This window comes from Scyliorhinus canicula, chromosome 25 (assembly GCF_902713615.1).
Source record: "Scyliorhinus canicula chromosome 25, sScyCan1.1, whole genome shotgun sequence".
Taxonomy (NCBI): Eukaryota; Metazoa; Chordata; class Chondrichthyes; order Carcharhiniformes; family Scyliorhinidae; genus Scyliorhinus; species Scyliorhinus canicula.
Window position 1 is genome coordinate 10753760 of NC_052170.1, and position 71721 is coordinate 10825480.

Sequence of the window (71721 nt, forward strand, 5' to 3'; positions counted from 1 at the left end):
GTAGGAGGCTTAGGGGCGATCTTACAGAGGTCTATAAAATAATGAGGGGCATCGATAAGGTAGATGGTCAACATCTTTTCCCAAAGGTAGGGGAGTCTGAAACTAAAGGTTTAAGGTGAGAGGGGAGAGATACAAAAGGGTCCAGAGGGGCAATTTTTTTCACACAGAGGGTGGCGAGTGTCTGAGACAAGGTGCCAGAGGCAGTGGTAGAGGCGGGTACAATTTTGTCTTTTAAAAAGCATTTAGACAGTTATGTGGGTAAGATGGGTATAGGATATGGGCCAAATGCGGGCAATCGGGCCTAGCTTAGTGGCAAAAACTGGGCGGCATGGACAGGTTGGGCCGAATGGCCTGTCTCCAAGCTGTAAACCTCTGTGACACCAGTTGCAGCTCTGGCAGCTTCAGCTGCAGGCCCCCTGGCCTTCCGTCCCTGGTTAACGCCTCTCAGCCACTCCCAGAATTCTCCTCAAAAATCTATCTCAGGGACCGGGCATTTGGCCAGCTGTCCTCATACCTCCTCTAATGAGCTTAGAGTCAAGTTTCTGTCTGGTTACACCACTGTGAAGGGCTGTGGGACAGTTTCCCGCATGAAAGGCGCTATAAAATGCAGGCGGTTGTTGCGATACGGCTCATCATGGCACTGAGGTAAATTATAATCTAGATTGCCAGCGCAGTTCCTGTCAAAAAACAAAAAAAAATGGCCTGGTAAAGGAATGCTACGTCCTTTTTTTTCAAAAGGGGCAATTTAAGGCCTGTTTTCGAGTCCTTCTATTCGGTTCCACCCTTGAGGCCAAACGAGGGAAAAGAAGCTTCTGAGGCTGGTTAAGGTTTTGTGCTGGTTTAATTTTATGTGAAGCCCATGGCGACTCCAAGTCATTAACATGCCCGAGTGGTGACTCACTTGGCGAAGAGGTTGTTTGGAGAAAACAAACCCCCCCCCCAGCAACGGGAGTGAGGTAGAGAACTGTGCCCGAAATCCGTGCCCTGCGCACATTGTGAAAAGCTCAAGGAGACGGATAAAGGGGGAGGGGGGCGGGGCGGGGGGGGGGGGGGGGGAGAATGATGGAGCTCGAGCTTTTAGTTTTCTGCAGGATGGGTAGCGGGGTGCTTAAAAATAAAATAGAAAGGCATTTGTCTTTTGTCGATCTGCAGTGTGCAAACAATTAACTCCAGCAGCACTGGCAGAGGCAGAACCACTTGTTCGGCCTGGTGCTTCCCAGTTGAACCATGTCCTATCGTAACTCTTCACGTCAACATAAAAAATGAACGTAGCTCTTTGCAAGGAAACAAGATTAAAAACTCAACGGCTGATCTGGACAAAGACAACAGGAGGAGAAACCCTGATGTTAGTTTGAGGAAAATGCCGGGGCCGGGATTCTGCAAAAAAGCGGCTAAGTGTTGACTCCGGTGTAAACACCGGAGCGTTTCGCGCCGGCGTCAACGGGCCTTTTGGCCCAGCGATTCTGAAGCCCACAGGGAGCCAGCACAGCGCCGGAGTGCTACACACAGCTCCGGCGCCGATACGCAGCCCTGCACTGCCGGTCCACGCAACATGGCGGAGCCACACAGCGGAAGAAGTAGGCCGCCCCCCCCCGGATCGCATGCTCCCGCCTATAGCTAGCCCCCGGTCGCGGGTCTGGCTGTTGTGGAGCCCCCCCACCCGAAGTCTTATGGTCAAGGAGGTACTTTCAAAATCGAGTCACTGTTGTAAAAGCAAGAATGAACCAATTTACTAAGAGAACTCCCACAAAAAAGAAATATCATAAGGAGCAAATCTTATGTTTTTGTGGATGTTGGGTGAGGGAAACATTTCGGCTCGGACACCAGGGATAATCCGCCTGGCTCTTGTTTGGAAAATAAGGTGATTTGTTTATGTTCTGTCATGAGAGCGAACAGGGCCTCAAGTTCATCAGTGAAAAATTACCCAGGTGTGTCCTGTACACAAAAGGTTGGACAAATCCAACACAGGCAATTATCACCCCATCAGACTACTCTCAATTATCAGTAAAGCGTTACGAGGGCTCATCAACAGTGGTATCAAGAGGTTGCCCACTGACCCTCAAGCCTCCTCTGCCATTCATTATGACCATGGCTGATTATCCAACTCAATAGCCTAATCACACTTGCCCCCCAAATCCTTTAACCCCCTTCGCCCCAAGTGCTATATCTAATTGCTTCTTGAAAACACACAGGGCCGGCGTTGGGAAACCTGAGGTATTGGGTGCACTGCCGACGGACCAGAGGTCACCCAGCTCCTGACCTCATTACAGCCTTCGCTCAAACATGGACAAAAGAGCTGAATGCCAGAGGTGAGGCGAGAGTCGCTGCCCTTGACATCAAGGCAGCCTTTGCCTTTGACGTCAATGTGAACGGGGGGAAAACACTCCGCTGGTTGGAGTCATACCTGGCACAACGGAAGATGGTGGTGGTGGCTGGTCGTCAATCATCTCAGTTCGAGGACATTGTTACGAGGAGTTTCTCAGGAGTGAAGTAGGTCCAACCATCTTCAGTTGCTTCATCAAGCATCACCTTCCTCCCATCATAGGTCAGACGTGAGGATGTTCACTGATGACTGCACAATGTTCAGCACCATTCACGACTCCTCGGATACTGAAGCCGTCGATATCCAAATGCAGCAGGATCTGGACAATATCCAGGTTTGAGATGACAAGTGGCAAGTACGATTTGTGCCCCATGAGTGCCAGGCAATGACCATCTCTCCTTGACGTTCAATGCCATTACCATTGCTGAATCCCCCACTAGCAACGTCTTAGGGGTTACCATTGACCAGAGACTGAACTGGACTAGCCATACAAATACTGTGGCTACAAGAGCAGGTCAGAGGCTAGGAATCCTGCGGCGAGTAACTCACCTCCTGACTCCCGAAAGCCTGTCCACGATCTACAAGGCACCAGCCAGGAGTGTGATTGAATACCCCGCACTCGCCTGGATGAGCGCAGCTCCAAGAATGCTCAAGAAACTCAACATCACCTGGGACAAAGCAGCATGCTTTTGAGAGGATTGGTTGCCAGTTTTCACCTCCGTATAATTGACCGTTCTCCATGTGAAAGTCTTGTTGGAACGTGTTGGCAGGCCCCTTAGCAGCGTTGGGTGGGCAGGGGGAGGGCATCTGGAGGGCAGAGGCTATTTGAATCTGGGCTTGGGTGATGGCAAGGCTGAAGCCATTTGATTGCAGCGGGCTGGTGGGCAAGGGGAGAGGCCATTTGGTTGCTGGGGTTCAAGGGGGCAAAGCGTCAGAGGGGGTGGCCATTTAACTGTGGGGAATTTGACGGGGGGCAGTTGTTTCACATGAGGGGGAATTGGGGCAGGGGAGGAGCTGTTTGATATTGGGGGTGGGGGAGTGGAGGAGTTGTTTGACATTGTGGGGTGGTGAGGGGATCATAGATCATAGAATTTACAGTGCAGAAGGAAGCCATTCGGCCCATCGAGTCTGCACCAGCTCTTTTGAAAGAGCACCCTACCCAAGCCCACATCACCCTATCCCCATAACCCAGTAACCCCACCCATCACTAAGGGTAATTTTGAACACTTTAAAGGCAATTTAGCATGCCACCTAACCTGCACATCTTTGGACTGTGGGAGGAAACCGGAGCACCCAGAGGAAACCCAAGCACACACGGGGAGAACATGCAGACTCCGCACAGACAGTGACCCAAGTCGGAATCGAACCTGGGACCCTGGAGCTGTGAAGCAATTGTGCTATCCACCATGCTACCGTGCTGTCCAGATGTACTCCCAGAGGAGATGTTTGACATGGGGGTGTGGGGGGGAGGGGAGGAGACGTTTGACATGGGGGTGTGGGGGGAGGGGAGGAGACGTTTGACATGGGGGTGTGGGGGGTGGGGAGGAGCTGTTTGACATTTTTGGGGTGTGTGGGGGAGGGGCTGTTTAACATTGGGGGGAATGGGGGAGGGGAGGAACTGATTGACATTCAGGGGGGGGTTGAGGGAGAGGGGGAAGCCATTAGACAATTGGAGCAACAGTGGGTTGGGGGGGGGGGGGGGCGTGGGGGGAGAGGGGATTGAGGGAGATGCCCAACCCAATCCCAATCCCAGCTGCATTCCACACGAGAGTCCTTCCATGGGGTGTCCTGGAGTTAGTAACAGGGAAGGCAGCACGAGGTAAACTTTTTCCCCATCCTCACCCAATGGCGTTGAGGTCAAGCGCAGAGTCCTTCCCATCGCCCCAAATGAGGAGGGCTGACTGAACACCGACCGGGGATTGAACCACTGTGTCGACATTCCCTGGGTAAAATCCGTGAGTTCTGCTATTCACTCAGACAGGTTACAATGATTACACACAAGAGTAATCAAAACTGCAAATTAACTCATTCTTAAACGGGTTGGCAAGCTTTATAAATTTAAGACCATAACAATCATTATTACTGTCTTTCACAGGAGCCCAGAATATTGCCAAAACACACACATGGTCTTAATTCCTCTTAATTTAAACTCGCCTGATTCGAAGTTAATTAATTCAAAATGAAATAAGGTGGAAACACCTCCTGTGTTGTTTTATTATAATTGCTTAATGTGGAGCTGTGGGATATCAAATATTACTGAGCAGAGGAAGAAATCTGACATAAACTTACCCGTAGTCTGCCCTGCTGAAAGATTAGCCACAGCAATGATGGAAATAAGTCGTGGAAAGGGAAGCTATCGTCAGACCTGATCTCCTCAGAGGTCCTCCGAGCCCTTCCCTGGATTGGGGTCCTTTTAATAATCCCATTGAGAACAGTCAGGGATAAAGAGTCCTCCAGCACACTCTGTGAAACGTCCTTCCCCAGTGTAGCCTTCAACTTGCGGAGGACAGTTTCGCCATCTATGGTGCATCCGTGGAAGTGAAGATGATGTGAAATCTTCAGAAGACCATAAGACAGAAGAGCAGAATTAGGCCACTCGGCCCATCGAGTCTGCTCCGCCATTCGATATGTTTCTCATCCCCGTTCTCCTGCCTTCTCCCCATAACCCCTGATCTTCAGGGTCACAAGATTCAGGCAGTATTCGTTGGCGGAATTGACGGAAACTGGTGACGATTGGTCCCCTGATATGCCAATGGGAATCGTACAAAATCTCGGGGGTTGTGGGGGGGGGGGGGGGGGGGGGGGGGGGGGGCGGGGGGTGATGGGTGGGGGAACCCATCTATGTTCAGCTACCGTCACCTAATGGCCTTGAAAATCCACGTTGTGACAAAGGAATTATTCTAGAGAGGCCATTACTGTGGGGGCTGTTTAGCACAGGGCTAAATCGCTGGCTTTGAAAGCAGACCCGAGCAGCACGGTTCGATTCCCGTACCAGCCTCCCCGAACAGGCGCCGGAATGTGGCGACGAGGGGCTTTTCACAGTAACTTCACTTGAAGCCTACTTGTGGCAATAAGCGGTTTTCATTTCGTGTTCAGGGGGCTGGTTTAGCACAGTGGGCTAAACAGCTGAATTGTAAGGCAGAACAATACCAGCAGCGTGGGTTCAATTCCCGTACCGGCCTGCCCGAACAGGTGCCAGAATGTGGCGACTAGGAGCTTTTCACAGTAACTTCATTGAAGACTACTTGTGACAATAAGCTATTATTATCATAATTATTATTATGTGGACCCTCCATGAGTGGGACACTTCAAATGAATAGCGTGAAATGGGTTCTATAATGGGAGGGTGACATGCTATTGTCTAGATAGAAGAGATAGACATTGCTTCCCTTGTCTTTAATGCAGGCCACAGAATTTGGGCCAATTTGCCCAACCCACCCATGTCGGTGTTAATGTATCACTTGAGCCTCCACCCACCTTGCTTCCCCATCAACATATCATAGGTAGGATCATAGAATCCCTACAGTGCAGAAGGAGGCCATTTGGCCCATCAAGTCTGCACTGATCTTCCGAAAGATCACCCTACCTAGGCCCACTCCCCGGCCTATCCCCGTAACCCCACCAAACCTTTTGGACACCATGGGGCAATTTCAACGTGGCCAATCCACCTAACCTGCACATCTTTGCACATATAATATCCTTTGATTCCTTTGCCCCTCGTCTATTTTGTGAAACTGTTCTTTAAAAACTGTCGGTCACACAATTGCTCGGAATGGCGTCGTTCACGGTGAAGCGAATCATTAGGCCACAGAGTCGGGAGACCAGGCACTTATACAGTGATCCGATGGTACTTGCCCAGGAGAGCTGTCGGAGGATACACGGTCACAAGCCACTGAAGTGATATTAGGACTGGTTCATCAGGGAGGCTTTTTTTCCCCGTGGAATAAAAGCAGAGAATTCGGGAAAAGCTCGGCCGGTCTGGCAGCACCTATGGAGGAGCGGAGCAGAGATAATGCCTCGAGTCCTTTTGATGCTTTTTCAGATTCTGCATGGAATGGCTTCAAAGGTGGAGAGGGCTGGAGGAGGGAGATGTTTGTGGGTCGGGGGAAATGCTCGACCTTTGGGTTCAGGTAGTTGAGGGCATGGGCACCGATGGTAGGAGACAGGGATTCAGCGATGCACCCGGTTGCCCGAAATGCCGAATTCTCGGAGAGTTACGGAGCTGGAGGAAGTTACAGCTATAGGGAGGGGGTTTGATCAAAAGGATGTGAGCTTTCATTTCGAGTGTTGCAATCCAACATAGGTCAGAGGGCACCGGGGAAGTGGACCAATGGGACTTGGGGTGAGTTAGGGTACGGACAGCAGGGCTTTCTGGTTGTAAGGTGACAAATCGGAGTTCGGATTCGATTTTCTGGAAGGGACGAAAGTGTCGATGTTGGATTTAGTCACAGGTGAGGAGCAGCCGGGGGTGTGGTGGGGGGAGGGGGGGGGTGGGTGCAAGACAGTACATATTAACGAGATGGAATCGGAAAAATAAATGTCCATTCCCCTCCTTTTGGGAGAGACAGAGCTGACTGGTGGTGGTTTAACCTGAGGGTCACCACACCTCAGGCGAGGGGCAAGGTTGAGAAGGCGGGGCCTTCGTGAATAATCTCAGCCGGTACGGGGAATTGAACCCGCCCTGTTGGCCTCGCTCGGCATTACAAACCAGTCGGCCAGCCAACTGAGCTAAACCGAGGCGTCCACGCAAAGGTGGGGATTGGATATCCATGTTGGGATCAAATAGGGAACTGATCTTATTCCCCTGACAAATTAATATTTGACACTTAGAGGGTTGTGTATCAGAGTGCTTCAGCAAATGACACGATGCTTAATATAAAGGGTGTGTTGCATCCTTGGGCAGCACAGTAGCACAGTGGGTAGCACTGTTGCCTCACAGCGCCAGAGTCCCAGGTGTGATTCCCAGCTTGGGTCACTGTCTGCGCGGAGTCTGCACGTTCTCCCAACGTGTCTGCGTGGGTTTCCTCCGGGTGCTCCGGTTCCCTCCCGCAAGTCCTGAAAGACGTGCTCGTTAGGTGAATTGGGCATTCTGAATTCTCCCTCTGTGTACCCGAACAGGCGCCGGAGTGTGGCGACTAGGGGCTTTTCACAGTAACTTCACTGCAGTTTTAATGTAAGCCGACTTGTGGCAATCATAGAGTGTTACAGAGAAAGGGATAATGTGTAATACGGTGGCTGTGGTACATCCTTTAACTAAGATGTTAGAGACACTTCCATATAGCTTTCTAATTTAGATTACACTTAAAACGTAACTTTCCCGCCCTTCCTGTTGGCGGGATCTTCCAGTACTGCCGGTGGTGTTCCCTCCCCTGTGGCGTGTTCCCCGGCAGCGGAGGGTGCGAGGTACGCCAAACCCGTAGACATCCCGCCGCTGGTCAATGGCCGGGAAATATGCTGCCGGGGTTTTTTGGGGGGGGGGGGGGGGGAAACCCGTCTCTGGTGTCTGAAGTCACTGATGTTCTCAGTGCCAATTTACCAATTAAACACCGACAGTCAATGACATGAACTCATTCGCACAGCACAACAGCACCATCTACTGGTGCCAACTTTCCAAGTGTCCTCACGTACCACCTCCACAATCATTACACCAATCCTCCTCAGTATTCAGCACCAAGCAACTGAGTATGGAGCGAGGGACAATTTAGATGCAGAGTAAAGCTTCCTCCGCACCATTCCCTCCACCCCAGGTCAGGTACGATATGGCTATGTCTGCATCTCCTGTACTCTCGGTTAACAACAGTAAGGGAACACTAACTCGCTTTCGTGACTCGCAGACAACGCAATACTGGGAGTCACGTTAATTAGTTAAGCCGACCATAATCCTATTCTCAGATGTACCAGGACACTTCCCTCTCACATCAAATGGGACGTTTGCGTGTTTCCCGCCCGTTTAAACAAATGGAACTTGTCAATTTAATTTCCGTCCATTTAGAAAGCTGGTAACTATACACAGACAAAATGTCATAACCTGTCTGTTCTCTGTTAAAACTTCTATCGCCGGATGTGAACGCGGGAGTGGCTGCGGTTTCACGAGCTCCGTCCCCACCCTCTCTTTTCGGGGGACATATTAGGTGGGGTTGCTGGGTTACGGGGATAGGGTGGAGGTGTGGGCTTAGGTAGGGTGCCCCTTTCAGGGGCCGGTGTAGACTCGATGGGCCGAATGGCCTCGGTCTGCACTGTAAATTTTATGATTCCATGATATGTTCTGTGCTGTGTCCCTGGATGATCCTGGTCGGAGTTCGGTGACGAGGAGCTGAGTTGAATCAAAGAGAATCCCCGTTTTATTGGGGGGGGAGGTTGGAGGTGGCTGGGGGTGGGGGACCAGCTTGCGGAGGCGGTTTTGCTGGTGAACGGGCCCAGGCCTCGGCTGTGCTGTTGGCATCGGGATGATGCCCGCCATTGCGCATGGTTTTTCTGGGAATGCCGATCTTGGTGCGGTGGTGCCGGTTTTTGCTGCTCACTTTGATGAGCCGCGAAGTATCATTGAGAGAGGGTTCGACGGAGCACATCGTATCCGGTCTTCGAGGCCTGGGGTTGGGTGGAGGTCCGACGGTTGGTGTGGTGGTGGGTGGTCAGGTTAGATCAGTCCTCACTTGGGTCCAGGAAAGCTCCCAGTTAGAGCTAATTGTACTGGGTTTTGTTTTGCATTTTGCTTTTGTTTTGATTTTTGGGAATCTGTGCCTGTCTTCCACGAAGGCCCGGAGAGATCCTGTATCCTGGAGAGGACCGGGTTTCTTCTGGTTATTGGGTTTGGGGTAATGAGCAATGGCTCCTGCCAGGGTGTGGCTGGTTTATACTTGTTTGGTTTGTTGAAATGAGAGTCTCTATGTCTTTGTGTTAGAACATAGAACATAGAACAGTACAGCACAGAACAGGCCCTTCGGCCCTCGATGTTGTGCCGAGCAATGATCACCCTACCCAAACCCACGTATCTACCCTATACCCGTAACCCAACAACCCCCCCCTTAACCTTACTTTTTAGGACACTACGGGCAATTTAGCATGGCCAATCCACCTAACCCGCACATCTTTGGACTGTGGGAGGAAACCGGAGCACCCGGAGGAAACCCACGCACACACGGGGAGGACGTGCAGACTCCGCACAGACAGTGACCCAGCCGGGAATCGAACCTGGGACCCTGGAGCTGTGAAGCATTTATGTTGTTGTTGGATATCTTCTTCGGTTTGGAGGTAGGCTTGATGAGGGAGTTTGGAACCCTCCTCTGAGTGGTTTTATGTATTGGTTTAATGAATGTCCTCATTGGGTCTTCCATGGGGAGGCAGTATATTTGTCCCTGTTGAGGCAGTGCTGCGCTGTCCCCTAATATCCTTCTTGCAAGGGTATACAGTGCTAGTCTGTGCCTAATGGTCTTGGGTTTTTAAGGGCATTCCTCCCTTGGGTTTCTTCTTCTTCTTCTCTTCATCTGGGTGAGCAGCGTGCTGTTCTGAGCATTGCTTTGGTTGGTGGGATGGTGCGTTATCCTGGTTGTGATTGGTGAGGTGCTGGGCCGGCTGGGTGGTGTGTCCTGCCATGTGACTCCTTTGTCTCAGAGTGGGCAGGACAAGGCGAAGTCCTGTGCTGTGCTCAGTATCCTGTTGCCCTCATATGCTTGGGACGTCCCTTCCAGAAGGCACATTTTGAGTGTCCTGAGAGGCTGCGTTTTTTTGATGTGCTTGAATATCCTCGGGTTATTGACTAAGTGCATGAGGGTGTGGGGTTGAGCCGGGTCCTATACGGTGAATGATATCCTGTGTTGCCAACCCCCCCCCCCCCCCCCCCCACCCCACTCCCAACCGTTATGTTGGGGCTGTTCTCTTATATGATCAAACAGCCTTTTCTCTTCACCACAGTAGCATAATGGTGAGCACAATTGCTTCACAGCTCCAGGGTTGTAGGTTCGATTCCCGGCTTGAGTCACTGTCTGTGCGGAGTCTGCACGTTCTCCCCGTGTCTGCGTGGGTTTCCTCCGGGTGCTCCGGTTTCCTCCCGCAGTCCAAAGATGTGCAGGTTAGGTGGATTGGCCATGCTAAATTGCCCTTAGTGTCCAAAACTGCCCTTAGTGTTGGGTGGGGTTACTGGGTTATGGGGAGAGGGTGGGGTTGTGGGCTTGGGTAGGGTGCTCTTTCCAAGAGCCAGTTCAGACTTGATGGGCCGAATGGCCTCCTTCTGCACTGTAAATTCCATGATCCTTGGAGGTGAGCGTACGCCAGAGGAATACAGACTTATGGTCCTCTTTTCTGCTGAGACTTTTGCTCCTGGTAGCTCTCCCTTTTTTTCCTATCTTGCATAATATGTTGGGAAGCGCTGACTACGGTGACCATAATCTTGAGGTTACAGCGACTGGTCCCCTGTATAAATATGTGCAACGATGATCGTTCTGTGCTGTGCCTGAGGTTGGGATTATATGGCGTTGTGTGGTATTGCATGGGAGCACTGTTGCTTCTCAGCTCCAGGGATCCGGGCTCGATTCCCCGCTGGGTCACTGTCTGTGCGGAGTCTCCACGTTCTCCCCGTGTCTGCGTGGGTTTCCTCCGGGTGCTCCGGTTTCCTCCCACGTCCCGAAAGACGTGCTTGTTGGGTGAATTGGACATTCTGAATTCTCCCTCAGTGCATCTGAACAGGCGCTGGAATGTGGCGACTAGGGGCTTTTCACAGTAACTTCATTGCGGTGTTAATGTGAGCCTACTTGCGACAGTAAAGATTATTATTATTATTAGTAAAATATCCTTCTAGAACTGGGGTTCTAACGTACTTTCTTTGTATTTTTCTATTTTTGTTATGATGGGGTTTAAGATTCCGCGATTGGCTCCTGCAGGAATACAGATAATCTGACATCAGAGGGAGGGGATTACGTTGTGTCACTGTGGTGTGGATGATGTTGAGGGAGATGTGTTCTAATGTGCATCTAAACATGGCATGGAAAATTTATCCTGAACTGTCGTGGTGGTTGGCCTCCCCCTTGTTCTCTGGTGGACTGTACAGAGGCACAAAGTTGAGTCTATTGATTGTGTTGAGTCAACTATATTTCCGTTCTCCTGTTCCCCTCTGTATCCATATATGTTGAGACTTGATTTTCCCACTGTATCCATATATGTTGAGACTTGATTTTCCCACTGAGTTTACCATTCCCATGCATTTTGTTGTGTTATTTGGCCAAATGAAAACTTCAATAAAAATGTTAAAATACTTAGTAAAGAAAAAGAAATAAAACTTGGAAATGAAGGGTCCCAATTAAACGTGTCCGAAAACTGGTCTTGTGCACCTTAAAATGGAACTCGAGTATTACTGCCACCAGTATTCAACATAAAATTAAGGATGTTATGTTTGTTTAGCAGTAAAGTCAGCATAGTCCGCTTTCTCCTTTAAGGGTCACCACACATCAGGTATGGGGGAAGGTGGAATAACTTCATGGATAACCTCAGCCAGGATGGGGATTGAACCGACACTGCTGGCATCACGAACAAGCCACCCAGCCAACTGAGCTAAACCAGCCAACTGGGCTAAACTGACAGCCTCCTGCTGCACTGTAGTGATTCTATTAGGCCAGACCCAGGTGTAAGGAAGGCAGATTCCCCCTTCCCTGGAGGACATGAGTGAACCTGATGGGGTTTTCTTTTGACAATGGTCATCATTTAGACTTTTAATGATACGTATGTAAATTTTATTTCTGTAAGATCACAGAATCCCAACAGTGCAGAAGGAGGCCATTCAGCCCATCGAGCCTGCACCGGCCTTTCAACAGAGCACCCGACCTAGGTCCACTCCCCCAGCCAATCATCAGCGCTACAACCAGGAAACCACAACAGCGCCTATACTTCCTCAGGAAACTAAGGAAATTCGGCATGTCCACATTGACCCTTACCAATCTTTGCAGGTGCACCATAGAAAGCATCCTATCTGGCTGCATCACAGCCTGGCATGGCAACTGCTCGGCTCAAGACCGTAAGAAACTAGAGAGTCGTGAACACCACCCAGTCCATCACAATAACCTGCCTCCCATCCATTGACTCTGTCCACACCTCCCACTGCCTTGGGAAAGCGGGCAGCATAATCAAAGACCCCTCCCACCTTCAGAGTATTCTGTCTTACGACCTCTGCCATCGGGAAGGAGCTAGAAAAGTCTTGAGAACACGCACTGACAGGTTTCTTCCCCGCTGTTCCCAGACTCCTGAATGATCCTCTTATGGACTGAACTGATCTCTTCAGACTTCTTCTCTACTGAGTAGCACTACACTCCTGTATGCTTCACCCGATGTCAGTATCTATGTATTTACATTGTGTATTTATCGTATAGAACAGTACAGCACAGAACAGGCCCTTTGGCCCTCAATGTTGTGCCGAGCCATGATCACCCTACTCAAACCCACGTATCCACCCTATACCCGTAACCCAACAACCCCCCCCCCTTTTAACCTTACTTTTATTAGGCCACTACGGGCAATTTAGCATGGCCAATCCACCTAACCCGCACATCTTTGGACTGTGGGAGGAAACCGGAGCACCCGGAGGAAACCCACGCACACAGGGGGAGGACGTGCAGACTCCACACAGACAGTGACCCAGCCGGGAATCGAACCTGGGACCCTGGAGCTGTGAAGCATTTATGCTAACCACCATGCTACCCTGCTGCCCCGATCTGATGTCTGATGTTTTTCCATGTATGGAATGATCTTCCTGGACTGCAGGCAGAACAATATTTTTCGCTCCACCTCAGAACACGTGACAATAAACAAATCAAATCTGCATAGCCCCATAACCCAAACTGCATCTCCCTGAACACCAAGGGGCAACTTATTGCAGCCAAGCCACCTGACCCACATATCTTTGGTATTATTTGAATTTAAATTTCACCCTGTGGGGTGCTGGGATTTGAACCCCTTTTCCCCAGGCCAGTCTCTCTGTCTGTAGAGGCGGACTTCCGGTCCGTTGTCCCAGGCGACTTCCGGCGCCGGTGGGCGGCCATCTTGGTGAGGGCGGTGACCTCTGACCCGGAGATGCTGGGCGGCCGCGTTGGGCTTGTCTGGAGGCCCGGACATGGCGGACGGGACGGAGCCCGTTGCTCGGGGGGACTCGGAGCCGCCCGGGCCCCCCGGCGAGGGTGAGGCGGAGGCGGCCAAGCGGGGCCGCGGGCGGCCCAGGCTCAGCGACGACGACCGGCTGCAGCGGCGCCTCAGCAGCCGCAAGAAGTACGACAACCGGCGCATCTACATCGGCGAGTCCTACACGGTGTGGGCCGCCCTGCGGGAGCGCCGCGGCTGGTCCGACAAGCGGCTGGCACTGCACCTGGTACAGCTGGAGCAGGGCGGCGGGGAGCGGCGGCACAGGTACGGAGGGGGGCGAGGGGAATGAGGTGGGGAGGGGAATGAGGTGGGGAGGGGAATGAGGTGGGGAGGGGAATGAGGAGGGGAGGGGAATGGGGAGGGGAATGGGGAGGGGGGGAGGGGAGGGGAATGGGGAGGGGGGAGGGGAATGGAGGGGGGAGGGGAATGGAGGGGGGAGGGGAATGGAGGGGGGAGGGGAATGGAGGGGGGAGGGGAGGGGAATGGAGGGGGGAGGGGGAGGGGAATGGAGGGGGGAGGGGAGGGGAATGGAGGGGGGAGGGGAGGGGAATGGGGGAGGGGAGGGGAATGGAGGGGGGAGGGGAGGGGAATGGGGAGGGGAGGGGAATGGGAGGGGAATGGGGGAGGGGAGGGGAATGGGGAGGGGAATGGGGAGGGGGAGGGGAAGGGGAGGGAGGGGACTGGGGAGGGGATGGGACTGGGGAGGGAGGGGAATGAGGAGGGGAATGGGGAGGGGAGGGAATGAGGAGGGGAATGGGGAGGGAATGAGGAGGGGAATGGGAGGGGAATGAGGAGGGGAATGAGGAGGGACTGGGGAGGGGAATGAGGAGGGGAATGGGGAGGGGACATGGGGAAGGGAGGGGGGGAATGAGGAGGGGAGGGAGGGGGGAATGAGGAGGGGAGGGAGGGGAATGAGGAGGGGAGGGAGGGGGGAATGAGGAGGGGAGGGGGGGGAATGAGGAGGGAGGGGGGGGGAATGAGGAGGGGGAGGGGAGGGGAATGAGGAGGGGAGGGGAGGGGAATGAGGAGGGGAGGGGAGGGGAATGAGGAGGGGAGGGGAGGGGAATGAGGAGGGGAGGGGAGGGGAATGCGGAGGGGATGGGAGGGGAGGGGAGGGGAATGAGGAGGGGAGGGGAGGGGAATGAGGAGGGGAGGGGAGGGGAATGAGGAGGGGAGGGGAGGGGAATGAGGCGGGAGGGGAGGGGACTGAGGAGGGAGGGAGGGAGGGGAATGAGGAGGGGAGGGAGGGGATGGGAATTCAGGGAGGGGAGGGGGGGGAATGAGGAGGGGAGGGGAGGGGAATGAGGAGGGGAGGAGGGGGAATGAGGAGGGGAGGGGAATGAGGAGGGGGGGAGGGGAATGCGAGGGAGGGGAATGAGGAGGGGAGGGGAATGAGGAGGGGAGGGGAATGAGGAGGGGCGGGGAATGAGGAGGGAGGGGAGGGGAATGAGGAGGGGAGGGGAGGGGAATGAGGAGGGAGGGGAGGGACTGAGGAGGGGAGGGGAGGGAATGAGGAGGGGAGGGGAGGGGAATGAGGAGGGGAGGGGAGGGGAATGAGGAGGGGAGGAGGGGGAATGAGGAGGGGAGGAGGGGGAATGAGGAGGGGAGGAGGGGGAATGAGGAGGGGAGGAGGGGGAATGAGGAGGGGAGGAGGGGGAATGAGGAGGGGAGGGGAGGGGGAATGAGGAGGGGAGGGGAATGGGGAGGGGAATGAGGAGGGGAGGGGAATGAGGAGGGGAGGGGAATGAGGAGGGGAGGGGAGGGGAATGAGGAGGGGAGGGGAATGAGGAGGGGAGGGGAATGAGGAGGGGAGGGGAGGGGAATGAGGAGGGGAGGGGAATGGGGAGGGGAATGAGGAGGGGAGGGGAATGAGGAGGGGAGGGGAGGGGAATGAGGAGGGGAGGGGAGGGGAATGAGGAGGGGAGGGGAGGGGAATGAGGAGGGAGGGGAGGGGAATGAGGAGGGGAGGGGAATGAGGAGGGGAGGGGAATGAGGAGGGGAGGGGAATGAGGAGGGGAGGGGAGGGGAATGAGGAGGGGAGGGGAGGGGAATGAGGAGGGGAGGGGAGGGGAATGAGGAGGGGAGGGGAGGGGAATGAGGAGGGGAGGGGAGGGGAATGAGGAGGGGAGGGGAATGGGGAGGGGAATGAGGAGGGGAGGGGAATGAGGAGGGGAGGGGAATGAGGAGGGGAGGGGAATGAGGAGGGGAGGGGAATGAGGAGGGGAGGGGAATGCGGAGGGAGGGGGAGGGGAATGAGGAGGGAGGGGGGAGGGGAATGCGGAGGGAGAGGGGGAGGGGAATGAGGAGGGAGGGGGAGGGGAATGAGGAGGGAGAGGGGAGGGGAATGAGGAGGGAGGGGGAGGGGAATGAGGAGGGAGGGGGAGGGGAATGAGGAGGGAGGGGGAGGGGAATGAGGAGGGAGGGGGAGGGGAATGAGGAGGGAGGGGGAGGGGAATGAGGAGGGAGGGGGAGGGGAATGAGGAGGGGAGGGGGATGAGGAGGGGAGGGGAATGAGGAGGGGAGGGGGGGGGGATGGGAATGAGGAGGGGAGGGGGGGGGATGGGAATGAGGAGGGGAGGGGGGGGGGATGGGAATGAGGAGGGGAGGGAGGGGGATGGGAATGAGGAGGGGAGGGAGGGGAATGAGGAGGGAGGGGAATGGCGAGGGAGGGGAATGGCGAGGGAGGGGAATGAGGGGGGGATGGGAGGGAATGAGGGGGGGGATGGGGGGGGAATGAGGAGGGGGGAGGGGATGGGGAGGGAGGGGGGACTGGGGAGGGGAGAGAGGGGGGACTGGGGAGGGGGGAGGGAGGGGAATGGGGAGGGGAGGGAGGGGAATGATGGGGAGGGGAGGGAGGGGAATGATGGGGAGGGGAATGGGGAGGGGAGGGGGGGGAGGGAGGGGAATGGGGAGGGGGGGAGGGAGGGGAATGGGGAGGGGAGGGAGGGGAATGGGGAGGGGAGGGAGGGGAATGGGGGGGAGGGGAGGGAGGGGAATGAGGAGGGGAGGGAGGGGAATGAGGGGAGGGAGGGGGGACTGGGGAGGAGAGGGAGGGGGGACTGGGAGGAGAGGGAGGGGGGACTGGGGAGGGGAGGGAGGGGGGAATGGGGAGAGGGGGGAATGGGGAGGGGGGGAATGGGGAGGGGAGGAAGGGGGGAATGGGGAGGGGGGAATATGAGGGGGAGGGGATGGGGGGAATGTGAGGGGGAGGGGATGGGGGAATATGAGGGGGGGATGGGGGGAATATGAGGGGGGGGGGGGGAATATGAGGGGGGGTATGGGGGGAATATGAGGGGGGGGAGATGGGGGGAATATGAGGGGGAGGGGATGGGGGGATATATGAGGGGGAGGGGATGGGGGGATATATGAGGGGGAGGGGATGGGGGGATATATGAGGGGGGGATGGGGGGAATATGAGGGGGGGGGGGGGGGAATATGAGGGGGGGTATGGGGGGGAATATGAGGGGGGGGAGATGGGGGGAATATGAGGGGGAGGGGATGGGGGGATATATGAGGGGGAGGGGATGGGGGGATATATGAGGGGGAGGGGATGGGGGGATATATGAGGGGGAGGGGATGGGGGGATATATGAGGGGGAGGGGATGGGGGGATATATGAGGGGGAGGGGATGGGGGGATATATGAGGGGGAGGGGATGGGGGGATATCTGAGGGGGAGGGGATGGGGGGATATATGAGGGGGAAGGGATGGGGGATATATGAGGGGGAGGGGATGGGGGAATGGGGAGGGGAGGGGGCAATGAGGAGGGGGAGGATGAGAAGAAGGGGGAATGAGGGGGGAGGATGAGGAGAGGGGGGAAGATTGAGGGGGGATGAGGAGGAGGGGGGGAGGATGAGGAGGAGGGGGGGAGGATGAGGAGGAGGGGGGGAGGATGAGGAGGAGGGGGGAGGATGAGGAGGAGGGGGGGAGGATGAGGAGGAGGGGGGAGGATGAGGAGAGGGGGGAATGAAGGGGGGAAATGGGGAATGAGGAGAGGGGTAGGGGAAATGAGGAGAGAGGGGTATGAAGATGGGGAGGAGTGGAATGGGGAAGGGGTAATGAGGAGGGGGAGAATGAGCAGGGGAGGGAGGGGGAATGAGGCGAAGAGGGGGGAAGGGGAGAAGGAGGATGGTGGGGGTTGATGGGAGAGTGGGGAATTAGGTGGGGGAGGGGGGAACGAGGGGGCGGAGAAGAGGAGGAATGAAGGGGGGAGGCGAGATGAATGGAGAAGGGAGGCGAGACAAGGAATGGAGGGACAGTGGGGTTGGACACGGGGAGGGGATTGTAGGCACGAGGGGGAGGGGAGTGTGGGCAAGGGGGAAAGAGGGGAGTGTGGGCAAGGGGGAAAGAGGGGAGTGTGGGACGGGGGAAAGGGGAGTGTGGGCACGGGGGAAAGAGGGGAGTGTGGGCACGGGGGAAAGAGGGGAGTGTGGGCACGGGGGGAAAGAGGGGAGTGTGGGCACGGGGGAAAGAGGGGAGTGTGGGCACGGGGGAAAGAGGGGAGTGTGGGCACGGGGGAAAGAGGGGAGTGTGGGCACGGGGGAAAGAGGGGAGTGGGCACGGGGGAAAGAGGGGAGTGTGGGCACGGGGGAAAGAGGGGAGTGTGGGCACGGGGGAAAGAGGGGAGTGTGGGCACGGGGGGAAAGAGGGGAGTGTGGGCACGGGGGGCAAGTGTGGGTACGGGTGGTCTGAGATCTGGGCGGGGTACAGGGGTTAAGATGGGGGACGGGTGCAGAACGGGAGGCATGGTAAGGTGGGGGGGCAGGGATGTCACGTGAACTCAACCAGACATGACCTGCTGAGATGATTGTGGTGTTTGTGAAGACAGGTTGTAGTGATCCAGCCGACACAACACATGGACAATCAGTGCATTAAGGCCATACTTAAACAATTTGAAGTGAGTAGAATGGCTCCTTCACCTTTCATTCAGAGCTCCCAGTTTCCCATTTTAAATGTTTTACATGCAGACGTTGAATGTGCCAGTGGAAAGGTAAATTTTGCTCCATTGCAGTTGTGCAAAGTAACTTTCAATGGCCATGTTTGCAGAACATAATTTAAAATTAGACTGGGGTTTAGAATAGTGAGGGGTGGTTGAAGTGTACACGATCCTGAATGGCCTTGATGCTGTGGACATGGGAAGGATGTCTGCTCTTGTGGGTGAGCCCAGAACTAGAGGGCAGTGTTTTAAAATTAGTGCAAAGTCGAGGAGAATCTTTCCTTTCAGGTGGTTGTGTGACTTTGGAACTCTCGGCCTCAGAATTCGGTGGATATTTTTGCTTCAGAAGGTGAATATTTTTAAGGCAGAGGTAGATAGATTCTTGTGAGGCAAGGAAATCACAGGTTATCGGGGGTAGATGGGAATGAAGAATTCAAAACGCAAACAGCCCTGCTCGTGGCAAATGGTGGAGCAGGCCTGGGGGGGGCAAATGGGCTACTTCTGTTTCGTATGCTCGCATGACTATACCTGGAAATCTCGTCTTCAATGATGAAGACTCTGGATGCCAGCACTGGCATGCGGGCTGCCCTGATACTCGCCTGTCTTTGCAACCCCTTTTGAGCCTTCAATGAACCTGTTCAATGTTTGGATTCCGCAGCTAATCAAAATGCACTGATGTAACGGGTACTCACTCGAGGTGGCATTGTTTGCAGGATCGATGGTTCTCCCAGATCAGCAAAACGTACTCGAGCTGTGGTTGCTATTATTTGACACTGTCGGCCGGTAACTTTCCCGACTGCTTAACTCTGCAATTTTTTTTATCACCACACCTTAAACGAGGTGACCAATTGTTTCTTTTTTTTCTTTAGAAGAAAAGGAGGGTAATGCTCAGGTTGGGTAGTATCTGCGGAGAACGCAACATCAACATGGCAGGACCCTCTTGTCAGAACAGGCCCTTGTCTCGAAGCGCTGATCGCTTCCCCTTCCACAGAGGCTGCCTGACCTGAGCATTTTCTTACATTCTGATCTCAGATTTTAAGCCTCCGCAGTGTTCACATTGCTATTGCTTCAAAAAGAAATGATTAGATGCGGGAATAGCAACAAAAAAAAAAACATGCTCTGTCTTCATATTTATTTTATTGCAGCAAATCTGGAGCAGAGGAACAGAACGCGAAAATTAATTCCTCACAAAAAGGTAAGCCTGTTGATCAGGTGTGGGCGGATGTTCTGCAGTGATATCTATGCAAATTGGAGATCAGAAAGCGACTTAAAGCATGGAGTTTGCAGCATTAATCACCGGGGGGGGGGGAGGGGGGGGGGGGTTATATCTTTCTCTTAGTTAATTCATTGCAAAAATTGTTGGCGTGAGTATAAAGTGAGAAAATCAATTTTATACTTCCATTGATTTATGCTGGCATTGAATGAAGGAATATATGCCACTAGGTTTCTGTCTGCCTGTAAAATATTCTAATCTGCATTTTCCAGGCCTTAGTACAAAGTTTGCAGAATTTTGCGCTCCCCAGTGAGTCTTTCAATTTATGAAGGATATTTTGGCCGTCAAGCCAGAATATCTTGAACAGGACCTCCCCGCTCAAATTCCCGCCGCTCTTGATTCCCGCTTTACCTCGAGCGGAGGGGACACGGAAAATTCTGCTGCTTGGGGATTGAACTGATTTCCCCCTTAAGGATTCTGATAAACATCCCGCCACTCTGCTGACTCCCTGTCCGACTCCCAACAATTCTAAGTGTTTTCTGCCAGAAATTACTTGAGGCGTTTTGTTTTTATTCGTGGGACTCGGGGGTCGCTGACGAGGCCAGCGTTTCTTAGTCTCTGCAGTGCAGAAAGGAGGCCATTCGGCCCATTGAGTCAACCCGTTACCGTGATGAGATTTGACCTTGTGATCCGGCTGAAGCTGTGTCAAAATTCCACTTGAGTTGAAAGCCACGGCCCTCCAGCCTAAAGACTAAATGGCGACGATACTTCCTGAACCATGGGACACAGTTGCCACCGTAGTCATTTTCTTTGATTGCTGTGCAAAGGCAGGTTCCAAACTAATTTGAGGAATGCTGCCGTTGTAATTTTCCACAAAGTTGGAAGAACATTTGGGCTTCTCACTAGAAGCAGTGGCCAAAGAAAATCTGAACACAGTGCCAATTATCCCACTGGTCTGGGTGAAATGTGCTCATCTCATCTTGTTTTCCTTCTCACAGCTTGAGCTCTTTGTCACATTGCTGCCTCAGCTCTGAACACCAGCCCACAGTGTCAGTGGAATGGATTCAGATGCCACAGGTTTATTTTATTACATCCGTTTTGTGCGTCTTAACTGTAAATGCTTCTGGTAGTGTTATGAAGTAGCTTTCCTCCAAGCCCTCGCCTGCAATTTTTCAATGCTGACTTACGATGGGTAAGGAGAGAATCCACCTCTCTTTAAGTAACGACAGGAATAGCTCATTGTGAGGCTACGGTGTGACATTAGAAACCCCACCCTTTGCTACATATCGGCCCATGCTGATGTCTTCAAACGTGTGTTGCTCCAAAAATCTTTTGAGTGTTGAATTAGATTCTTGCGCCCATAAGCCGTAACGTTTTAAAACACTGCTACATTTTAAACAATTTTCATTTCTTCCATGCTCACGGTCTGCGTGGGCAGCTTGAGACTTGCAGTTTACTGCAGGGTAATACTAAATTGCGGCAGCTTTGTGGGTGAGAATTACTTAGCATGTTGATACCAAACTGCGTCCTCCTGGGTGCAGTCTTGACAGATGGCATCTTATTCCTTCACTCTGGATCAATGTTAAGCCCAGGCCCAGTGGTAAATGGAAGATTTGTTCCGTTTAAACTCGCTTAATTTCACCTGACATGGGTAACCGCACAATCAATTAAACCTGGGAAGATATTTGGTAATGATTTGAATTCCCGTAGTAACTTTCATAAAGAACAATGTTAGATTTAAAAGCTTGGATTAAAAAAACAACCTGAGTTGAGAGTGAATTTGGAAACTTGCACTGTTGACACTGCGTGCACATTTTGGTCACGACATGCCATTTTTGAAATAGTTTCACCTCCTCTTTTCTCCGGGGCTTTGTGTGGAATTGGGATGCACAGACCGGTGAAGTCCTGGGCCCAATCCCTACACCGTTCTGAGTTTTGCCATCTCAAGTCAGCTGGATGCTGGTGTTGTCAGGGCAGGGTGATGAATTGGGTGTGCTTACTGCCTCTGGTCACCGTGCTGGTGACCTGATTTTCTGACCATTTAGTTAGGGCACAGTTGGGCTGACTAGGCAGTTGGAACCGGTTACGCACAGTCAAGGAATGGTGGCTGCAGGAGTGGCAGTAAGAAACTCCTCCCCAGCATGTGCCAATGCCTTCATCAGAAGAAAGGGGAAAGCTTCGATACAATCAAAACTTCCATGGAGTAAAAATATTGTGTTGGCTTGGGACGGTACAGTAGCACAATAGTTAACATTGTTGCTCCACAGCGCCAGGGTCCCAGGCTCGATTCCCAGCTTGGGTCACTCTGTGTGGAGTCTGCACATGCTCCCCGTGTCTTTGTGGGTTTCCTCCAGGTGCTCCGATTTCCTCCCACAAGTCCCGAAAGATGTGCCTGTTGGGTGAATTGGACATACTAATTTCTTCCTCAAGTGTACCCGAATAGGCTCCGGAATGTGGCGACTAGGGGATTTTTACAGTAACTTCATTGCAGTGTTACTGTAAGCTTGCTTGTGACAATAAAGATTATTATAATTTCCTGTTGTCACCATTTTTAGGCATGCTTTTTTGTCGACCTTTATCTTTAGGCTGCAAGTGACCGTTTCAACTCTCCATTGCAACTCCACTCTGGTGCTCACTGGAGCAACTTTCTGAAGTTTCACAACCTTGTAAATGTGGGGGAAATGATTTATCATCTACTTGATTGTGGGCAACGCCACCAGCAGTTTATTAGTTTCACAATGTTATGATGCATTCTCTGTTTTTCCCCACAGTGAAGAAGCCAGCGGTCAGCTCACTCAAGAGTTTGGTGGTATGGTACCAGCACCATGTGCAGACGTGCAAGGAGGAGCCTGTGCTCTACGAGCTGCAGCGGGTATGTGACTGCTCAGTAGCCGTTGTGTGGCAGTGTGAGGCGGGACACCAGTACGTCCAGTGTTTAGAGCCTGTCCGGAAGAACTGCCACACCCCGGACGCTGAACCCACCGCCAAGGACAGAGTGACAGTCAGCAGCTCGGAGGAGAATCAGCAGCGCTGTCCCGCCGAGAAGAGAGCGAGGAAGGGCAAGAGAGGGACGAGCAGAAGAAAACCGGGGCAGCCTAATGAGCTGTACATGAAGTGCGAATCGGACACCTCGACCTGTGAGGAGTCTGACTCGGAGCAGAAATTTGAGGAATATTTCGACGTGAAACTCATTGACGTTGATGTCAGTCAGCCCGCTTACGAAGGTGGGAACCAGGAGAGTGGCGCGAATGCCAAAGGCTTGGGGTCAGTCAGCAAACCTTCCGAAGAGACTGATAAGGATGGAGACGGGCACGGGACTGAAGTTGAGCTGGAAACTCCGTGTCGAGCCCAGTCACCCTGCAAGAGCACCACCAGCGATGGTAACCATCTGCCACTGCCATCGGAGCTTCCCGCACTGAATAATATATCACAGACTGTTGAGAAGGATGCATTGAGCTCCTTGTCTGCCAACTGTCCTGTAACTGTGCAGATTTCCACAGTGCAGAGTTCGGAGATCACCAGCATTACAGGTTCCGAGCTTGGACAAGTGCCCTTGGACACTGCACAGCCAGTAAATCCCACGGAATATGAGGAGATGACTTGTACTTTTTCAGAGCAATTGACGTACGTGAATCCAGTTGCTGAATGTTTTACCATTGAGGCACAAAATGAAGCCACACAGTGGAGTGAGCATCCAGGTAATTTTTTTTTAGTTCCCCCCTGATGGTTCTTCACCTCCACTGAGTCGCTCAGTAACTTGCACTGGTGGTTACAGGAGCCGCTGGTGCAATTCTCTGTCTGCTGACTGAACTGCCTTAGAGTGAAATATGCTTTTGTGCTATATTTCCAGGATGATGTGATTAGTATGAACTGTTTTCATAAGCCAATTGATCACCAATCCTTATCTGATCGGGTTATCTCACAGCATTGAATGACTCTGGATATGAAATAAAATATCCCCCTGCCTGTATTTTGATACGGTTTTGAAAGCTGCCGTTTAAATGATACGGTGCACTGTAGCTTAATGTTAGGTTTCTCCGTTGAAGTGTTGCTGTCTGTCTGAGTGTTGCTCTTGTGCTGGGAGCACGTGCAAGGGAATGTAAAGGGAGCTTTAGAGAGGTCGCGTCCAGCCGGTTATCAGGCAGGGGAGGGGGGTGGGTCTAACACGCCATTTTACTTGTACGTGGCAGTGCTGAGCAATTCTTGGTTAGGCATGCAGGAAATCTGAGTGGGGTTTGGGCTGGCTAAACCCGTCAGATTCCCTGCTGGCTGCCTGTTTCAAGTGAACACCGTTATAAAAATTTAAACCAACCATGTGATGCACAAGTGGAGGAGTAAAGTGCAGTTTCCAATGAACCTTTTCCGACCTTCACTTTCTCAAATCCGGCTGCCCGCCAGCAACATGTTGTTGCATTAACGCGCTGAAGGTTCCATCTGACCAGTTTGCCTTCCACACCAGGTGGAGGGATCCATTGTGGTATCAAGCCCTCAGCCCATCTGCTGTAGCTTTGCGCGCGCGTGTGTGTGTGGGTGTGTGTGTGTGTGGGTGTGGGTGTGTGTGTGTGTGGGTGTGTGGGGGTGGGCGCAGGGGGAAGAGAGATAAACAACAAGACGTCGCGCAAAACATTCAGTTTCTTTTCCGACCTTTCCTCATGAGATGATGGTGCCATTCACTGATCTCCACTTTCGCAAAAAAAGGGGTACGATTGTTGAACCCGATTCCGTAAGCAAACTGTTTTTGGTTTACTTGGTCACCGTATCCCTGAAAGTTGCCACCCAGGTTGAGAGGGTTGTTCAGAAGGCGTACGGTGTGTTAGCTTTTATTGGTGGAGGGTTTGCGTTTCGGAGCCATGAGGTCATGTTGCAGTTGTACATAACTCTGGTGCGGCCCCATTTGGAGTATTGCGTGCAGTTCTGGTCGCCGCATTATAGGAAGGATGTGGAAGCATTGGAAAGGGTGGAGAGGAGATTTACCAGGAAGTTGCCTGGTATGGAGGGAAGATCTTATGAGGAAAGGCTGAGGGACGAGGCTGTTTTCGTTAGAGAGAAGGTTAAGAGGTGACTTAATTGAGGCATACAAGATGATCAGAGAATTAGATAGGGTGGACAGTGAGAGCCTTTTTCCTCGGGTGGTGATGTCTAGTACGAGGGGACATAGCTTTAAATTGAGGGGAGATAGATAAAGGACAGATGTCCGAGGTAGGTTCTTTACTCAGAGAGTAGTAAGGGCGTGGAATGCCCTGCCTGCAACAGTAGTGGACTCGCCAACACTAAACGCATTCAAATGGTCATTGGATAGGCATATGGACGATAAGGGAATAGTGTAGATGGGCTTTAGAGGGGTTTCACAGGTCGGCGCAACATCGAGGGCCGAAGGGCCTGTACTGCACTGTAATGTTCCATGTTCCTTTGTTGTCCTCATGGTGATTACTCAATTGCCCATGCCTCTAGCTGCTGATGGATCTCATGATTGTGTTTCTGATCAATTTGTAAGCTGTTGATAGGATACAATGGAAGCTCAGTTATCCACCACTCGGGGTTTTGTTTTGTACAAGCCAGCTGGCAGCATCTGTGGAGAGAGTAATACTGTTAATGTTTCAGGTTGGTGACCTTGCGTCAGACCTGGGAAAAGTGGGAAATGTAATACGTTTTGTTGAGGGTGTTGGAGAAAGTGCAAACCCATCAATGTTGTCTGTGCTTCCAAAATCTGACGCAAAATCTGAGTCACTGATATACAAGGTCAGTAGGAATCCAGTGTTTGGGGTCATGTACCCACCAGGTGTTTTGATAGCAGTTTTAGAATATCTTATTTGTGCAGGGAAAGTGTTGTATTTGCGCACACTGACAACCTGATGTAACTTTTTTTTTAAAAGGCAGTTTATGAATCGCAAGCCTACTTGAGGGTGAATAATGAAGCTACTGCTATAAACACGGGCATGCCGTCCTATATGGGGAGGTGGTGGCGTACTGGTATTGTTACTGGTAATACTCTGGGGACCCCACCTTGGCAGATGGGGAACATCCGGAATTAAATGTCATCGTTATTGAGCGTGAAAACGGCATTGATTGTCGTAAAAACCCATCTGGTTCACTAATGCCTTTTAAGGAGGGATATCTGCCATCCTTACCTGGTCTGTCCTCCAAACCCACAGCAATGTGATGAACTCTTAAATGCCTTTGGGGCACAGCAGTAGCCAGTGATGTCCTTTTCCCAGAAACAAATAAACAAAATGATCACAGTTCCCTCCCCGTGGCCCCTCCCCACCCCAGAGAAACAGGAGCAAGGAAACCAGATGCAATAATCTTTGTTATTGTCACAAGTGGGCTTGCATTAACACTGCAATGAAGTTACTATCTAAATCTCCTAGTCGCCACATTACGGCGCCTGTTCGGGTACACTGAGGGAGAATTCAGGATGTCCAAATTTCCTAACAAGCACATCTTTCGGGACTTGTGGGAGGAAACCGGAGCATCCGGAGGAAACCCAGGCAGACACGGGGAGTGCGTGCAGACTCTGCACAGACTGTGACCCAAGCCGGGAATTGAACCCGGGTGCCTGGTGCTGCGAAGCAACAGTGCTAACCTCTGTGCTACCGTGCCGCCCAGTAATTTTCATTAGAAGTCACTTCAGAAATTTGTGCATCTTCGTGTGCGGCAGCGATCTGATTTTTGAAAGCCATCCCTAGTGGTTTTGGTGAAAAGCTTTAATCCGTTGTTTCCAAAGAGTTTAGTGGGCCTGTGTTTTGTCTGTCCTGGTGCTGCGTGTAATCCAAAGCCGCGTCTGGTTCGGCAGAGCCTGAAGCTGTGTGCGAGACACCCATTGAATGCAGATCCCGAGGGCTCGATATCCCTCACTTTGTTCACTGCAACTATGGGAGCCAACCAGGTCTATTAAATGCAATGATGTGGAGATGCTGGCGTTGGACTGGGGTGAGCACAGTAAGAAGTCTTACAACACCAGGTTAAAGTCCAACAGGTTTGTTTCAAACACTAGCTTTCGGAGCACTGCTCCGAAAGCTAGTGTTGAAACAAACCTGTCGGACTTTAACCTGGTGTTGTAAGACTTCTTACTGTATTAAATGCAAGGTAGTTAAGGTTCACGGGGTATCTGAACCGACTGGTTTTCAGGCGACGTGCTTGGCTGAATGAAGGTACATATCTGGCTCCACAAAGCATTTTTAAACTAATCGCTATACTCGGGCCCACCAATGATTAATATGGTGCTTTTTTTGTTAAAAAAAAAAGTGTTTGGGAGAATTAATGCTGATAACTTTAATGCTGCGATGTTTGTGTCATAAAACATGTTTTGAAATGAAAATTTTCAAATCGAATTCCCAGTTTACACCTTGATTATAGTATTGTTATCTGTGCATTGGTCTGAAACCTGGTGGTCTGCTGTCTTCTGGATCAGCAGGGCATTCTCCTTTGACGTTGCTGTAACAATTAGTTCTTCCCGCTGGCTTCTCGAACACCGTTCAAACTTTGGGACTGAGATGGTGGCGACTCTCAATGACAGAAACTTTGTTCTTTACTGATGCAGGTGTGCTAGGAGAGAGAACTGTCAGTGAAGGCTCTACGTTGCCTGCAACTGAACCAAGGGAAGCTGCACAGGAAGTGCCACATAAGTGAGTGTTTGGCTCCGGCTCCTTGTGATGGGGCATTCTATACCGATGACCTCAGATACACTTAATGCCCCTCAGTCTTGTTGTACTTCTGTCTCCGGTGGTAAGGTAAGGCAGGTAGAAGTAACATTGATTGGTACCGTAGGTTTTCTGTAACGTGCCGGTCATATTTCCCGCTGGCTCAATGGATTGTGTGATGTGGGGCCGTGCCGAGGGAGACCCCAGCTGCAGAACCTTAACCGGATCGGTCGATCCCGACTAGAGACTGCCAACGTGCAGCGCTTGGCATCCATTTCCATGGATATGGGGAAGGGGACCATCACATGGGGTTCCTGTACCCATTCGCTCCAGCAATCCTCCCTTTGGCCGGGGCAGTTTAAATTTGGTTGATGGCCAAGGTTTCTTGACTCTCCAATCTGGGCTTGAATGTGGACAGTGAGCACTTGGGTGACCGCTCGGGCGAGGTAGTGAAGGTGACCTAGCTCTGATCGTGGGCCGACGGAATTAATCCATCGGCTGGGAGGAAAAGAATTGTGTGACACGTGCATGCGGTCATTAACAAAACAATGTGTTTGGTTACTGAGGCATAGCTTTGTCTAACTGCATGTTTAGATCTACAGACCAATTGCTGCTGCCAATACTGAGATTGCTTGCCTTTGAATTAGCAACTGGCAAGTGATTGTGAATTTCCCATTCCAGTTCGGAAGGAGTAGACGTGAAAGGACCCTTTTTTTTTCCTTCTTCTTCTTCCACTATGCTTTTGACAGTTTGGTGGGCGGCATCCAAACTACACCACTTCGATAGTAAACCGTTTAATTTTAACATCAATGGGTTAATGATTGAAATGAGTCAGGTCATTTGTTTTCTTTGAAAGCAAACTTGCTTAGTCACTTACCGTTTGCCCAAAGTGTTGGTCTGTTTAACTGCAGAACATTTTGCCTTTGATAGAAGAGATAGGAGAGAACTGCAGCAGGCTGCAACAGATATGGAAGAAACTAGGACAAATGGGACTGCTTATGGGTTTTGTTGTTGCCCTTTGCTGCTCACCACTGCTCTTGCAATGGAAAATGCAGGAGAGCAGGTGGTGTACTGCTGTAGCCTATGCCCTGCTATCAATATACAATTGCACATTTTAATGTCTGTTTACATCTTGGGCAGACCGGGGTGGGGAAACTGGTGGCCCCTCTATCTTGGGATTTAAATCCTCAAGCCAAATTTCAAATGTACAAGATTGTACTCTGCTGAATGTAGTGATGTTGTATTGCTCAGAACAAAGTGAGTGTTTAGTGATGCTCTGGGCATAGTGTGTCCCATTTGAGGATCCTGGAGCTTGAGTTCAGAGTAGATGCTGAAGACTAATGCCGACTGAGGGGTGATGGGCATTGTCGATGAATAACCATATTCCTGGGTGGGGAGGGGTTCTCCTGTTGATCCCTCTGCCATCCATTCTGCGCCTCACCCCCTGTCTTCGCACTGTTGCATGTTTAAGCTCCAAGCACTTCTCTCCTGGTCTCTTCAGCAAGTCCTTGGCCTCAGGCGGTGGCTGGTCTTTACCAAGAAACAGTGACCATGTTGCCTAGCCTTGTGAGTTTTCACGAGGTGCTTGTGTTGTCTGCCCTCGTTCCTCCTGCCATCTGCCAGGTCTCTGAGCACCTGCTTTGCAAATGCCCATGTCCAGCCCCACAGCGTTGAACTTGGAAGCTTTAACACATGGGTCGTTGGCATATACATTGTCCCTGCCCTATCTAATTCATCGTAAGCTGTGGAGCTGTCCATGGTGAAACCTACTGTTGAGTCTGCCCTCGGTGTCCATGCTTCACATCCATAGAGAAATTAGTAAGGACAGCCAGGTTTGCAAGGATATGTGTAACAGCAGAGAGCTCAGCTCCATCCTGTGGTAAAAATATGCAGCTGCAGGAGGAACTTACAGCTGTATTGTGGAATAGGGATTATCAGGAATTTATGACCCAGACAGACCATTTGATCCAACCAATTTATGCCTGTGTTTATGAGTCCCCATCTCCTATATTTACGCAGAATTGTTACAACGCAGAAGGGGTCCATTCAGCACAGAATGTCTGCACCGCACCCTGTCAACATGTCCTTCTGTTTCTTTCTCCCTCTTTATCTTCGATGTAACTGCTATTTTCTGCAACCGCTCCATGTGTTAGCAAGTTCCATATTCTCACCCCTCCCAGAATAGAGACGTTTCTCCTGAGTTTGTTTTGGATTTATGGGCCCCTTAGCTTTCAGACACTTCTCATAAAGACTTTGCCGTGAAAATTATATTGGCCCTTGGGATTATCAATATCAAGTTGTATGAGCCATCTCATCCAAACCCTGTGATCTTGACCCAATGTTGGCGTATACACTTTCAGGAGGAGCCCCCCCAACAGTGACCCAAGTATGAAACTCTCTGCCGCAGTCCAAAAGACGTGCAGGTTAGGTGCGGTTATGGGGACAGGGTGGGGGAGTGGCTTAGGTAGGGTGCTCTTTCAGAGGTACTGTGCAGACTTGATGGGCTGAATGGCCTCCTGTACTGTAGGGATTCTGGGTCAAATCTGGGAACCTCTTAACCTCCCTAGGTTAGCTGATCGCGACAATATGTTGATGCGGAAATGCATGGATAATTTCTCGGTTTCTTCACTGAAATGGACGTGCTCTAAACCCAACGTCCTCTCTTGCAGACCAAAGAGAAAAAAGCAGGGCCACATTATCGATGCTGACGGGATGTTTCAGCTGTTCCACTGTCCGCAGGAGGGATGCAGCCAGGTGTACATCACGCTGAACAGCTTCCAGGCAAGTACTAACCCGGAGTATTAGCTATAACCTGTTCTAAAGATCACAACAGCCAATTGCTTGTCATTGATTTGAGGGGAAGAAAAACAAATTCACGAGGCGGAAGATGGCGGCAAGGCTGCCCAACTTGGAGAAAGATACCACGGTATGGCTGGATGTACTCAGAAGATTATCACCAATTTTTTTTGTTTTGTTGTCATAACCAACAAAATCCTGATGCACAAACCCAAAAAGCTGAAAGACTACACCAATCAAATCTGATGGTTTAATCCTCATTTCCCTATGATGACTACCGATAACTCATTCTTGAATTACCTACAATTTACATTCAGCGATAAAAATGACACGGCAAATTGGGAATCTGGTGCCTAAAATTATTTGAATATCTTGGCATGAAATAAGCAACTTTGGATGGTTGTACTCTTGTAAGGGCAGCTGTCATATTTTTGTCCATACATTTTTAAATCTCGTCACTCATTTTGAATTTGGGAAACTTTTTAAGAATTCAATTAACAGCAAGTACATCCACATCTGTCCTTGATCTTTGTACGAAACTGTAACAGCAAGGCAAAGTCTTCTTGGAGCAGTTTTCAAGAGCAAAGAGATCGTACCGGCCTTCATTAGCATCCCCATTCAGTCACAGATTCTGTAAGGTGCCAAGCCAGTGGTCGCAGTCTGCAGACCTACTGGCCATCCATTAGAGGCAGGAAGAGGTGGATCCACGCTGCCACTCCAGCATGCAAAATTGGATCATTTCTAATTCTCTGTGCAGCCAGAGCGGAAGAGCCGTGTGTTCACCGCTTGTGCTCTGAGTAAAAAAGGAAAGCTTGGCCATTATGCATTTCGAAACGCTTCACACCCAGCCAACATTCCCTTCGATGGTGCACACATGCATGACCAGGCAGCTGTCTTAAAGAGATCGCAATGTGCAGCAGAAGGAAAAGATTGATGGGAATGCTACGTCTTGTGCGTGAAGGACTGAATCTGCCCTTGTGTAGTGTGTCAATGTTGCATAAAGTAAGATGCCCCAACCTTAACGAGATGACTAATAATCTAATCTGTTTTTAGTAAAGTCAAAAGTACCAGAAAACTGCACGTCAACTCAATGCAACAATGGCTTTCGCATAAATAGTTTCATGTTTTGCTATTGTATCAGTGGCATTCCACTTCCTCTGGTTTTTAATGGCTTTTGCATGCTCTAGCTTATCAATGTCTATTCGGGTAGTTTAATGCAAGAATTCTTTATAAGATCAGAACAATGAGTCAAAGTTGCAAGGGGATATCCTACTTGCATTACACTTGAGTAGCAGATGGTTAAGCATGTGCTGCTTGTCAAAGTGATTTTTGATAATTGTCACAAACAACATTGCTTGTTTAATAAACCACTACCAATGCGCTAGTGGGCAAACGGTAATCAATTTAACTTTAATATGCCAGCATGCTTCTAGTGCAATAATTCCTAATCCACCTCCTCCGTTGCTCCCACTGCTGTCATCACCAGTGGCAGATCTTCAGGCACCAGGGCATCATTCTCCACATAACTCAAACTCCAGAGACCCCCCCCCTACACCCAACCAATTGAAAACCAAGAACGTATCGTTTGTAAATCCCTCAACAAAAATAATTCTGAACCGTTTAATTTCTTCAACCTGTCATCATCTTCACTTTAAAAGTGCCTTGTTGGTTGTAAAGCATGTTTTGGAGTCTGTGGCCATGAAAGGCAAGTTCTTTATTTCTTCAGTTCATGCCTCGGGTGTGAATTTGCATTGCTAGTGGATGCAGGTGGAGGGGCTTGCACCAAATTTGCTCGTACCCCTTATAAAATGGCACTTCAGAACAATGGTTCTCGGGGCCAGGAACGCCGGCCTCTGCTTTGGTGTGTGAGCTTGATTGGGGCAGCGGGGTGGCGATGGCAGAAGCAAAGTAACATATGACCCAATTATGATACGCTGGTGGGCAGCAAAGCTGGATCTGATTCAGAGCCACAATTATATACCTGCTTTCACTCAGTAACCCGATTGCAGCGTTGCCGTTGATTTAAATACAAAATAATGTGTGAAAGGTCTGCATTCAACACCTCATTCGGGGGGGGGGGGGGGGGAGATATAAAAAGACTGGCGAGTCAAATTTAACAGCGTTTAAGTGTTGCTCGTTTGCCTGAAAGGAACTTGTTGCCCCGTTTAATTTTAAAAATATATTTCTTCTTGATCAGAACCACGTCAACCTTGTGCACAGGAAAGGGAAAACAAAAGTGTGCTCCCATCCAGGCTGCGGAAAAAGGTTTTATTTATCCAATCATTTACGGAGACACATGATCATTCACTCAGGTAGGTTCCCGATAAGATAGCTCTACAGCCATTAGGCGCGAGATTTTAGTTACCACTTAACGAGAAGATTGCTTTCCTAAATTGCAATCTGCTCACATGGGTTGGAAGCCAGGAGAACATGTTCTTTAAGCTTCTACTTGTGTTGAATAATGCAGATTCCGTCAGTGAAAGGCTCTTGTGAGCTTTGATCTCTAGTCACCAGCTGCAACCTCTTGTGTGACTGATAAGGAGCTGTTTTATATGTAGTGCTGGTTTATTGCACATGAAGGTAATTTGAGTCCTTGGCTGCATCTCCAGTGTGGTTAATTAGAAATGTAAATTGGCTAATTAGGTCCTTGTAACTCATTGTGCAGTTTTTTTTGTTGTCAAATGGATATCGGTGGGGCTTCAGAGAATAATGACCAAATTGGTCAGGCCATGAACATATCCAGATGAAGCTTATCTGTCCTATTGGCTTCCTTGTGGGTCTGTGAACATGAAAATGGATTGAAGGACCTCCTCATATCTTGGGTAGCACAGCGGTTAGCACAGTTGCTTCACAGCTCCAGGGTCCTAGGTTCGATTGCCGGCTTGGGTGACTGTCTGTCGGATGTGAATTTGCATTGCTAGAGGACGCAGGTGGAGGGGCTTGCACCAAATTTGCTCGTATCACTTAGAAAATGGCACTTCAGAACAACGGTTCTCGGGGCCAGGAACGCAAAGATGGCCTGTGCTTCCCCCGTGTGTGGGTGGGTTTCCTCCGGGTGCTCCGGTTTCCTCCCACAGTCCAAAGACGTGCAGGTTGGGTAGATTGGCCATGCTAAATTGCCCTTGGTGTCCAAAAAGGTCAGGTGGGGTTACTGGGTTATGGGGATAGGGTGGAGGTGTGGGCTTAAGTAGGGTGTTCTTTTCAAGGGCTCTGTAAATTCTATGATTCTCTCCAGTCCAGGCGTATGGAACTGGAATTGTTTCTGTTGGGGAAGCCTTAGAAGTGACCTATTGCTTTAAATCCTAACAGGTTATCTGATATTGGTACGTGGGTGATGACTTGAATAAATGCAAAAGATTTGAGCTTTATAGTGATTTGTAGAATTGAAAATTATGAGGAGCAATGTGGGTAGAGGGGATAAATAGGGTGTACGGATCACAAAAGAGAAATGCTTGCACCTTATTATCGGGGGAAATCTAGTCTTTAGGAACATGGGCATTTTTACGAACGTTTACTTGTCGTCTTCATAAATTTGAGAAATACCATGACAATTAAAGATTACAAGTCCAGCTTTCCCTTGCACATAAGCTTTGAGCGACTGGCATCAGGGCTATGCAGCCCCGTTAAGCTGACTCAAAGCTCGGCCAACTCTGTCCTTTTTGCCCTTGCTGGCTGAGTTGTGCTGTTTGAATCTGCGGCCAGGGTTGTTTGATGCTGCTGACTTTTAGAACTGTTGCCCTGGTGATAAAACTTGGGAGCATCAAAATTTATTAATATAAGCACATAATATATGCACTTTGATTGGTGCACGTATTTGAGCTTTGTGTATGGTACCCAAGGCTGGAAAGTATAAATTTATATGTCCTACGGAGACTAAAATCTTCAATAGCCTCGTGCAGAGGACTACAGATAGCTGTATGTCAGTTATAATTGTTTTGTATGGCTGGGGAAGCAGTTAAAGTTTGATGTCAAGGTTAACAATCCATTCAATAGCTTCGGCTGACAGCTTCAGTATGAATTGCTGTAATACCTCCAGGAATGGATCTCTCTTGGGGCAGGGGTTCAGCACGTGGGTGGTGGTCTGATCCGGATTGCCACCCTCACCGTTTGAGCTGCTCTCCCACATTCTTCCTGTGGAGCAAGTGGTCGAGCCCCCCTGACCCTGGCCTCGCGTGGTTGAGGGTCCCCTGGATTTTCCGTGTGGGGGGGTTCAAACCCGGAACTTGGCCACTCGGGTCAGTCACCGGGTTGAGGCTGGTGTTGTTTTTGCAGTTGCCCAGGGTCGAGAGGTGGGGTCATCGTCAATGTATAGGCTGTGGAATGTGCTTCAGTGAGGATTATGGGATTTCAGACGAGAGTGTGGGGCGTTTTTATTTCAGGCCCTGTTCAATGCGAGTACTTTGTTAGCTGTCAACCGATTGTGTTCTTCGAGGAGGATGTCGGCATTGGGAGGCTTAATATGTGCCATTTCAAACATCTAACACCAATCCAAGATAGTGGCCATTGTCAAGCTGGGGCAACCACTTGACAACCCACACAGCAACCTCCCATCGCCCCGCACTCAATAACGTATAAGGTTGCAGTTTCAGTTGTACAGGGCACTAGTGAGACCACATTTGGAGTACTGTGTACATTATGTGGTCACCGTATTTAAGGGAAAGATGTACATGTGTTGGAAGGCGTTCAGAGAAGGTTTGCCAGGCTAATACCAGGAATGGGCTGGTGCCTTGTGAGGAAAGGTTGGACAGAGCAGGCTTGTATCCACTGGCGTTTAGAAGAGTAAATAGTAAGAAATGACTTGGATTTAAACTGAAAGATCCTGAGGGTTATTGACAGGGTAGGATGTGGTGAGAATGTTTCGGCTTTTGGGAGAATCTAGAACCAGGGTCACGGTTTAACATTAAGCAATCGTCCATTTAGAACGGAGATGGGGTGAAATGGTTACCGGGGGTGGAGAGTATTTGGAGCTCTCCTCTAGAAAAGGTGATGGGAGCAGAGTCTTTGAATATTTTTAAGTCGGAGGTAAAATCGATTCTTGGTAAGCCAGAGGGCGATAGGTTTTCAGGGGGTAGGCAGGATGTAGAATTGAGATTACCATCAAATCAGCCATGATAGGGGCAGCACGGTGGCGCAGTGGGTTAGCCCTGCTGCCTCACGGCGCCGAGGTCCCAGGTTCGATCCCGGCTCTGGGTCACTGTCCGTGTGGAGTTTGCACATTCTCCCCGTGTTTGCGTGGGTTTCGCCCCCACAACCCAAAGATGTGCAGGTAGGTGGATTGACCACACTAAATTGCCCCTTAATTGGAAAAAATGAATTGGGTACTCTAAATTTATTAAAAAAAAAAAAAAAAAAAAAAAAAAAAATCAGCCATGATATTAAATGGCGGAACAGGCATGAGGGGCCGAGTGGCCAGCTCCTCCTTGTTCATCAGGTTAGTTATAATAACACCCAGTCAAACCTCTGTTTGTAGTTGACTGCCTCCTGTTTTTGAAAATTAATGTGCCCTGGGAGAGATGGCAAGTCTGTAAAACTCATGGGATCGAAACTACATCAGGGGTCAATTTATGTCAGATACCAGAGCGTGGGTTACAAACAACAGAGCCCCGTGACAGAATTAGAATGACAGCTTTGTAACTTGCCCCCGGTGCCAGTGTTATATAATGCAGTGTTTCCAGCGAATATAAATAACATTAACACCACCTACTTCTTCACTTCAGCATAGCTGATACGCATAGAATGGACTGCGGGGCATAGCGAGTGCTACTGGTCGTACTGTGTGATTTATGGAAATGGACAGAGGCCTCCAGTTTTAAGGCTGGAGTTTGAACAGACTTTGCAGAGAAGTTCTAATACTGTTCGAAAGCGTCTAGCCCCAAGGAAGTGTTAGAAACTTGAGCACCTGCGTGGACACCACCTACTGTGCTCCGAGTCTGATTTCGCGTGTGCTGGCAACTCCACTGCTTCTGCCGCAGTGCATGGGGTGCAGACGCCTCTCAAAGGTGCAACAGAATTGCCCAAGTAGTAGTAATGAGCAGTAAAAATGCTGGTACCTCAGCAGTGACCAATGTCTTGCTTTATCTCTGCCAAAATTTGCTTCAGGTGTCAAAATAGCCGGTCATTTCTCAATAGGGCTCTTGTGCGAAGAATGGACACTTGGGAGAAAGGTGCAACCAACAACTAAGTGCCACCAATACCATCAGGGGAGGAGGTAAAAAAGTAATGAGTTGGCAGGTTGACAATTAAAGTCTTTGATATGCTCATAGTATGGATGTGGTAACGCCGTGGGTACGGTAGCAGATTAGCGATTCCTAAGTAACAAAAGTGAATTTAATTAATCTGTGCATTCGGAACAGAGAACAGACTGTGAAAGAAAGCTGTTGCAAAAACTGGATTCATTAATATCCTTCAGTGCCGAGGGCAAGTCGCCCCTTAATCTATGCAAAATTTAATGCCCTCCAAAGAGGGCTGCCAAATGATCAGCCTCAAATTGGGACATAAAGGCGCGGACAACAAATGCGACCTTCCCAGTGCCATGAAGAATAATTTTTTTTAAAAATTGATCTGCCAGTGACATCTACTGGTACAGTATTGACCCCGCACAAATCTTTGTCATCATGGGCCACAGATACAGGGAGACGGTGGCACAGTGGTATTGTCACTCGACTAATAATCCAGAGACCCAGGATAATGCCCGGGTTCGAATCCCACCACAGATGATGAGATTTGAATTTGACAAACGGCTGGTGTTACAAGTCTTAACGATGACCGTGCAACCACTGTCAAAGCCCATCTGATTCACTCGTGTTCTCTGGGGAAGGAAATCTGCTGTCCTTGCCTGGTCTGGCCTACAGGTGACTCCAGACCCACAGCGATGTGGTTGCCTCTCCGATGCGCTCAGTTCAAGGGCAGTTGGGTATAGTCAACAAATGTTGACCCAGCCAGTGTCGCCAGAAGAAAATAAAATCATCTTAACATCCAAGGCCCTCCACACAGTTTGAATTCATAGCCCTTTTACTCTGCACATAACTCGATGGTGTCAGTGGATCTGATGTTCAACTTCAGGTTTATCACAGAAGGCAGCACGGTGGCGCAGTGGTTAGCACTGCTGCCTCACGGCGCAAAGGCCCCAGGTTCGATCCCGGCCCCGGGTCACTGTCCGTATGGAGTTTGCACATTCTCCCTGTGTTTGCGTGGGTCTCTCCCGCACAACCCAAAAGATGTGCAGTGTAGGTGGATTGGCCCTTGCTAAATTGTTCCTTAATTGGGAAAAAAAAATCATCGGGTATTCTAAATTTATTTTTTAAAAGGGTTTATCGCAGAAGAACAGAATTTAGCAAATTCCTCCCAACCAACGCAGATGACAAGTGCAAGTAGGGCTGAGCTGCTTTTAAGGAGCAGATTGGTTGGGCTCAAAGAGCAGAGAGTTTCCAATCCAAATAGGAACGCAGCTGTAGACAGTTGGGAGAGGTCAGCCTTGGGAATAAGGGCCATACCCAACTGCGAAACCTCTTCACTAGAGTTGTGAATCTTCCAAATTTTCTGCCTCGAGGCATGTGTAACGTATTCAAATTTGAGCTTGAGTGATGGATTTTGGGCGCGAAGGAAACTGAGGATAGAGAGAAGTGGAGTTTGGGGTAGAAGGTCAGCCATGGATGATGGCGCAGGCTGAAGGACTCCTATTCCCGTGTCCTTATCTGATGCGTTGCCGGCGGCGAAACAGAGTTTGCTTCCTGCTTTTCCAAGGTCTTTCGTTTTTAATGATCACGCCTCAGTGATAGAGTGGGGAGCGATCAGGTGAGTAGGAGAGACACTTGGATAATTAAAAAATATTGACTTGTCGACACCAAGCACGGGTTTTAAAAGACTAGGCCCTGTGCGGGAGGTCCGACTTGAGGGGCCTCCAAGTTTGGAGCCCTGGGAAAGAATTAGGAAAGTGAATTAGTCAAGCTAAGGGAGTGAGTCTTGAGAGTATGCAGCTGAGCAGAAAGAGCATGTGGTAAGAAAAATTCATTATCTGACAACTCGAAAGGTTTTCTTTTATCCTGTCCAGGGATGAAAGAGAAATGTTGGGCTCCCGGATATGGGAGCAGCGTTCACGTCCTGGACTTTGAGAAACCGAGTGGTGACGAAGTTCTGGGGATCCAAGTGGAGTCCTCTTTTATTGGGAGGTGACTTCCAACGCAGGTTGCTTCAAATCTGCCCTCACTTAAAAATAAACTGAAAATTGCTGGTTCTAACTTTAATTTCCTGCCGCCTAGGTGTGCGAGATTTTATCTGTGAAACGTGTGGAAAGTCGTTCAAGAGGAAGAACCACCTTGAAGTTCATCGAAGGATGCACACGGGCGAGACACCACTCCAGTAGGTTTCCTGTTGTATGAAGAGTTCCCTTAAGGAAAGCTGTTGAGGTTTTTTTTTGGCTTGTGGTTTAGTCTCGTGCACCCCCCCCCCCCCCCAACACTTGTGCCTGTTTGAACCCCATCTGCATCTTAACTGCACTTCAGATTTATTGAAATATTTGGCTCACTTGAGGTAAAATATGCCAGTGTGAAAAGGAACTTTTATTTATATATATATATAGATAGAACATAGAACAGTACAGCACAGAACAGGCCCTTCGGCCCTCGATGTTGTGCCGAGCAATGATCACCTTACTCAAACCCACATATCCACCCTATACCCGTAACCCAACAACCCCCCTTAACCTTACTTTTTAGGACACTACGGGCAATTTAGCATGGCCAATCCACCTAACCCGCACATCTTTGGACTGTGGGAGGAAACCGGAGCACCCGGAGGAAACCCACGCACACACGGGGAGGACGTGCAGACTCCGCACAGACATATATATATATATATATATATATATATGATGGACTCGGGTATCAGTCCTTCGACGCCATTTGCAGAGTAAAATTCTATCTATCCTGTCCAACAGTGTGCCAATTCTATGTCCTGTTGGAGATCACCCTTTCAGTGCCAAGTGTTCTCGGACCTCAGCGGGGATGTGGCAATTTCATTTCCTCGCAGTGAAATCTGGTCCCATCAAGTGCCAGGCATGAAAGGGAAGTGCAGTGCACTGCTATCAGTTCCCTGGTGTTTAGCACATTTTACACCCGGGGATTTGATAGATATTAAAACCGTTCACAAAGATCTATCTTTGGTGTCAGAAGAGATGCCTGGCGGAGCATTTCTAATGATTAAAGACAAACTCAGGAGCAAGGGTAAAGAAGAACTCCCAATCGCTGAGCAACACTTGTAACCCACTGTAATCTTTAGTGTAAATTGGAACAGACACGAGGTTACACCTCGCTTGTCATTCCGACATCTGTATACTTTGCACCACGTTTGTTAAACCGTGTAATAGTCCGTCTGTGCAGACAGGTGGGATTAAAGGAAAAAACAGGCCAGCCATCTGCCTTTTGATATTCTCTTCCCTTATTTATTTTTGTTTTGTTCATTCACGGGATGCAAGCATCACTGGCTGGGCCAGCATTTATTGCCCGTCCTTAGTTACCCTTGAATGGAATGTTTTGTCAGGCCATTCCAGGGGGCAAGTAAGAGTCAGCCGCATTGCTGTGGTCTGGAGTCACATGGAGGCCAGACCGGGTGAAGGTGGCAGATTTCCTTCCCGAGAGCAGATTAGTGAGCCAGATGGGGTATTACAATCATCCTTGGTTTCACAATCGTCAGGCGTATAATTTCCAGATTTTTATTGAATGAAAATATCACCACCTGTGGTGGTGGGATTCGTACATGTGTCCCCAGAGTGTTACTCTGGGTCTCTGGACTACTCATCCAGTGACAACACAGCTACACCTCCGCCTACGTAAACAGTTTAAAGTCAGCCGTAAGAAAGATTACGCACGTGGCAGCTGATTGTTTGTCTTTAAGCCTCTGCCAGTGAAGGACTGAATTGAAGGAGGTGAGCGATGGGCAGCAGTGTGTTCAGGCTTGTTAGCATTTCTGATGGACAGCCCACCAGCAGAGCGGGATGAACTTCCGCTGGGGCACGAACAGCCGTGAGGCTCCCTCTGTGGGTAAATGCACTGCCTTTGGTGGTGAGTGATGTGGTGCTGAGCCGTATTGACGAGAAAGTTCCCTCATTCGAGTTCTCGAGTGCCGGGTTGGATGGTCTCACTTGGACACTTGAGCTGGAGGCGGCAGCAGCATCAACCTGGGCCTGTTGAGGGATTCCTGCGGCAAGGTGTGGCCGGTTTGATGAAATGAAAGCAGAAAGGGGAGCGAAGCGTGAACGGGATTCCAATCCGCCAACTCCCTATTTTGTCTGCTCCACTGAAGTTGAATTCCGTAGGCCCATTCAATTTTGGCATGAGTGTAATCCCATTGTGCCGTCATCAAGTTTCTGGTGGCCTCCTAGGGCTAATGAAGTACCATAATGGCCCAGGCGTCTTTCCTAGCCAGGCCAGCATTCGGGGAGTGACTCTGGGCGATGGGAAGGTTAAGTTAACACTGGTCCCCATTCTTCGGCCACCTCCCAAAGGAGAAGCTGATCACCGGTGAAATCTACTCTTTTTCAGTCTGAAACGGCACATCTGGGGGAAAAAGGGATTGTCACTTAGAGATAGATAAGGGGAATAAGAAAAAATGAATTGATCACATTGAAAATCCAGGTTCTATAGTAAAAAAGGCCTAAAATTTAAAATAAAGTTCAGTAAAATGTTCTTTTTTTTTAATAAAAAGAGCAAAATAAGATGCTGGAATTTGGGAATAAAAGAGGCAGGAATTATTTAGCAGGTCTGGCGGTACCTGCAGGGAAAAACAAAATTAATAATAATCATCGCTTATTGTCACAAGTTGGCTTCAATTAATTTACTGTGAAAAGCCCCTCGTCGCCACATTCCGGCGGCTGTTTGGGGAGGCTGGTACGGGAATTGAACCCGCGCTGCTGGCATTGTTCTGCGTTACAAGCCAGCTGTTTAGCACACTGTGCTAAACCACCCCCTGTAATTAATGTTTCAGGTCAGTGATGAACTGGTGAAAGGTCATGGAGCTGAAACGTTAACTCTCTTTCTCCCACCAGGATGCTGCCAGTCAGGCTGTGCAATTTCTAGACTTTTTCTGCCTCGTTTTAAAGAAAAAAAAGAGATTTTGGTTTGTACCGCGCCTCTAGGCTTGGCAGCAAAGTACTTTTTGAAGGGCAGTCGCTGTCTCGTAACGTGGCAAACGCTGAGCCTTTCCTTTCCTGCCAGTACTGTGGGTGTGCGCATGGCACAGGGACTGCGGCGATTCGCGAAGGCAGCTCGCGCTACCACTTCAATGGCAATTAAGGGTGGGGAATAAATGCTGGCCGAGCCATCAACACCCGCACCCTATGAAAAAATAAATGCATTAAAAAAAAATGTGCACAACAAGCTCCCACAAAGTTACAATCACCGTAGGATCTGTACATTTAAGACTGGCGTCAGGAAACCCTTCCAAGCACAGAGTGATCACATGGGGTGGACACCTCGACAGTAGCAGCAGCGAAAGCCCTAAAATAATCTATTCCATAGAATCCTGATAGTGCAGAAGGAGGCCATTTGGCCCATCGAGTCTGCACACTTCCCTGCCCTATCCTCGTGACAATCACCCAAGGCCGTAATTCCCGGGTCCCTGGCGTGTGAGGCAGCAGTGCTAACCACTGCCCTATTTGAGTCGATTTTGTCACTGCAATGATGGGAGGGAGGTTAGGTTGTTCTTAGAACAAAGAATATGGCAGCACAGGAATAGACCCTTTGCCCCACCAAGCCTGCGCCAATCCTGGTTCGTTGTTTAGACCTGCTTATTACCCAAACGATCTGTATCCCTCCATTCCCCACCCGTTCGTGTGCCTATCAAGCTACATCTTTAAGTGTTGCTATCGTGCCTGCCTCCGCCACCTCCACTGGCAACGCATTCCGGGCACCCACCATCTCTGTATGAAAAGCATCTCCCGCTCGTCTACTCTAAACTTCCCCCTCTCACCATGAACCCGTGCCCCCTTGTAATTGAGTCCTGCAATCTGGGGAAAAAGCTTCTAACTATTCACCCTGTCTATACATCTTGGAATGTTGTAGACCTCAAACAGGTCTCCCCATAGCCTCCGTCTTTCCAACGAAAAAAAATCTGGATTTATTCAAACTCTCCTCATAGTTAACACTCTCCAGACCAGGCAACATCCTGGTAAACCTTTGTGCTCTCTCCAAAGCATCCACGTCCTTGTAGTGTGGTGACCAGAACTGCACGCAATATTCCAAACGTGGCCTAACTTTATACAATTGTAACATGGCCTGCCAACTCTTGTACTCAATGCCCCTATGTCTTCTTGACCACCTCATCCACCTGCATTGCCACTTTCATGGAACTATGGACCTGAACACCCAGATCCGTCTGTATGTCAATGCTCCTAAGGGTTCTGCCATTTTCTGTATATTTCACACCTGAATTTGAACTTCCAAAATATATCACCGCGCATCTGCCATTTCTCTGCCCAACTCTCCAATCTATCTATATTCTGCTGTATTCTCTTACAGTCCCCTACACTACCTGCAACTGTACCTATCTTAGTGTCCACTAGTTACAAATCTCCATTCTGTAAAAACTCCCTTCCACTGCTACTCTGTCACCTGTTGCCAAGCCAGTTCTTATCCATCTAGCTAGCACACCCCAAATCCCATGCAACTCTACCTTTTGTATCAGTCTGCCTTGAGGGACCATGTTAAACACCTTACTAAAGTCTGTGTAGATGATACCCACAGCCTTTCCCTCATCAATTAATTTTGTTACCTCCTCAAGAAATATCAAGTTGGCAAGACATGACCATCCCGGCACAAAATCATGTTGGCCATCACTGACCAGTCCGTTCGCTTCCAAATGTGAATATATCCTGTCCCTCAGTATCTTCTCCAATAGCTTCCCCACCACTGACGTCAGACTCACCTGCCTATAACTACCTGGATTATCCCTGCTTCCCTACTTAAACAAAGGGACAATATTGGCCATTGTCCAGATGGTGCAAAGATATCTGTTAAGGCCCCAGCTATTTCCCCTCTTGCTCCCACAGTAAACTGGGATATATTCCATCTGGCCCAGGGAACTTGTCTATCTTAGTGCATTTTAAGATATTCAACATGTCCAAAGATGTGCAGGTTAGGTGGATTGGCCATGCCAAATTGCCCCTTATTGTCCAGAAGGTTAGGTAGGGTTATGGGGATAGGGTGGAGGAAGGGGCTTAAGTAGGGTACTCTTTCCAAGGCCTGTGCAGACTCGATGGGCCAAATGACCTCCTTCTGCACTTAGGGATTCTATGAATACTTCCTTTTACATTCTGCTAACATGTCCTAAAGTATTCATACACCCATCCCTAAGTGGGTGAGATCATTAATGAGTACTTTGCCTTGGTATTCACCAAGGAGAGGGACATGACAGATGATTCTTCATGTCCCTCTCCTTGGGGAATACCAATACAAAGTCCTCATTAAAGATCTCACCCACTTCCTCTGACTCCACGCATAACTTCCCTCCTTTGTCCTTGAGTGGGTCTACTCTTTCCCTAGTTACCCTATAAATGGCCGTGGGATTTTCCTTGACCCTGCTTGCCAATGACATTTCATGGCCCCTTTTAGCCCTCCTAACTCCCCGTTTGAGTTTGTTCCTACTTTCTCTATATTCTTCAAAAGCTTTGTCTGTTTTTAGTTACCTAGACCTTATGTATGCTTCCTTTTCCTTTTTGACTCGTCTCACCATTTCCGTGTCATCCATGGTTCCCTAATCCTGCCATTTCAAGCCTTAATTTTCACAGGGGCGTGCCTGTCTTGCACTCTAATCAACTGGTCTTTAAAAGACTCTCACAAATGGGGATTTGCCCTCAAACAGCCGCTCCCAATCCACATTCTCCAGCTCTTGCCGAATTCTGTTGTAGTTGGCTTTCTCCCAATTTAGTACCCTCACTCGACGACCACTCTTGACCTTATCTATGAGTATTCGAAAACCTATGGAATTATGATCACTATTCCCAAAATGTTCCTCTTTGGTCACCTGGCCGGACCCCTTCACCAATGCCAGGTCCAGCAAGGCACCCTCTCTGGTTGGTCTAGCAACATACTGCTTCAAAAAACCCTCCTGGACACACCTAACAAATTGCTCTCCATCAGAATCCAGCTTGGATAGATGAACTAAGTCCTCTTCATGTGGGGAAAAGTGCGGAGTTGGGAATCGGGATGTTGAACTGTGCTCAATGAGGTTAATATTGATTCAGGCTTTTCTCCCCCCTCCTTGGTGTTTTTGAAGGTGCGAAATCTGTGGCTATCAGTGTCGGCAGAGGGCGTCGCTGAACTGGCACATGAAGAAACACGACACCGAGATACAGTACAATTTCACCTGCGAATACTGTGGCAAGAGGTTTGAAAAGATGGACAGTGTCAAATTTCACAAATTAAAAAGCCACCCCGAGTGTCAAACCATGTGACGCCACTGGACTTGGGACGGGAGTAAAACCTGAGGCACGTGCACAACCCCTCCTCGACTCCCATGTAAATTCTGTGCAAGTACTGTGACACTATGGAAAATGAAATTTTATATTATTTCCAGCTTTTTCTCCATATTAAATATTTTCAAATGAAGGGGGTGGGGTGGGCGTTGGAGTGTTTTGGGGGGGGGGGGGGGGGGGGGGGGGGAACTTTACTTGAATCTTGGGTCAGTGCAATCACTGGTGTTGTGGCGGGCGTGTCACTTTCACAAGGCACTCTGAACCGACCGCTGGTGAAGCCAAAGGTGGATTTGGCGCTGAACTCGTGTAATGTCCTGCAATGAAATGGCGTTGTTTATGAACTCCCGGGTTGTCTGCGGGTGGGTGGGGGGGGGGGGCTCGGTGTGGCGGGCAGCGGGGTTGACGGGGCACTAAGGACGGCGGCGGCGTTATTGGTGAGCGTCCTTCTGCCTGGAACTCCGGTGAATTTTCCCCGCCGGGCTGCAGTGCTCACCTGCTTGCCAAGAGGGTGAAAGAGTGGCCTTTAAATGTCTCGGTCGTTTTCGTACAATCCTTTTTGAGGATGAACACCTCGCCCAGCTCGTAGTGAACAGCGGGCCGGCAAGAGAAAGGGGCATGTTTTACTATTTAGCAACAAGACGACCTGCAAATACCAACGGCAATAAATGAAACCAGGCATCTCGATAATTTTACTTTCTTGTGTTTTCTTCAAGTCGCTGATTATTTTTTAGGAATGTCATTCCAAGCTGCTGCGGCCTTTACTTATACGTGGGCGTTGCTGTTCATCGACTGCTAAAGCACATGCGACACCACCTGCGTGTGTTGCAGCCTCCTCACCTAATGCCCACACAGGCCAGTGGGGCCAACTGCGGTGCCCTTAACGCCACCTGGGTTGCGACTTCACTAACTCGGCACAGAATGAAACACGGGACCTTCCTGGTTTGCGTGGTTCAGTTACTGCTGGGTCATTAGGACGCTGGCGGGAAAATAATTGAGCTGAAAAATGTAGCAAGAAGAGAGGAGGCAGGCCAAGTAGAAGAAAAGAACACTGCTTTCAATGTGGGCACCGCCAGGTTACACTGAGGCGACAGGATCAGCTAGTGTGGAGAGCATGCAGCATGTACAGAATCATGCCCTGGTAAGAGTTTGCACCCTGAGAAGAAGGTAGTGGTTTGAAAGAAAGAACAAACACATGCTGTGTTCTGTTTGGTACTTAACATACTGCTCCTTTTTCCACTGAAGGGTCTGATTGGTGGCACAATGCTTAGCACTGCCGCTTCACTGCACCAGGGACCTGGGTTCGATTCTGGCCTTGGGTAACTGTGTGGAGTTTACACTTCCTCCCCCCGTGTCTGCGTGGGTTTCCTCCTGGTGCTCCGGTTTCCTCCCACAGTCCAAAGATGTGCTGGTTAGGTGGATTGGCCACGCTAAATTGTCCCTTGGTGGGGTTACGGGGATAGGGCAGGGGGGGAAGTGGGCCTAGGTAGGGTGCTCTTTCTGAGTGTCGGTGCAGATTCGATGGGCCGAATGGATTCTATGACTGTGTGGCGTTTGCACGTTCTCCCCGTGTCTGTGTGGGTTTCCTCCGGGTGCTCCGGTTTCCTCCCACGGGCCATAGGTTAGGTGGGCTCGGCCGTGCTAAAATTGCCCCTGAGTGTCCAGCGATGTGCAGGTTAGGTGGGGCTGTGGGGATCGGGAGGGAGAGTGAACCTGGCTCTTTTGACAGGTCGGTGTGGGCTCGATGGGCCGAATGGCCTCCATCTGCACCGTAGGGATTCTAGTGGACTAGCCAATATTAAGGGCATTCAAATGGTCATTGGATAAATGTACGGATGATAATGAAATAGTGTAGATGGGCTTTAGATTGGTTTCACAGGTCGGCGCAACGCCGAAGGGCCTATACTGCGCTGTAACGTTCTATTGTTCTATATATGGTTAGACGACAGGAGCAGAAAACGACTGCGTGCACAACCCAGGAGAGAGCTGAGGGCAAGCAGGAAAAAGTCAGAGCTGTAAATCCAGCTTCAATCTTCAAACATTGATAGTTTTAATAAGGTCTCGTTTCCACCCCACCCTGATCGTACGCCAGCATGGATAGCATAAGGGGAAAGTGGACTTGAGCACCAGACTCTGCGGGTACATGCTGCCTGTGTCTTTGGTTGGTGTTGGGTGACCTGCAATAGTAATTACAGTATTATGTGAGGAAAGAGAGAAGTCGGACCAGTGGGTTATATTTCCTGGATTGGCAGTGGGTTTTACCAACGCTGGCCAGTGCAGTTGACCAAACTGGGCTCTCTGAAATGGCCCACAAATGTTGTTCTCCGCCGTGTCTCGATGCTCAAGTGACCCGAATAAACGCTTGCAGCAGAGAGCGGGCAGTGCCTGCGGAACCGCGCCACAATGGCAGGGCTGTGGCTAGAATACTGAGATCTGCCTGGGGCCCTGTGCAATAACATATTTAGTTCCTCCATCCACAACTGCCCAGACTGCACGTGAGAAATGGCGATGGATCTACGGGCATTTTATCAGGCCTGCAGAGAAGTACCGTCACCAGGATTGCTTGCAAACTGAGCTAGTACGGTGGCGGTGCACATATGGGAGTTTTTATTTCAATGGCATTTTTGTGTTGGTCGATGTCAACTATTTTAATAGAGGTTTCGATCATTATTTCGCACTGATGAGTTTCCAGCAGTGGGTTTTTTTTTGTGTGTGTCGTGTCCTGGTCCTGAATCTCGATCCGTGGTTTTCCTGAGGTGGGGGGGGGAGGGGGGAGGGGAAGGGGAAAGTTTTCACATTTTCATCTCCCTCTCTCCACTAGACCTGGTTCAGTTTTCCTGCTCTCTCTCTCTCTCTCTCTCTCTCTCTCCTCCCCCCCCCCCCCCCCCCCCCCCCCCCCTTGCAATGTCTGCAGCGTGCCAGCAGGTGGAGGTGGCAGCCTAGAAGTCGAAAACCCGGCTGATCTTCCGTTTGCAAATGGCCTCCCTGAATGACTGATTTCCCAGCCCAGTGTCAGATGGATGATGATGATCTCCCGGACATTTCGCGGTGCGACTAGGCATTCGTTTAAAATTGCTCGATGCCATTTGTAAACCTCTGTCTTTGCTGTTTGTCGGACCTGATCAGTTGACTGGTCTCTAAGCCGATAAACCTCGGGTGGGTTAAGCGTATAATATTCTGGGCTTTATTAATGAGAGAATAAATGTTATAGACAGTAAAAAACAAGTATGTTATGTTGATCTTGCACAAGACACTAGTTAGACCTCATCTGAAATACCATGTCCAGTTATAGGCCCAACACTAGGAAGGATAATCTTTATTATTGTCATAAGTAGGCTTGTGTTACCACTGCAATGAAGTTACTGTGAAACGTCCCTAGTCACCACACTCTGGCGCCTGTACGGCTACCCAGAGGGAGAATTCAGAATGTCCAATTCACCTAACAGCACGTCTTTAGGGACTTGTGGGAGGAAACCGGAGCACCCGGAGGAAACCCACGGAGAGAACGTGCAGACTCCGCACAGAAAGTGACCCAAGCCGGGAATCGAACCTGGGACCCTGGCGCTGTGAAGCAACAGTGCTAACCACTGTGAATGCATTGTCGGGAGTGCACCTGTTCCGGGGTGAGAAACATCAGTTATGAGGATAGATTGGTGAGGTCGGGGCTGTTCTCTTCGGGGAGGAGGCGGCCGAGAGATTTGATAGAGATGTTCAAAACCATGAGGACTGGACACAGTAGACGCTCCTAAAAATCGAGAGCGAGTGGGAACAGATTTAAAGTGATTTGCAAAAGAAGCAAATGTGATGAGAAAAAGTTTTACACACGGCGCATATTTGGGGTCTGGAATGCGCTGCCTGGAAATGCGGTGGGGGAAGGTTCAACCAAGGCTTTCAAGAGGGTGTTGGATGATTGTTTGAATAGATTAAATGTGCGGGGAAAAGGCAGGGGAATGGCACAAAGTCACGATGCTGGTTTGGAGAGCTGGTTCAGGACACGGTGGACCGAATGGCCTTGCGCTGTAACAATTGTGATTCTGCGCTCATGGGCACTGTGTGTATTGGAAGAACCTCGGCCTGTATCGCTGACTTCCTTTCTGGCTACGGCAGTGGAGTCAGTCGGCGATGGATGGGGAGAACGGAGGGAGCCTGCTGTGGGCGAGTGGTGGTGTGCCACAGCTCACTCATGACGTTTGAATTGCTGTGGCAACATGCACTACATGCATGTTGCAGTCTTGGGAGCGATGGGTTGTAATGGTAGAGGCTCCAACGTTCTTCCTATCATGTGGCTGAACCAGGGGTCCCTCTTGTTCTTACCGCCAGTCAATGGCTTGTTTGGCCATGTTATGAGCACGCGTCACTTGGCCGCCCTTCCTTGGTCGTCAAGTCCAGGGGTGGGACTTGAATTCGGAGCTTCTGGCTCAAGAGGCAGGGATACTACCCACTGTGCCATAAGTCACATCCTTCTTACTGTGTGGCACCCAGAACTGTGTACCATATTTCAGCCAAGGCCCGGCTAGTGTCGTGACTTGCACCTTCATTCTAAGAGACACAGTGTGCGATAACTTTGATTTCACAAGACGAGTAAAGAGTGCGTCACCAACTTTAAATGTGGTACAGGAGTGTCTGTCTAACACTTAGTGACAATTGGTTGTGTTATCCTTGGGTGATTTGTGCACTTGGCAAACCTTCACGTGATCGACAGGGCTCTCCATCCCAGTTTCAGGAAGCAAGCTATACTCGTCTGGAAGATGTATATTTATAACACTCGTTCCTTCAACCAGTGCCCGTGTGCCATCTGCTCACGCTGGCAATGCTGAAGCCTGTTACCGTGCCTTCTCTCTCTCCTCTCCACCCCCCACCCTCTCTCTCTTCCCCTCCCCCACCCTCTCCTCTCCACCCCCCACCCTCTCTTCCCCACCCCCCCACCCTCTCCTCTCCACCCCCCACCCTCTCCTCTTTCCCCCCCACCCTCTCTCTCCTCTTCCCCCCCCCACCCTCTCCTCTTCTCCCCCCTCCCCCACCCTCCCCTCTCTCTCCTCTCTCTCCCCTCCTCTCTCCTCTATTCTACTGTAGGAGCAGCGTAGCCACAAAAGTTGGTCTTTCTTTTAAAGAGCGAGTTGACTGGTGATGATTTTACTGAGCCTCACCACACCTCCCAGGGGAGGGGGTGAGATTTGAGTAGGCAGGGCCTTCATGGATGACCTCAGCTGGCATAGGGAATTGAACCCGTATTGTTGGCGCTGCTCTGCATTGCGAACCAGCCATCCAGCCAACCGAGCTGCACCCACCCCCCCTCCCAAATACCTCACTGGCCTCCCCTGGTGGGGGGGGGGGGGAAGAGGGGAATCAGAATTGTCGAATTTACAGTGCAGAAGGAGGCTATTCGGCCCATTGAATCTGCACTGGCCCTTGGAAAGAGCACCCCATTCCACCCGATCCCAGTAACCCCAGCTAACCTTTTTGGACACTAAAAGCAATTAATCATGGCCAATCCACCAAACCCACACATCTTTGGACTGGGAGGAAACCGGAGCACCCGGAGGAAACCCACGCGGCGAACGGCAGACTCCGCGCAGACAGTGGCCCAAGCTGGGAATCGAACCTGGGACCCTGGCGCTGTAACGCCACAGTGCTAATTGCTGTGCTGCCGGGAAGTACCAGATGAGCAGCTCCAGGATTCATCTCTGAATATAATGGCCCGGTCTCATCACCACACACACCCCCCACTCCACCCCACCGACTCCCAACTGTGAAGGGGGGCACTGGGGAGGGTTGAGTCGAAAGCGGTGGAGGAGAAAACCTGAGTGAGGGAGGAGTAACTTCAGTGTGTTTGAACCCCAGTGTGTTTCCATCAAGAATTACTTGTCAGAAACAATCGTGTCATTCTTTGACATCAGAAATGGCAATGTTACTGCTGCAGGGCATCAGTGAAATCTCCGGCTTTCCGTGGCTTTCAGCAAGGGCTTGAATCCGTGTTTACGTTAATTATTCAAACCAGTTCAAATTTTCCAGGAAGTCCTCACTGGCGCCTGAGGACTTTGTGCCACTGTATTCCTGTTTTTCTTGGCCCGGTTGTATCGTTCTCACATCGGAACCAGGAGGCCATGGGTTCCAGCTTGGTCACATGAGCGGCACTGGGCGGCACGGTAGCGCAGTGGGTTAGCACTGTTGCTCCACAGCTCCAGGGTCCTAGGTTCGGTTCCCGGCTTGGGTCACTGTCTGTGCGGAGCCTGCACGTCCTTCCCGTGTCTGCTTTGGTTTCCTCCGGGCGCTCCGGTTTCCTCCCACGAGTCCCGTTTGGTGAATTGGGCTTTTCACAGTAACTTCATTGCGGTGTTAATGTTAAGCCTACTTGTGACAATAATAAATATTATTATTATATGAATTGGGGGGGGGGGGGGGGGGGGGGGTGCTTATTCAGGCTGACAAGCCAGTGCTGAGGGAGTGCCGGGGTCAGGCGGACAGCCAATTTCCAAGGTCCAAGACGATCATCTTTTTACATCTGTTGCAGGGTCAAAGCTGACACTTGGGCTCAACATATTTGAACCGACGACATATTGTGGAAGCAGGGGACACGTTGTCGAAGCTTTTTGGCTTGCACCCCATCAGGACAAAGGGGAGTTTGAAATCATGATTTATGCTTTGGGAGGAAAGGAGCACTTATTGGTCGATATTGGTTGGCACAGAGAAAGCAGTGGGAGGTGGTAATTGGATCCCCAAGTTCCCAGTAAATTCACAAAATATGCAAGGCTCAAACCTATCCCTTCTGTTTGCAGAGAACCGGCTACTGTGTATGAATCTACATCGCTTCGAACAAGTGTAAATGCGCCACTTTTGAGTGACTGATTTATCTCAAATCGCTTGCCCGTGTAGCGCACTTGGGGTTGTTCGACAAGTGCTGCCCAATCGCGCAATTACACCTTTAAAAGTAGACGTTTTGTTTTGGGTTTTACAAGCAGGGGGCGGGTTGCCTTCTCTCCCCAATGCGGGCAACCTGTTCGCTGTTTGATTCGATCGCCAGTCATTGGGATCTTCAGCCTAGGTACTTGACATCACGCAGCCACTGAAATTCAGTGCTCTAGCTATCAAGGATATTTGACTTGGTTTGTAACTGTGACCATATAAATGGTGTGTGTGGGGGGAGCAGAAATTATGCTTTCGCAATTGCTCACCTAAGGTTGTAATGAAGAACAAGCTCCCATTGTCTATTTGATGGAAAATGGGTAGAAAACCTGTTCCCTCCCACGAAACGTAACATTTCTCACTTTCAAACCATTACAAAGATGAAGCGGCTATTATGTATGTCTTCAATTTATTGTGTTTTGCGGCGTACACGGTGAAAATTTAGTTTCCCACTAATGAGTCAGGGTAATTGTTTATCCAATTTGTCTGGTGAGTGAGCTAACAGCCTTTTCACAGAGTAACGTCAAAAATATCAAGGGGAATGACTAAACTCTCTCTCTCTGAGGAAGAAATCTGAAGGCCTTGCCCAATTTGTGCTGATGTAACATAAATAGAAAGCCAGGCAACGTCTGCGGAGAGGTCAAGAGCATCAGAAACATATAGCAAGTAGCAGGGAAAGGTGAACAACAAGAAACAGTGAGGAAAGGGGATAGGAGGTGGTAAGTGGGCATGGTAAGAAACGAGTGATGGGCCTTGAGAAGCTCACGGGAACAACAGGATCATCAACTCTGCCCAAAATAAAAACAAAAATTCTCGAGCTCCAAGAGTCACCAAGACCAGTTCAGGGTCCGAATTGGGCGACGGTGGGGTGACATCATCAGAGGGTGACGGTGTGGCCAACCCTGCCAAAGGTCAAGAAGGGAAGGGGGAGAGGTTTATTCCCTGTGATCAAGAGTTCGCCCGCAGTTCCCCACTCGTTTTCTATTGGTTTAGAATAATAGAAACCCTACAGTGCAGGAGGAGGCCATTCAGCCCACGGGGCTGCACCAACCCTTGGAAACAGCACCCCATCCAGGCCCACGCGCCCAACCCCCCGGATTGAACTCCGGGTAGTTTTTTCCCGTTCCCAAACATTTTCTATCGCGATCGGCTCTCTGCAGTCCCAACTGAAAATGCTGGATAAACTCAACAGGTCTGGCAGCATCTGTGGAGAGAAAAACCGAGTTAACATTTCTGATCTGAATGATCCTCCAGTCCCCTCTCCCTCAGTTCGATCTGGCAGGTTTCCCCCCTCGTGTAATTCGGGCTTCTGACGCCAGGGATCAACCTTCTAACTCTGTTGTACATTGTCTCAATTGTCTGAGTGTTTCGGAGAGCACGTTCAAGATTTTCACTTTTTTCTAAAATGTTGCGCGTTTTGCCTCCAATCTAATTCAAATCTTTTCAACAAAAAAGGGTGGGAGACTTTATTTATGAGGAGAGACTGGAAAATTGGCACTATTTTCATTCAATCAATGTCGGTTAATGGGAGACTAGAATTTTTGATTTCGAATTGTAGCAATCAAGGAGACCATTCAGTCGATCGTGGCTTTGCCTGGTGTTTGGATAGAGATGTTCAATTAGTCACATTCATGTAATCTGATCTGGATGGAGGTGTTCAGAATGAAGAGTTGATGGTTGTGCAAGACCGTCAGGGGAAAGACAAGTGGCTAGTGGTAATGTCACTGGACTAGTAATCCAGAGGCCCAGGCTCTGGTGCCGCAAGTTCAGATCCCGCCATGGCAGCGGGTGAAATTTAAATTCCGTTAATAAATCAGGAATATAGGGCAGCACGGTGGCCTAGTGGTTAGCACAACCGCCTCACGGCGCTGAGGCCCCAGGTTCGATCCCGGCTCTGGGTCACTGTCTATGTGGAGTTTGCACATTCTCCCCGTGTCTGCGTGGGTTTCGCCCCCACAACCCAAAAATGTGCAGAGTAGGTGGATTGGCCACGCTAAATTGCCCCTTAATTGGAAAAAATAATTGGGTAATCTAAATTTTTAAAAATAAATAAATAAATAAATCAGGAATATAAAATTAGTGTTAGGATACCAGACCAGGCCCAAACCTTTATGAGAATACTGGAAAAGAACCCCAAACAATTTTTTTAAATTGGTAAAACTGTGAGGAAAGGATGCTTCACCCCAGAGTGATGACTCTGACCAATAGGTATCTTTTATTTTAAAACTAACTTTAATTTAAACACATAACTGCATTAACATCAAAGAAAATAGCTTTACAATTAACAGTTAGACAGCTCTTAAACACAAGTAAAAATTTAAATTTACTATCTCCAATTGGAAAACTGAAAAACTACAGACAGACCTGGATCCTCCTCATTACCTCACTGATTTCGTCATCTGTATCTCACTAAGTTCCATGACCTCCTTAGATAGGACCTCCCCATAGATTTTCTACTCTCCATGGAATCTCCGGCAATCACAGCAATGTTCCATTAGCCCTCTATATGTAAACAAGTAAATGGTTAGAATCAATCATGACCTCACCTTCACGACTTAATTACAGCTTTAGCAGACAGTTTGTATATCTTAACCTAGGATTTTTAATAATATTACTGCAACAGATACAAAATACACTATATATACCAATTTCTTACATTATCACACCTCCCCTGTAAAAAATGAACCAGCAATATGAAAAGATTTTGCTTCATTTTCCAAAGCCTTTTCAACTTTAAATGCTATACACTGGTAAACACTACTATTACATTCTAAGATACATATCTCAGCATATTTATGTATGCAAATTTAAACATCAGTATAGTCCATTTCAGTCTTTCTTTCCCAACTCTTTCATTTCAAAGTTGTGATAAAGCATCAGCAATCATGTTCCCTCTTCCTGCAACATGTATCGTTTTCAAGTTAAATGGTTGTAGCAATATACTCCATCTAAACAGTCTTGCATTTTGATCTTTAAACTTCTCCAAAAACGTCAATGGATTATAGTGTGTGGAAACAATTGTCTCTATGAATTTGCTTGCACCATTAATGCCAATACCAAACTCCTTGATGGTTGAATACTTGAATACTTCTTTTGATGAATATTTAGCTTTCTGGAAAAAGAACCACCAGGTCTTTCTAAAACTTTGTCATCTTCTTGTAACAGTGTTGTACCACGCCCACATCACTCGCATCAATGGTCACCTAAAATTGCTTGACATAATTCGGTGTCACCAAAAATAGTGTGGTCGTTCATACAGTTTTCAGATTGTCAAACAGCATCTGACATTCTGATGTCCAATGAAATGTTGTACTTCCTAGCTTCTTCCCTCGTATAGCTCTGTGTGACTGTGATAACTCTTTCAGGTCACTTTGATTTTCCTCTGGAAGGTAACTCAGTAATTTATCCCAATTTTTTATTCCTCATTGTCCACTAATTTGAGGCATGCCAAATTCAGAATCATTTGGATTTATGACTTCTCTCTGAATTATGACTAACACATCCTCCTCCTTTCCTTCCCTATCAGAATATCTTTTGAGCATATTAACATGACACGCTAAGTTTTCCTTCTATCTGCCGTTCTTATAAAATAATTCATCTCACTCAATTTCCTTTTGATTTGATAAGGCCCACTGAATCCTGATTTTAATGGTTCACCTACCACTGGTAATAATACTAATACTTTCTCCCTACTAACAAAACGACAAGTTTTTGACTTCTTATCTGCTTTTTCAATACATGCTGTGACAATTTAAAATATTTTCTAGCCAACTCATGAGCCTTATTTAATATCTCCCTAAAATTTGAGACATAATCCAACAAGGTAGTCTTCGAACGCTGACTCGCCAAATTCTCCTTAATCAATTTAATTGGTTCTCTTACCTCATGACCAAAACCTAATTTGAATGGACTGAATTTAGTTGATTCATTAGACACACCCCTAATTGCAAATAGTACAAATGGAATTCCTTTATCCCAATCCTCTGGATAGTCCTGACTATAGATCCTCAATATGGTATTTGAAGTTTGATGCCAGCTTTCTAACACTCCCTGTGATTCTGGGTAACACAATAGATTTAAATTGCTTCCATCCTAAACTATCCATAACCTATCTGAATAACTCTTGACATAAAATTGGATCCCTGATCTGATTGGATTTCTTTTGGTAGCCCATATCTGGTTTTTAAAACATTTAGTTAAATCCTCTACAACCCTCTTAGCTGCAATATGTTGTAAGGGAATGGCCTCCAGAAATCCAGTAGACACATCCATGATAGTCATCAAATACTGATTCCCACTTTTCATCTTGGGAAGTGGTCTCACGCAATCGATTAGGACCTCAGTGAAAGGTTCCCACATGCCGGAATAGGTATTAAAGGTGCTGATTTGATTACCACTTGAGGCTTCCCTATTTCATGAGACATGTATGGCAAAATTCAACTACTTCCTATGCAGTCCAGGCCAATAAAAATGTTTTTTGTATTTTTGTCTTGAGTTTTCCTTACCCCTAAATGACCTCCTATTGCAGTAATTTTCAAACCCAGGGTCATCGTGGGCGAGAGTTGCGGGGCCATGAGTCGCGGCGTTACCGGCCCCGAGGAAGTAGAGCCTGACGACGTGACCCAGCTTTTAAACATGCCGGTCTCGATGGACTTTCAGAATGCCGGCTGGCAGCACGGTGGCACAGTGGTTAGCATTGCTGCTTCACGGCGCCGAGGTCCCAGGTTCAATCCCGGCTCTGGGTCACTGTCTGTGTGGAGTTTGCACATTCTCCCTGTGTTTGCGCAGGTTTCACCCCCACAACCCAAAGATGTGCAGGCTAGGTGGATTGGCCACGCTAAATTGCCCCTTAATTGGAAAAATGAATTGGGTACACTAAATTTATGAAAAAAAAAGAATGCCGGCCGTTACACACATGCATATCGCCTCATCAATGCACAGACCTGGAACCCAGCAGGGCAGAACACCATCGCCTGGCGTCAATGTGCGATGACCCAGAAGCAGATTTTTTTTTAAACCACTTGAGTCTTCCTGCCTGGGGTGGCAGCAGAGAGCAGGCCACACACCCGGTAAACTGACGTCATGTGCTCTGAGCGTGAGAGAGATTCCTCTACATTTCTAGCTGGCAGCACTGCTGGTGAGTGTGCTAGGGCCACTGGTAAACAACCCGTTAAAAAGAAGTAGAAAGGGCAGCACGGTGGCCTAGTGGTTAGCACAACCGCCTCACGGCGCTGAGGTCCCAGGTTCGATCCCGGCTCTGGGTCACTGTCCGTGTGGAGTTTGCACATTCTCCCCGTGTCTGCGTGGGTTTCACCCCCACAACCCAAAAATGTGCAGAGTAGGTGGATTGACCACGCTAAATTGCCCCTTAATTGGAAAAAATAATTGGGTAATCTAAATTTATATTTTAAAAAAAAGTAGTAGAAAACGGGAACAAAGCATAAAGATGTTTACTTAAGATATGGGTTTATTGTGCCAATGCAAATCAGGATGCAAAGTTCATCTGTGTTATATGCAGGGAGGGAAGTACTAGCAAATGAAAGTTTAAAACACTCAAAACTTCAAAGGGCATTTGAACTAAGCATGGTGAGTTCGAGGACAAACGTCTTGATTTTTTTCAATGGATGCAGTGAGATCTTAAATCACCAGCTGAAGCCCTTAGCAGAAATGTAACATTGAATAACAAAGTAAGTGAGATCATGAGGACCAAGCAGGCTCACCTGTCAAATTAAAGGTAAATGAAAATGGCGGGTCTCGATGGTTGGCCAGTTGTCAAAAAATGGGTCCTGGGCGAAAAAGTGTGAAAAACACTGCCCTACTGGAACCTCATGTGTTACCTGCAAAACATTCTGTCTATAACCCACCAGTATTACATCTTGATGCACCTCTGTCCATTTCTCAACTGCCTGACTATGTAAAGGTCTCCACTTCATCATTACTACGTTAAGGTAATAACATTCCAGTATACACTCAGATTCTATTTCTGTATATGCTTTCTGATACAACTGCTTTATCCCTGAATCTTTCTGTTGTAATTCTTCCAAATTTTCCTGAACTAAAGACATCTGCTTCATCTTCCACCATCTCTTGTTCTTTATCAACCATCTGATCAAAGATTATTTCTGATAACTGAACCTCAGCCTTCCTGTCTTTACTCCTTGATTTCTCCTCTCTCAACCTGTGGCTTTGTGATCTTGTTACCACGTGAAATGAAATGAAATGAAAATCACTTATTGTCACGAGTAGGCTTCAATGAAGTTACTGTGAAAAGCCCCTGTGAAAATCTGGAGGCATCATTCATACCTGTGATCCAGTCTTACTGTACATAATGAAATACTATCCACTTCACCAGTAATTCCACATATTACCACCTTTTCCAGCAATAGCCCTTCTAAACTACATATCTCCTTATCTCTCACCATTAAAAATTGACTTGCCTCTTGTATCCCTAAAGATCTTAACACCCTTAACATACAGGACAAGAACCCCAAACATTTTTTTTAAATTTGTAAAACTGTGAGAAAAGGATAATTTAAACACAGAACTAACCACATTAACATCACAGAAATAGCTTTACATAATCAGTTAAACAGCTCTTAAACAAAAATGAAAACTGAAACTTACAATCTACACTTGCTGCTAACTCCAATTAAGCAACCCAACACAGTTCAAATGTCACTTATAAATAAAGTTAAGAAACGGATGTCTTGCTTAGTTGTGCTGAGACCTCTGGAGAGAGTTTGTTTCAAGAGCAGATTCGGTACACTTCTAACAGCATTTGGCAAAACTGCTGTTCAACTTAAAGTCTTTCTGTCTTATCAAACTCTAATCCTATGGCAAACTGCAAAACTACAGACAGACCTAGCTCCTCCCATCAATTTAACCCACTGAGTTCCATGACCTGCTTAGCTGGGATGAACTGTTACTCCCCCATAAATTATCTCCTCTCCAGGGATTCACCAGCAATCATAACAATGTTCCATTAGCCCATCATATGCAAATAAGTAAATGGTTTGAATCAAACATGAGCTCACCTTTTACAACTTCTTAATTACAGCTTTAGCAGGCACACAGTCTGCATACCTCAAACTAGGTTCTTATACTACTGCAACAGATATAAAATACACTATATATATATATATATAACAATTTTCTACATTCATCATAGTATTCTCATAGTAATGGTGACCATGAAACTATCCATCAATTGTTGTAAAGAACTCATAAAGGCCCATCTAGTTCACTGGTGTAATTGGGGGGGGGGAAAAATCTGCCATCCTAACTTAGTCTGGCCTACGTGAATCCAGACCCAGGGCAATTTTTTAATTGGTTCATCGGATGTGGATTTTGCTGGCTGGATCAGCATTTTCTGCCCATTTCCAAAGGCATTTAAGAGTCAACCACATTTTTTAATTCCAGATTTTTAGCGATTTAACATTTCACCATCCGCCGTTGGTGGGTTCCAACCCGGGTCCATGGAACATTGCCCTGGGTCTCTGGATTCCTGGTCCAGTGACAATGCCACTATACCACAATGTGAAAGGGGTTAGTAAGCCACTCCGTTCAAGGCCAATTATGGATGGGCAACAGAATGCTGGCCCAGCCAGCGTCGCCCACATCCCGTGGAAGAATTTCACAAAAGCTAAAGTTTCTTTGACGCAGTTTTGTTGAAGTAACTTACCGCAGTGCCATGATCGGAAGGTTGTTGATGGGGTTGACTCAGTGAGAAATCTAACCTTCCATCACGAGCTGAGCAGCGAGCATTTTGCTTTTCCACAAATTATTTTACAAATGTTAACTTTGAGTAAATAAATTGCTGGGTGGGCTCGGGTGTCGGCAGGGGTGAGGAGGTGTGGGTTGGTGGGAGTGGCCTTCAGCAATGGGTGGATACAGTTCCCATTCCACCAATGCCAAGCTGCCAGATGAAGGCCAAGAGAGCAGGACAGGTTGCTGCGGTTATTAACGGTTAGATTGGCTCCTCGGGGGTTCTCTGCCAGCAATTCCATCAGACGTAACATGCAGAATCCTGGGGGGTGGGGGGTTGGAAATATGCTACAGACTTAACCCAAATAAATAAAATACTGTGGGTGCTGGAGATTTGAAATAAATACAGAAAATGCTGGATTAAGTCAGCAGGTCCGACAGCATCTGTGGAGAGAGAGAAAGAGTCAAAGTTTCAAGGCCGTATGAGTCTTCAAAGGCGCCTTCTTGTTAAATAAGTTAAGAGCCCATTGTGTTAAGCGTAAGATCCTGGCATGGATAGAGGATTGGCTGACTGGCAGAAGGCAGAGAGTGGGCATTTATTAATAAGGGGATCAGGGGTTATGGAGAGAAGGCAGGAGAATGGGGATGAGAATCATATCAGCCATGATTGAATGGCGGAGCAGACTCGATGGGCCGAGTGGCCCAATTCTGCTCCTATGTCCTATGGTCTTATAAAGGGGTCTTTTTCAGGATGGCAGCCGGTGACTAGTGGTGTGCCTCAGGGGTCAGTGCTGGGACCACAGCTTTGCACAATATACATTAATGATCTGGAAGAAGGAACTGAAGGCACTGTTGCTAGGTTTGCAGATGATACAAAGATCTGTAGAGGGATAGGTAGTATTGAGGAAGCAGGGGGGCTGCAGACGGACCTGGACAGGCTAGGAAAGTGGCAAAGTAGTGGCAGATGGAATACAATGTGGAAAAGTGTGAGGTTATGCACTTTGGAAGGAGGAATTTAGGCATAGACTATTTTCTAAATTGGGAAATGCTGAGGAAATCAGAAGCACAAAGGGACTTGGGAGTCCTTGTTCATGATTCTCTTAAGGTTAACATGCAGGTTCAGTCGACAGTTAGGAAGGTAAATGCAATGTTAGCATTCGTGTCAAGAGGGCTAGAATACAAGACCAGGGATATTTCCACTTGTAGGAGAAACTAGATCCAGAGGACACAATCTCAGACTAAAGGGACGATCCTTTAAAACAGAGATGAGGAGGAATTTCTTCAGCCAGAGGGTGGTGAATCTGTGGAACTCTTTGCCGCAGAAGGCTGTGGAGGCCAAATCACTGAGTGTCTTTAAGACAGAGATAGATAGGTTCTTGATTAATAAGTGGATCAGGGGTTATGGGGAGAAGGCAGGAGAACGGGGATGAGAAACATATCAGCCATAATTGAATGGCGGAGCAGACTCGATGGGCCAAGTGGCCTAAAATTCAGCTCCTCTGCCTTATGGTCTTCTTCAGAACTAAAGAGGGGCAGAAATGTGATGGATTATATGCTGTTTGAGAGGGGGTGCAGCAAACAAAGGAGAGATTTGACAAAGGTGTCATGGAGCACAAGGCAATGGGAGTGTTAATGAAAGTGTTAAAAGATTAAAGAAGGGGCAGCACTATGGTGCAGTGGTTAGCACTGCTGCCTCACGGTGACAAGGTCCCAGATTTGATCCCAGCCTCGGGTCACTGTCTGTGTGGAGTTTGCACATTCTCCCCGTGCCTGCATGGATTTCGCCCCCACAACCCAAAGATGTGGAGGTTAGGTGGATTGGCTACACTAAATTGCCCCTTAATTGGAAAAAAAAATGAATTGGTACTCTAAATTTATTTTAAAATAGATTAAGGAAGATGCTGATAGTGGTATACAGTATACAGCAGGTTCAAATCCTAAATTCGCATTTCTTTCCCCGCACCTCCACCGCATCATCTCTGTGATCTCCTCCAGCCCTGTGATCTCCTCCAGCCCTGTGTTCTGCCTTCCTTTAACCCTGGCCTCTTGCGTGTTCCTGATTTTTCCTGCCCTGCAACTGTTGGCAGGCGGGTCTCTGCCTCTCCTCCCTGACGCCAACGCCCGTGACCCTCACCTGTCCCAATAACCTCCGTGTGCGGGTTTGCGGCGCTGGCGTGAAGCACCTTGGGGGACGTCCCACTGTGCGAAAGGCCCCGGCTGACTGCAAGTCCCATCAGCGATGAGGAACCCCGGCATTTTGCCGTGCTGCGCCGGTGAATGTTGCCAGAGAAGCGGCGGAGGCATCGCTTAACCAGAAATGAGGGGCCTGGGCAATCGGTGCAGGAGAATGACCATAATTGCACCGCAATGCAATTTCCTCCACTGACCCCCCCTCACCCTCCCACCCACCCCCTCCAACCCCCCCCCCCCCCCCCCCCCCCCCCCCCCCCCGCTTCTCACTGCCACTGCTCTCCACTGGCATCACATCTGAATAACAAAAAGGACCACTTCAATACATTATGCAAATACTCTCTGGAAGATGTGGTTTATTTTGATGTGAAGTGTGTAAATTACCATGTCAATTAAAGTGATTTGAAAAAGCGCAGCTGCATGTGATAACTGCTGAATATTAAGGTTCGATTCAGACTGCGGGGATGCCATTAATAAAAGGTTTTATTCGGAGTGAATAAATGTGGAAAATCTATCTTTGAAAGTGCTGGCGGTAGAGTGGGGGGTGGGGGGGGGGAGCTGGTGACAGGCTGTTTGCCCATTAGCCCATTGTAGCTGAAGAAAATAACGCAAACGACCAGTTAATTGCGGAGACCTGGGTCATAACGACATTGTACGGAGATGGTTTGGATAATCGTGTTTTTTTGTGTGTGTGTGCAGGTACAGTCAGAGGAGCCTTTTGACTACTACGACCAATTTGCCAACTCTTTGGAGAACATTACGCAGCCTCCGACAAATAAAAAAACGAGGAGTGAGAAAGAGAGGCTAATGAGGTGTTGCATAACAAGCGTAATCTTTCAGCTTTAAATAAAAGCAAAATCCTGCAGATGCTGGAAATCCGAGGTAAAGACAAAGTGCTGGAAATGCCCAGCAATCCAGGCAGCGACCAAGGGGGGAGGGAGGAGGGGGGGGGAGAGAGAGGGGGGGAGGAGGGGGGGGAGAGAGAGGGGGAGAGAGGGGGAGAGAGGGGGGGAGGGAGGGGGGGGAGAGAGGGGGGGGAGGGGGAGAGATGGGGGGGGAGAGAGGGGGGGAGGGCGGCAAAGTTTAATGCACCAAATTGAATGTGGCTCCTGCAGAACAGCAGGAAGGAAGAAAGACGATGGGCTCCGATTTTGAAGCCATGTCCAGAGGAAGTGCCTAGGTTTACGACGAAAAGAATCAGCGAGACCCCAGCACCGACCCTCTGACCTACGGGGGACCAGCAGCCGCGCCACGTAAAACTTCCAGCCTTCATGATAAAAACGGCCGGAGAGTTGCCGGGTCCGTGGCCATGCATGCGCACGCCGATGGCTTATAGCGGTCGCCCTCCACAGCACGGCGCCGGCCGCAAGCGGACCCGACCTGCCAGATAGTGCCCAATCGGAGAGTGAGGTGCTGTTCCTCCAGTTTGAATTTAGCTGGGACACCGCAGATGTCCGAGGAAGGGGGGGGGGGGGGGACTGAGTGGACCAGGGTAGAGTGCTCCTCCGGAGAGTCGGAGAAGACTCGATGGGCCGAATGGCCGTTTCCTGCACTGGTAGGATTCTATGACTCTGTGACAGGAAGGTGAGAGTGAGAGCAAGTGACCGGAAGATCAGGGTCATGCTTGTGGGCCGAGCAGAGGTGTTTCCCGAAGCACTCAGCTGCTTTGCGTTTAGTGTCACCCCCCACCCCCATCCCCCGGTGGAGAGAAGATCCCACTATGAGCAGTAAATGCAGTGGGTGGAAATTGAAAGAAGCACGGCTGGGCAAAGCGTTTGGGGCCTCAGTCGGTAAAGGGGCAGGCGTTATGCCTTCTGCGATCGCATGGGAAGGTGCCGTGGGGGAGAGGCGTGGACCAGGATGTGAGGGAGAATGCTGATGTTGGCAGGGGGATGGCGGGGGAGGGGGGAGATCTGCTTGGTGGTGGCATTCAGCTGGAGGTGATGGGAATGGCAGAGGGTGAACCTTTCAATGTGGAGGTTGGCGGCGCAGAAAGTGAGGACGAGGAATCCACACAACATTCAGGGAGGGAGGAGAAGGAGTGGGACCGTAATGCAGGAGATGGGTCGGACAGAGTTGAGCATCCTGTCAACCACAGTGAATGAGCGAGGAACACAGGTTTCCACAATTTGTTCTTTGGAAGGAGGGAGTAAAAAACGTCGGCCAGGATTCCCATGACTGGGATATTACCGACTTTTGCCCGGTTCTACACCAGACGGTGGTGCGGTGCAGGTGGGAAAAGAGCGATTACCGGAGGTGTGGCTACGGACGCGTGAAATAGGAGCAGATGTCGGCCATTCGACCTCTTGATTGGTGACTTTATATCATCAAAGAAACACGACGGAAGGGGGCAGAGTTCCGTATGATCTCCCGCTTACCGAGTGTGGAACATTTGGAGGGGTGTCGGGAAGGTGGGGGGAGTGGGCGTTGGGGACGGTAGGGAAGTGGGGGCTGGGATCCAGCCAGGACTGTATCGGAATAGTCACGTCCACAAGTAAAAAAGGCATTGGTTTCAATAGAGATGAGCGGGGCAAGGGCAGAGTCAGGTGATGTTCCAGAGGTGGAAATAGGTGCTTGATGCTGTCTGAGGTTTACAGACATCAGCAGCACAGCTCCGTGTGTGTGTGTATATATACACTCTCCCACAAAGCGGAAGTGTAGGGAAGACTGGATCAGATGACACACTTTCTTAGAGTGATGTCATGCTGCAATCTCTTAAAGGTGTATTGCAAACACTGTCCATGTCCTAATCTGCAGCAAATTCCATTCACTGATCACCTCCATTTGTTGACCGACTGGACATATGTGCGGTGGCTGCATGGTGGTCAGTACTGTTGCCTCACAGCGCCAGGGACCAGTGTTTAATTCCAGCCTTGGGTGACTGTCTGTGTGCAGTTTGCACCTTCTCCCCGTGTCTGCGTGGGTGACCTCCGGGCGCTCCGGTTTCCTCCCACAGTCCAAAGATGTGCGGGTCAGGTGGATTGGTCGTGCTAAATTGCCCCAAAAGGTTAGGCGGGGTTATGGGGTGGGGGGGTGGACCTAGGTGGGGTGCTCTTTCAGAGGACCAGCACAAACTCGATGGGCCGAATGGCCTCCTTCTGCGTATTCCTTGGATCTTGGAGCAAGGTTGCGAACAGTCCAGTTGAGCCCCAGTCATTAAACAGAGAAAGTAATTTAGTCAGTAGCTCAGGAATGGAAGTTGTGATGGGGCCAATGACTTGTGAGTTGATTTATATTCTAACCTTCCTCTTAAAGTTCAAGCCTGTAAATTTCAGAACAGACAGTTCCTGGGTCATAATTCCCTATCAATAATGATGTGAAAAAGGACACATTATTAGTATTGTTTGATTTGATATTGTTCCACATTCCAATTATACTCCTTCAAACGTCACTTAACCTTTTGGTTATTTTGCTTGTTTATAACTTGTAACGCCAGCCACCTAAGCTCCCGATTGGAAAGGTGCCAGATGAATCATGATGGTTGAGAATTGTAATGAAATATGATTTACTGAATCTGTTCCTTTCTGAGTCCTGGACGCTGAGTGACCTTCTCCATTGCTGCTGCTGGCTTGTGCCAGCTATGAGGTGAAAGTGCTCCTGGAATAGATGAAGTGGATGGTATACGCAGTTGACCAGATGCCCTCAATGCCAGCTGTTCATTGGCATCAGCATTGTCGGACGCCTTGTGCAGCCTTACCCCAGGGTTTTGTTAGACCAGAGGTATGCAAGCGTCGCCAGATGACCGTAGGCTGCTTTCCCCTTTGGGGGTGGGGGGGAGAGAGCTAACTGGCTGGTGATTTAACCTGAGGGTCACCACACCTCAGGCGAAGGGCAAGGTCGAGATTCATGAATAACCTCAGCCGGTACGGGAATTGAACCCACGCTGCTCACCCTCGCTCCGCGTCACAAACCGGCTGTCCAGCCAAGTGAGCTAACAAGGTGCTTACAAACATACAGCATTGGCGAAGAATGTGAAGCATGCAACATTGGCAAGCAGGGGAAGACGGGCTGGCCCATCAAAACTGGCCGGAGGGCTCAATAGGCGGGATTTTCCCAACAGGAGACTAAGTGCCGATGCCGGAGTGAAAATCGGATGCCGCTCCTCGCCCCCTATTCTCCCACCCCCAGGGGGCTAGGAGCAGCGCCGCATCATTTACGCGTGCCGGGCCTTGGCGGCGAGTAAAAGCGGCGCCGTGTAAATTACGTGGCCGGCGCTGCGTAAATGACGTCACCCGCGCATGCACGGTTGCCGTCCTCCCCGCGGGCGCCCCGCAGGACATGGAGGATTGAACTTGCGCGGCGGCGGAGTAAAAGAGTGCGTCCTTTAGAGACGCCGGCCCGCCGATTGGTGGGCACCGATCGCGGGCCAGACCCCTTCTGAGCGCCCCCCCCCCCCCGGTGCTTGATCCTCCCTCCCCCTCCCAAACTGCTCACCCTTTCATAGAATCACTACAGTGCAGAAGGAGGCCATTCGGCCTAACCCCTATCCCCCACCCTATCCCTGTAATTCCAACTTGGGGGAATTTAGCACATCCAATCCACCTAAATTGCACATCTTTGGACTTCTATCCTCAGAAGACAACCCCTTTATCCCAAGAATCAGCCTAGTGGACCTTCTCTGAACTGCATCCAGTAGAGGTACATCCCTTCTTGAGAAAGGCAGTGGCAGAGTGGTATTGTCGCTGGGCTAGTAATCCAGAGACCCAGAGGCATACTCTGGGAACCGGGTTCGAATCCCCCCACGGCAGATGGTGAAATTGGAATTCAATATAAATCTGGAATTAAGGGCAGCACGGTGGCGCAGTGGTTGGCCCTGCTGCCTCGCGGCGCCGAGGTCCCAGGTTCGATCCATGTGGAGTTCGCACATTCTCCCTGTGCCTGCGTGGGTTTCACCCCCACAACCCAAAGGTGTGCAGGTTAGGTGGATTGGCCACGCTAAATTGCCCCTTAGTGTCCAAAGGGTTAGGTGGGGTTACTGGGTTACCGGCGAATGGGCAGAATCGAAAGGCCTAATATGAACCGTGTGGGTAAGCAGCAGATTAGTTCACGAATCATAATTAACTCCCTCAACCAGAGGGAGACAGTGCGTCACTTTTTCTTTATTCGTTCATGAGATGTGGGCGTCGCTGGCTGGGCCAGTATTTGTTGCCCATCCCTGAGGGCATTTAAGACTCAACCACATTGCTGTGGGTCTGGAGTCACGTAGGCCAGACTGGGTAAGGACGGCAGATTTCCTTCGCTGAAGGACATTAGCGATCCAGATGGGTTTACATGGCAATCGACAATGGTTTCATGGTCATCGTTAAGCTTTCAATTCCAGATTTATTTATTTATAAATTTAAAGTACCCACTTCATTTTTCCCAATTAAGGGGCAATTTAGCGTGGCCAATCCATCGAGACAGTGGGAGGAAAGCGGAGCACCCAGAGGAAACCCACGCGGACACGGGGGAGAACATGCGAATGGCACACAAACAGTCACCCGAGGCCTGGGCGCCTTGCACTGTGCTAACCCTGTGCCACTGTGCCGCCCCATAAAAATAAGGGGTGCCTCATTTAGTACAGAGATGAGGAGACATCTTTTTCTCCCGGAGGTTCTCAAGTCTCTGGAACTCTCTTCCTCAAAAGGCAGTGGAAGCAGAATCTTTGAAAGATATTTTTGAGGCGGAGCGAGACGGGTTCTTAATAAGCGAGGGGGTGAAAGGTTACCGGGGGTCGGCGGGAGGTTACGGTCAGATCAGCCATGAGGTTATTGAATGACGGAGCGGGCTCGAGGGGCCGAGTGGCCTCCTCCTGCTCCTAATTCGTACGTTCCTATATTTACCTGGCCCCCCGGGGCCTACACGTCACTCTAGGCCCATAGCAACGTGGTTGACCCATAAATCTACGGAAAGGTAGGGACGGGCATCAAACCCCCACCTTGCCAGCGACACCCGTGGCCCATGAAAGGGTAAGTGAAAAACAGAGACATCACAGAAGGATTGTTAGAAGATTTCGGGGCATGTCATGGTCTATTCGTAGAGTTTCCTCTTTCCCACTGAAGCTGACAGGATTTCATTTTGATTACTGCACTGGTGGATTTAGTGGTGGCTGACGTGCTGTTTTTATTGTTCACTGAGACTGGACGGGCAGGAGATCAGGAAATGCAGGTTGGCTGGGTGGGGAGAAGGGGGAGGGGGGATGCACTGGGAGGGAGGTGTTCCAAGGCTGTAAGGGTTTTTTTTAATGATGCCATGTGACTCAGGGATTCTGTTGTCAAGTCTGTGCAGCGAGTGATTGGTGATGCGAAACCGAAGCACATTCGTGACCACTGTGGGCGGGGGACTCGATTTAAAAGTGTGACTCAGAGTGCGTTATCTTATCCCACTCAGCGAAGTGGGTTAACCATTAATTATCCTGGCAGACAAACTGGAAGGACGGGTTCAGCATTCCTACAGTTATCTTCCAATGCCAGCACGTCAAATGCCCCAAGCTAGGGTGGCACCGTGGTGGAGTGGTTAGCACTGCTGCCTCGCGGCGCCGAGGACCCGCGGTTCGATCTCGGCCCATGGGTCCCGCGTGGGGTTTGCACGCCCCCCCCCCCCCCCGCCCCGTGTCTGCGTGGGTCTCACCTCCCACAACCGAAAGATGGCCCAGACAGAATCCTGGGTCCCTGGCACAGTGAGGCAGCAGTGCTAACCACAGTGTCTTGGGGAAAGGGTGGGGCAATGTGGTAAATACCACCTTGGAATGACACAACATAGAGGGAGATCATTCAGCCCATTACGCCCGAGCAATCTAATTATTGCTACTCGGACGTATACACTTTTGCTTGTCAATTCTGAATCTAATTCCCCTTTGAGAGTTACTGTTGAACTTGCTTCCTTCACTGTTTCCGACAGAGCATTCCACATCATTAGGTGTGAAAATACATTTTCTCCCATTCTTGCTTCTTTAGCCGAGTCTCTGGCTACTAATCCTCCATCTCTACTCTAAGAACAATCCCCGGCCCCTCTATAATGCTCTCACAGTCTCGACATGCTTTGCACCCAAATTCCTTTTCCAGGAATATCATAGAATTGCCCAACCCCCAAGGAGGCCAGCTGGCCCTTCGTGTCTGTGATTTTACTCCTTCATAAGACTTGTGTATTGCTGGCATTTACTGCCGAGGGGAAGGAGTTGCTGAGCTGCCGCCCTGAACTGCAGCAAGTCCTTGTGGTGTAGCATGCTCCCCTGGCCCTCTTCGGAAGGAAGACTGAGGCCCAGAGAGGCCCCCCCCCCCGCCCCCTCGAAATGGGCGAAATCCGACCCCTGACCCCCGACGTTTCACATCCTTGCCAGGGTGTGACAGGAGTCGAGCCGGGGTTTGGGGTACGTGTGGTTCACGGAGAGGGGCCAGGCGTGCGAAATCTGGAGTGTGAAGATTAGAATAGCTAAGCGGAGGTCTGAAGTTGGTGGATTAATTCGGCTAGCCAGGTACCGTTGGGAGAGGTGAGGTATCCCTTTGGACAGTGGTTCAGGACACCTACAGGATAAACAAGGCACCCTTTGAAATTGTTAAAATTAAACATCATTATGCACCTTTTATGCACAAATGTATTGGAATTGTCCATCTGTCAGGGAACTGTCCAGCTTTCAAGGACCTATTAAGGAACTGTCCAGTCCAGGCAGGATGGGGGCACAGAGGTTAGCACTGGTACCTCACAGCGCCAGGGACCCGGATTCAATTCCAGCCTTGGGTCACTGTCTGTGTGGAGTTTGCACGTTCTCCCCATGTCTGCGTGGATTTCCTCCGGGTGCTCCGGTTTCCTCCCACAGTCACAAAGATGTGCAGGTTAGGTGGTTTGGTCACACTAAAATTGCCCCTTAGTGTCCGGGGATTTGCAGGTTGCGTGGGGTTGCGGGAATAGGGTGGGGTGTGGGCCTAAGTGGATTGGATTGGATTTTTTTTATTGTCACGTGTACCGAGGTACAGTGAAAAGTATTTTTCTGCGAGGAGCTCAACAGATCATTAAGTACATGAAAAGAAAAGGAAATAAAAGAAAATACATAATAGGGCAACACAAGGTACACAATGTAACTACATAACAATGGCATCGGGTAAAGCATACAGGGATGTAGTCTTAATGAGGTCAGTCCATAAGAGGGTAATTTAGGAGTCCGGTAACAGCGGGGGAGAAGCTGTTGTTGATTCTGTCCGTGTGTGTTCTCAGACTTTTGTATAAGTAAGCCGGGTGGGAGGGGTATTTGATTATGTTGCCCGCTTTCCCCAAGGCAGCGGGAGGTGTAGACGGAATCAATGGATGGGAGGCAGATTCGTGTGGGGGGTGCTCTTTCAGAGGGTCGGTGCAGACTCGGTGAATCAAATGGCCTCCTTCTGCGCTGTAGGAATTCTATGATCAAAGAGCTCCCTAGCTGTCAAGGAACTGTCAAAGAGATGTGAAAGGATAGTAGGCGAGTTGGCATTGGAGGGAGTAAGGGCAAAGGGTGGTGAGTCGAGGAATGGGTTGGCATGGATGGGGCATAAGGTGTATATAATGGAGGGGGGGCGGCTGGTGTCTCGAGGCAGCTATTCCACCCAACAGCCTCTGCATTCATTTCGAGGGCATCCTCCTATTCCAGCCTACAAACTCCCCCCTCCCACCACACACACGCGCCCGATTCCTTTTTAAAAGTGGGGTTCGCAGATCTGGGAATTTCCCATCCCGGGGTCAGAAAACTGGGCCCCAGCATCCTGTTCGGCCTCTTCAGAGTCAATGACAATGCCCTGGGCTTGACCAGGCAAGGTAAGGGCGGCAAATTTCCTTCCGTAAATGGAAGTAGTGAACATGATGTGTGGGTTTTTTTTAAAAACGGTCACCATTACCGAGACTGGTTTTATAGATTTGTTCAATGAATTAACTTTTAAATGTCCCTCTCGCTGACATGCTGTACCGCAGACTCATACCTTCAGATCACTGGACCAGACTTACTCGCCCAGTAATGTAAATACTGTACTCGCGTACCCTGCATTGGAACGCGTCCAGCAGAGGTTCATCAGAATTATCCTCGGAATGAAGGGTTTGTCATATGAGGCGGCAAGGTAGCACATTGGTTAGCACTGCTGCTTCACAGCGCCAGGGTCCCAGGTTCGATTCCCGGCTTGGGTCACTGTTTGTGTGGAGTTTGCACGTTCTCCCCGTGTCTGCGTGGGTTTCCTCCGGGTGCTCCGGTTTCCTCCCACAGTCCCGAAACACATGGGGCGCGATTCTTCGCTCCCCCACGCCGGGTGGGAGAATTGCAGCAGGGCCGGCCGACTCACGACACGCCCCCCTGGCGCCCTCCGCGATTCTCCCACCCCCCACTCGGAAGAATTGGCGCTTGCCGTTTTTCACGGCGACCGGCGATTCTCCGGCCCGGATGGGCCGAGCGGCCTACCGTTCCCAACCGGTTCACGATGGCGGCAACCACACCTGGTTGCTGCCGTCGTGAACATGGGTGCCAAATGCTGGTTTGAGGCTTCTGGGGGGCGGAGAGGGGAGTGAGCACCACGGCCGTGCTCGGGAGGGGACTGGCCCGTGGTCGGTGCCCACCGATCGTCGGGCCGGCGTCTTAAAGTGATGCACTCTTTCCCCTCCGCCTCCCCGCAAGATCAAGCCGCCACGTCTTGCGAGGCAGCGGAGGGGAAGACGGCAACCGCGCATGCGCGGGTTTGAGCCGTCATCCGTCGTGACGTGAGCTGCGCATGCGCGAGTTGGAGCCGCCCAATCTGCGCATGCGCGGCTGACGTCACTCAGGCGCCGCCGTCGCGTCATTCTCGGCGCGCCGCCTTGACACAAGCGTCAGGGCCCGGCAGCCAAGAGTTACGGAGCGCCGCTCCTAGCCCCCCGGGTGGGGGTGAATAAGGTGAGAGGAGTGGCCTCCGAGGCCGTCGTGAAACTCAACCAAGTTCACGATGGCCTTCCTGATTTATCGCGGGAGCAGAGAATTCCGCCCATGCGTTTAGGTAATTTGGGCATTCTGAATTCTGAACTAGCGCGGAGTGTGGCAACGAGGGGATTTTCACAGTAACTTCATTGCAGAGTTAATGTCAGCCGACTTGTGACAATAAAGATTATTATCATTAATAAAAAAGGAGTGGTTGAGGACTCTGGTCTGTACGTGACGGAGTTTAGACTCGGCTGGTCGAGGACTGAGCATCGGGGGGCGGGGCTCAGTCGATACGTGGCACGGCGTGGTCCGCGAGTATGGCGCTTTGGAGGGGGGGCTAAAACGGCGCCGCACCCGATTGGGTCGGGAAATGTGATTCTCCGGCTGGTCACTGAATGCGATTTCGCTGTCAGCGACCGAGAAATCCAGCACGTTGGACTTTCACGACAGACAAACGGCCGCCACGCTGGACCGATTCCGCTACAATTGAGGGGCTAACACAATCGATTCTAATGAGAATTCAGAATGTCCAATTCATCCAACAAG

At 49.7% G+C, this 71721-nt stretch overlaps 1 protein-coding gene across 1 annotated transcript; it reads left to right on the top strand.

Moving 5' to 3' along the window:
• The first annotated feature begins 13364 nt into the window (after nucleotides 1–13364).
• On the top strand, nucleotides 13365–44595 carry znf653 (zinc finger protein 653). The gene is made up of 8 exons (XM_038784812.1): nucleotides 13365–13708; nucleotides 19525–19574; nucleotides 22364–23290; nucleotides 27133–27217; nucleotides 29902–30013; nucleotides 32226–32340; nucleotides 38287–38386; nucleotides 44297–44595. Exons 1-8 carry the CDS (start codon nucleotides 13419–13421, stop codon nucleotides 44472–44474), a joined length of 1857 nt encoding a protein of 618 aa, XP_038640740.1. The 5' UTR covers nucleotides 13365–13418; the 3' UTR covers nucleotides 44475–44595.
• The last annotated feature ends 27126 nt before the right edge of the window (nucleotides 44596–71721 follow it).

Coding starts and splice junctions, on each gene's coding strand:
- znf653 (XM_038784812.1), top strand. CDS start 13,419: ATGGCGGACGGGACGGAGCCCGTTGCTCGGGGGGACTCGGAGCCGCCC. Junction 19,575..22,363: donor AATTAATTCCTCACAAAAAG/GTAAGCCTGTTG, acceptor TTTTCCCCACAG/TGAAGAAGCCAGCGGTCAGC. Junction 23,291..27,132: donor ACAGTGGAGTGAGCATCCAG/GTAATTTTTTTT, acceptor TTACTGATGCAG/GTGTGCTAGGAGAGAGAACT.